Here is a 72,089-nt window from a genome sequence, read left to right as displayed (position 1 = left end):
GTATTAAATAAAATTATCTGTATAATAACGTCAATTGCACAGAGCCGGGAACATAAAAAGAACTAAATTAATATTAGCTATTATATTAGGTTTTTATTGCTATATAATAAATTACCACAAATTTAGTGGCTTGAAAAAATACAAATATATTATCTCCCAGGTTCCATGTGGAAGTAGCCTGGATACATGAGCTGGGTCCTTTGCTCAGGGTCTCCCCAGAGGAAGTCAAGGTATTAGTTGGGGCTGCAGGCTTATCTGGGGCTCAGGATCTCCTAAGTTCACCTCTTGTTGGCAGAATTCAATTCCTTATAGTTGGGAGACTGAGGCCCTCATTTCCTGCTAACCTGCCATTCCAAAACACAGTGATTGTTTCTTCAAAGCCAACAGGACCATATCTGCTGCAGCCACTCTTCCTTACTTCTTCTATTTCTGACTTCTTAATCCTTATAAAAGAGCTCATATCATTAGGTCAGTTCCTCCCAAGACAATTTCCTTTTGAATAACTTAAAGCCAGTGTGGGGAAGTTGGGGTTCCTATGGCCAGAATCCTCACTGAACTTAAACCACTTGATGATGTAACTGGCCTGTTGCTAGGCTACTGCTTCCACACACATAGACAATAAAATATTATTGCACTATATAGAGAGCTTGGCCCAGTGCTCTGGGCAGAGGCAAAGATGCTAGTGCTCAACTTACCACTATGAGAACAAGCTGGGTAATAATCCCTTTCACCCCAAGAATGTTCTACTCCCATTTCTTTGGTCACAATTAATCCATAGCAAACTTGCCTGGGGCTGAAAGCCATTGGCAAAACAATTGGCGAAGTTGACAGGGCTCATTGTTGACCAAGGAAAAAGACAGGCTGCCCTATATGGGAGGGGTGCTTAAGCGGGCTGCCCCTGTGAATGGGGAGACAGTGGACTGTCCCCCAATGGGTGTGTGGTCTGAGGTGGCTTGCTTCCTTGAGGGCTGGGCCCCACCCCAGGACTGGAGGCAAGTGGAGGTGACACCTGAGGCAGTAAGGGTAGCCTTTGGTATAGTAAGTAGGTCTTTTGAGACACAGAGTGCCTGTGAGGTAGTGGAGACTGTGGGTTGGCTGTTTCTCACAGTATTAAAAAAGTCAACAGAAGAGAAGGATACACTCCTGAAAAAGACACAAGAAATGGCGGCACGAGAACACAAACTGCAAATGGCTGTGGATTCCCTGAAGACAGAAATGGCATTGATGTGAGAGTAGACAGCATGAGAACGCCAGCAATGAGGTGTCATTGAAGAGGTAAAAGATTCCTTACAGAATGAGATGGCAGCACTGCCAGGTGCTCTGAAGGAGAAAAAGGCCATAAAGGAAAAAGAACTCCTGAGAGAAGCACAGGCGGAGGTGGCACTAGAACACCAGCTGTGAAGCATTGAGGTGAAGGTAAGAGAGCTGCTGAAGACTGAGCTGGCATTGCTGCGAGGCACTGAAGAAAAGGCAAAGGATGTAGCAGAGGAGGCACTCGGGGGAGGGGAGAGAGAAAGGTTCCATCCGTCCTGGAAATGGAGGAGCTGGGGAAGGATGAAGGGGTGGTGCTGGGGGTGCTGACCCCTCCTCTACTGAAAGCACACCCAATGGCTGTAAAGAAAATAAAGACACAGCAGCTGAAAGTTCCCCAAGGAGAGGAGCAGCCCCCTTCCCCAGGTCGTGGAACACTCTATGCTCTGCCCCTATACTCAGGCTGAGCAGTGGATTTGGGCTCCCAGTTTAGGCAGAAGCCCTAGGAGTCAATATCAGCTTGGCTCCTGTGTCTGTGGGACTTAGGAGTGGATTGAATTGTTCTGTCAGGATCATAGATGAGAAAGCTGGTTTCCCTGATGGTTCAGCCTGCCTTGTGGCAGCGATTACAAAATGCACATCAGAACTCAGGAAATCACTCCCTCCTCAATTGGCTTATGGCTGCACTCTGTGCTGTGTGGCCCAATCAGGGCCATCCTCTCCTGCCAGATAACAGATATATGCTGAGCTCCAACAGGTGTTAAGGGAGCTAGGCATAAGAAATGCCATCTATAGATCAGAGAATCATGGCCCAGATGAGGAATCTTTCACTACAGGGATGAGAAATATTGTGCTTCAAATGCCTCCCACATTGCTCTTTGGGTCTCTTGTGGCCATTCTTGCCCCTCACTTAGGGCATCCCATAAGCAAGGTTACACATACAGTAGCAGACTTAGGAGAGGCTGAAGCAATGAGAACATGGAAAGAAATAAGGTCTGCTACTTACAAGAAGAATTTAAAGGGCCCCATGAAGGTTACAAGTATCCAGATGTGGGTTGATTCGTAAGGACAGGACCAAACAGAAGAAAATTAAATGGGAAGTCAAATAGGATCGTACTGCAGCTATGGTAACAACTGAAACCAGAGCAGCAGTTCCAGCCATTAAGACCAAAGAGGCAGAGGTCTGAGACAGAGCCACAAGCCCACCTGTGTGTTTGCAAGACTTCCTGCTGGAGAGCAAGCCAACCTCACTCAAACCCACACAGGAAGATGATTGGGCAACATGGTTTGACTGTGGGGAGGGTCGAGGTACCTGCCCTGAGGGACCAGGGGGAGACTGGAGGCTGCAGGTTGAAATAGCTATCCATTGGTCCCCAGTGAACATACAACGTGTCCTGGCTCTGGTGGACACAGAGGCTGAATGTTCATGGTAACCTTGAGTGGTTCCCCAGGACCCCCACTATCATAGATGCATATGGGGGTAAGGCTATCAGAGTGAAACAGGCCCAAATCCCTTTGGGAATAGGGCATCTACCCCAAAAAGAGTATACTGTGTATATCTCTCCCATCCTTGAGTATATTTTGGGAATTGATATCCTGCAGGAACTATGGTTGCTGACCACCGCAGGTGAGTTCAGACTGAGAGTACATATGGTGAAGGCAGTTCTGAGGGGACATGCTAGGCACCTGCCCATAGCTTTGCCTGTGCCTCCATGGGTGACTAATACCAAAAAATACAAGATTCCTGGAGGGAATAAAGAAACTGGAGAAACCCTCCAGGAACTGGAAAAGGTGGGTAATATAAAGCCCACCCACGGTCCTTTCAATTCCCCAGCATGGCCAGTAAAAAAGCCAGATGGCTCCTGGTGTATGACTGTGGATTACAGAGAACTGAACAAAGTCATACCCCCTATGCATGCTGCTGTCCCCTCTATTGCAGACCTGATGGATGTCCTCAGCCATGAACTAGGAACATACCATTATGTGGTAGATCTTGCTAATGTCTTCTTTTCTATTGACATTGAACAGGAAAGTCAGGAACAGTTTGACTTCATGTGGGAAGGATGACAATGAACTTTCACCATCCTTCCACAGGGATACCTCCACAGCACCACCATCTGTCATGGACTTGTAGCCCAGGACTTGGCTACATGAGAGAAACCACCACTGGTGCAGCTGTACCATTATATTGATATCATGCTCACATCTGATTCTCTTTCAGATCTAGAAGGTGCAGCACCTAGACTGGTGCAATATCTACAGGAGAAAGGATGGGCTGTGAACAGTACCAAGGTTCAGGGACCTGATTTGTCAGTCAAATTCTTAGGGGTCATCTGGTCAGGTAAGACCAAAGTTACACCATAAGCAGTTGTAGATAAAGTCTAGGCCTTTCCTATCCCTAAAACTTTAGCATTGTTACAGGAGTTTTGGGGTCTTCAAGGCTACTGGAGAATGTCTATCATGCACTTGGCACAAATTCTGAAGCCCTTATACCAGTTGGTACAAAAGGGCATCAGGTGGGACTGGGATGAGACATATGCATCTGCCTTTACTACAGCAAAACAGGCAGTCAAGGCCATGAAGGCCTTGAGTGTGATAGACCCATCAAGGCCCTGTAAGCTGGATATTCATGTGACTGAAGATGGTTACGGATGGTGTCTCTTGCAGCTGCTTGAACAAACTCGCCAACATATTCAATTCTGGTCACAACTCTGGAAAGGGGCAGAGGTACGATACATTTTCATAGAAAAACAGCTGGCTGCCGTGTATCACACCTTGCTGGCTACAGAACCCAACACTGTAATTGCCCTGATAAAGGTAATAACCGCCTATCCCATCTTGGGGTGGGTATGAGACTGGACCCAAAAGCCAAGAAGTGGTGTGGCACAAACGCCCACACTGGCCAAGTGGGGTGCTTACCTACAGCAGCGTAGTGCCCTCTCTAGTAGCTCCTTGAGTGAAGAACTCCAACACTTATTGGGGCTGGTGACATATACTAGTGAAAAGCAGGAAGAACTTGCTTTTAAACCATTGGTAGCAGGGAGTCCCTATTAGGAAGGAAGAGCCCCTATATCCTAAGATGCATGGTACACAGATGGCTGCTGTCATGGGCAGCCCCCAAAATGAAGGGCTGTAACTTCCCATCCTAAGACTGAGACAATATGGATGGAAGATGGTGAGGGAAAGAGTAGCCAGTGGGCAGAGTTGCAGGCTGTGTGGCTTGTGATCAGCCAGGAGCCCTCCCCTATAGTTGTCTGCACTGATGGCTGGGCTGTCTATCGGGGTGTGATCCTGTGTATACCAACCTGGTACCATCACTGACCCCTTTGGGGGTAAGAATTGTGGCAAGACTTATGGGTCTGTGGTCAGATTAAAATAATTACAGTATACCATGTGACAGTTCATTTGCCACTGGCATCCCCAGGAAATGATGAAGCCGATTAATTGGCCCAGGTATGTTAGCTAGAAGGAAAGACTGCCTCTGATGTAGCCCAATGTTCACATCAGCGTTTGTGGCATGTGGGGCAAAAGAGAATCTGAGCTGCAGGTGGTCAGTGGGGCTTGCCTTTGACCTTTGAGGAAGTTAGTAGAGCCCGGCAGGAGTGTGTCGTACGCTCCAAAAGGGATTACACTGAGTTCAACAGCAACATGGGACAATAGCTAAGGGGCCTATGCCCCTTATCAGGTGGCAGATAGACTATATTGGGCCTCTACCTGTGTTAGAAGGATATCAGTATGCTACGACTTGTGTGGACACAGCTACTGGACTTCTGGTTGCTTTTCCTACTGATTGTGCAGATCAGCAGATGACCAAAAGAGGCCTGGAGTGCCTCCTTGCTGCCTATGGCCAACCAAAGGTAATTGAGAGTGATCAGGGCACTCATTTTACTGGACATACACTGCAAGAATGGGTGCATCAGCTGGGAATCAAATGGAAGTTTCATGTGCCATACAGTCCTACCACAGCAGGCATGATAGAGAGGCACAATGGCTTGTTAAAATTTGGACTAAGGTCAGATACCAATAGTCTGTGGGGATGATCAGTCCACTTATGGACCATGCTACAGCTTTTGAATGAGAGACCCTGAAAGGGAACCCTGAGCCCTGTAGACATGTTAACACATATGGCTGCCTCCCCTATACAACTGCAAGTACAAACCAAGGAAGAATCACTGAAGCCGAGGTTCAGCCACCAGAATAACATCTTGCTGTCAGCACCAACTGCACTGAACCTGGGAGACTCCATTGAGTGGCCATGGCCTTGGGCTTTTTGATGCATGGACCAATGATGGCTGGCTCTTCTGGCACCTTGGGAACAAGGCCTGGAAGCTGGCCTCCTGTGTATGCCAGGAAAAACAGCAGAGTGGCTGCCAGAGGTCACAGTAGTATATCCTGAATGGCCAGAGGGTAGGAGCATCTTACCAAGGAGTTTTGTTTTATCGTTATGGCCAGTGCATGCACCTCCAGTAGCACTATATATAGACCCTTCAGTAACCCATATGGGAAAAGGAGTAAAAGTATACTAGACCTGGAAGGTACCCCCCTTCCTGCTACAGCCCCATCACAGGACCACACTCTTGCATGCATCCTACCTGATGGACAAGATTTGCCTATGTTGGGGTCTTAAACCTTGTGTCTTATCACCCCTAAAGTCTTTGTGGATTGGGAACTTCCTCTGGCTTGAGGATTATTATAATATTTTGTTATTAGGAACCTTTGGCTTGAGGATTATTATAATTTTTGTTATCTGTATCAAAATCTTGCTGTACCTTAATGTTTATTATCTCTAAGTTGTTGTTATCCTCTGTTGCTATTGTGGAATCTGGTTACGGTGCTCCAGCTTTCTCGCACAGGGACCACTGTGGAAGATTGAGAGCATGTAGATTGTAAGGCGAAAATCCTAGTGGGGTGGAGTGTGGGGAAGTCGGGGTTCCTATGGCCAGGATCCTCACTGAACTTAAACCACCTGATGATGTATGTAACTGGCCTGCTGCTAGGCTAGTGCTTCCACACCATTAGGCAATAAGCTATTATTGCACTATATAGAGAGCTCTGCCCAGTGCTCTGGTCAGAGCCAGAGACTCTAGTGCTTGACCTACCCCTGGGAGAACAAGCCAGGTAATAAACCCTTTCACCCCAAAGAATGTTTTGCTGTCAATTTCTTTGGTCACATTGAACCCATTGCAAACTTGCCTGGGGCTGAAACCCATTGGTAAGACAGAGTTCCATTAAACTTATATACATGTGAGATTCCATTTACTGAATGTACTTAAAGTGGCCACCACTGATTTAGTCATGGTCGATACTATTGAATAAAATAGTCTAATCACACATTATTTTACTGGTTCTTCTCTTGGGCTTTGCTTTCTTAAGGGACTTTGTCCTGGGAAGGACTAGAGAACATTCCTCTGATTGTTACTTTAAACAAGCATGGGACTGTCATAATTGCTGTTCCCAATATTTGCTAGGGAGAGATAGGGGTAGAATAGAAAACACTAGGACAAAATTAGACAGGTAAAAAGATCCTTCTAAAAATTAGGTATCTTCATTGTTTTGAGAAATATATATATATATATATATATATATATATATATATATATAAATATATATAAATATAATATTTATATATAATATAAATATATATAAATATAATATTTATATATAAATATAAATATATATAAATATATAATATAAATATATATATATAGATGAAAATTATTAATGCACTTTTACTCCAATGCAGAAAAATGTCTTCCTCTCAAAAATATCCATATCCTAATCCTATGTTATCTTACATGGCAAATGGAACCTTACTAATGCAGTTAAAGTTAAGGACCTTTAGATGGGGAGATTATTCTGCATTATCTGGCTACTTATCAATCTAATCACATAAGTCTTTGAAAACAGGAGTATTTTTGGCTATGGAAAGATGTGAAGAAGAGTGAAAAGGATGGTATTGTTGGCTTTGGACCGGAAGGATGGGAGCTACCCGCCAAAGAAGGTATGTGGCCTATAGAAACTAAAAAAGACAGGGAAACCAATTCTCTCTTAAACCCTGCACAGAAAAAGCCAGCCCTTCTAATTTGATGTTAGCCTAGTGAAATCTTTGGATTTCTAACCTACAAAACTGTAGGATAACAAACTTGTGTTGTTTTAGGCACTATATATGTGGTAATTTATTATAAGAGCAATAAAAAAATTAGTATAAGTACTGCTGAAAATTCTGCAAACACTACTCAGCTAAAGAAAAAAAACAGTTCTTTAAGCAGGAAAGCAAAAGATAGTTTGGAAAATAAGGAATCATGAAAGCAAGCCAGTTATTGCTCCCATCTGTCCTCCTGTCCCAACCAGTGCTTATTACAACACCTCCATTATGTTAATTGCCCTTGGGATACTTAAAACATATAGAGAGGTAAGGTGTTATGGCAGAAAACACCTAGGCTGAGGAATCCAATAAATCTGGGTTTGAATTACTACCTTGCCACATAGAAGATTTGTGATACTGAGAAAATTATTTAAATCTGATCCTCAGTTTCTTTATCTCTGTGATGAAGATAAGTATGTCCAAATGGTTGTCAAAATATTTAAATGAGTGAATATTTATATAATGACCAATACTTGGTGTATCCCGAGTGAATTTTAGCTACTTATTATCATTATTTTTTCTGGTGAGTTACATAAACCATAGAGAAATTACATGCCTAGTCTAAAGTTCATATCAAGAATCCACAGGATGAAGACTTTCAAGACCTGCAATTGCTAATTAATTTTTTTTTCACTATTATCTGCAGCCTCCACTAATCAAAAGATGGTTTATTATGTCAGAGTCCCCAAAATTATCACTTTAAATGTACAGAAGCACATAACACTTAGGACACATGTTCATGCTTTCATCAAGGAAAGATATTGATAGCATTCATAGAATCTGGGTTCTCAGAAGACTATAGAAAATGATGTCTGAAATACTCTGTTCATTACTGCTGTCAAATACATAAATCACCATTATTTATGCTTCACCATCAAGTCCATCTGAATGACTAGCTCTTAAACTATATATCTTATTTGAAGTGCCCTAGGGCTCCTCAGAAGCACAGCAAAAAATGGGGATTCTTGTGAGAGTGATTGGTTGGAGGTGCGCTTTCAGGGGAAGGGTATGCAGGCAAGCAGAACACGGCAGGGGAAGAAAGCTAAGCATAGTTGCAGCCTATCCCACAAGGAGTTATAGAGCATGAATTGCACCAGAGTTGAACTCACCTTGACACTTGGGGGGCCAACTGTGTACCCCTGGGTCAGTCAAAAGGCGGCAAAGGTAAGCTATTAAAAGTCAATGGGTGCAGAGCTAGAAATGAGTGCACTGGGATAAGAAAATGTGGGCAATCACAATATCAGGCAGTTCAAAAAAAGATCCAAAAGGTCTGGATCAGAACTAGATCTTAAATTACAAGGTTGAATTACAAATCTGTAAAATAGAGCATTGGTTTTAAATCACACTTTTTCTAGAAGGATACAAAAACCTCAATTTTGCAAATGAGCAGGTTCAATGTCTAAGCTAGGGTGTGGGCAGACCTTTGAAGGACAACTTGAGAACAAACTAGCATACAATCTTGTAGAATATGCATCACTAATTATGCCAGAAACATATCACTAACTATAATGTTGGTTACATGTTCCTCTAGAATATACTGATACTTCACAGTAACTTATAAATCATTACACCCTGGCCAATGTGGGACTAATTTTAAAATTGCCTTTTAGCAAGTATGTATATAAAGAGATGTCTACATTATGCATTACTTTTCATTTCTGTCATGCTGGACGCATATATATGGAATATATATCTCCAGTAATGAGCCAGGTGTCTCACACAAAACCTGAGAGGTGGTTTAGCACCACATCTGATTATTCAGTGAAATGATTACAGTAATGATTGCCAGTATTAATCACATACTTCGTTCTTGAAAAGGAAGGTTAAAAGGCGAGACCCTAATACTGCAGTTATATTTACATCTTGCATTATAAAGGATGATGAACTTCTCATTTGATGTATATATTTCAAACTGCCCCCATTCACTGCTTTTGTTTTTGTCTTTTATTTCTCTACCTTGAGAGTCTTCTTACAGATGATCAACTTTTAGATTTACAGGAATAAAATTAAATTGCCTTTCTCACATGGACATAATTTAAAATGATCTTTCACTAAACATCTTTTTGTTTTTTATTTCCTCAGAGAGTGAGACTTTTATAAGGAAATTTTTGTGTTAACCTTATCTACAGAGAATTACAGAAATATAATTGACATGGTATATTCATTTTATTTTTAAATTCTATTTTTATTGGATAGTGTTGATAAATGTAAACTTATAAATGAGTCAATTATAAAATAAATTATAATTGACTTACCATTGCTTTCTGAAAATAACTGTATCCTTACTTACGAATTTATAAGCCACAAGTATTAATTTGCTGACATACACATTAATGCAAATCCCAGTGTGTTGCATAATTTGTTTCCAGATAGGAGCATGTGGCAAATAAGCATTATATTTTCTTTAACATGGCTAGATTTTAAAATCAACCTGCAAAGCTACAGAGGAAGTTGTTCTATAATCTAGAGTGCAAGACCTGTCCTGGGAGTCTCCCTAATGAATCATCTCACCCATATTCTTTGTCAAAACCTTAAATGAATTAAGCGTTTGGTTTGTTGATAAGTGGAATGTACCAAAAGTAATTGAATGTGGTAATCAAAAATTTGTTAAACCTGTCACTACACATCATTACCAGCTTCAAATCCAACACAGTACAATTAGCTTACAATACTTATAGTTGAATCAAGTTCATGTTAAGGTTGAGTGAGCAATGCACACTCTTCAGTAAATTAAATTAGACTCCAAGGAGATGAACAAAATAAAGGTTGTACGTGTGAATGGTGTAAATAAGGTAAAACATTGGATTTATGGAGTGCTAACCCTGTTTGCTAAAGTAATGTGGTCTAAATAGCCTTCATTACTGCCTTTTAACCAGCAGACATGTCATAGATCACACAAGGGTCTAAAAATAAAAATCTATTTAATTCTGGTCCCTGGCTTATGATTGATATGTTAGAGGTAAATAATCAGATGCATAATCATTAATAGTTAACAGACATCATGTTCTTCCCACTGCCACAGGAGAGTACTGAAAATTACTGGAGAGGAAGATAACAAACCCCACTATACCTTAAATTTTAGAGAAGAAGATTTTGGGAAAGAATCTTATCATGCTCTCTCAGCTGACTAGCATTTTTAATTTAAAATTATGGTTATACTCATGGCAAAAATTTTATGACAGGGTCTATATAATGGTGGAAAGTAACTTAAAATAATTTGAAATGATTCATTTAAGGAAATTAAATTGTATTGGTCTACATTGATGTACATACATACATACTCTGCAAAGGTTTTAGAATAAGATATGTATTAAAACATGATTAAATAAAACCTAACAAACAGGTACTTTTGTTACTAATGCATTGGGAAAGCTCAGAAATAAACACAAGACAATTGTGTAAATTCCAGCTGTAACCCAGTTACAGCACTCTACAAAGTCTGCAGACAATGTATTTTGATCCAGGGGTTATCTAAATTTCAGATTATAGACACGAAATGTACAAACTTAAAATGTTTGGGACTAGAAATTTGACTCATTTGAACTTAAGGATAAACTTTATAAGTGAACTTGAATGTTCATATTTCCTTCCAACAGATTTGTACTTTAGGTATGCTTGGGGGTCTTCAAGGTAGAATGGAGCTAACAAATCTGTGGTCTAACAACTTTTGAAGAAAAAGTTGGTGAGGGCTGTGGGGAGGTTATCATTCACGGGTCTCAGCTAAAACTTCAAGGTCCCTGGACCCAGGCACTTCTGTGGCTGTAGCAGAGCTCCACTGGGTGACTTCCCAGCCCCACAGCCCAGCCACCTTGCAGCACCCAGAAACCACAGGGGAGCCCTTTCTTCTGGGATGCTTCTCCAGTGCCCTCTACTGAGGAAGCATAACACTGCTCACTTTAAAGGAGAAAAGCTTTAGGACCTTATTACAGGGCATGTAATGAGGGGGAAATCTAGAGCTGAGTGGCAATAAATAGATAACTGGCACAATGACCAGTGACATTGTACACATGTTTTGTGTGATTTTGTATATAGTCCTTTGTGAAGTGTCTGTTCAAACATTATTTTTTTAAGAAACCCACTCTTAGCACCTTGATCTTGCTTCGGTTTTATCTGTATATATGAAAAGCTGTAACAGAGAAGCATGCTGCATGTTTTTCTTCTTCGTTCTGTTATATGGTTTTGATTTTTACAAAGGGTTGCTTCAAAAGACCCTGATATCTAGTCTCTATCAGAAAATACTATAAAAATACTGCTGGAGAAGTTTCTTAATATTACAGGTAAAGAAGAGTATGGATAAATGTTTAAAAAAAAACACCATAGTATGGGTAGGAGAACTGACTTCAAAGCCAGATCACATATGTTGAAATATAGTTTTTCCATTAGTTAATATTTACAATGTGCTTAGGATGGTTCCTGGCAAATAATAAGTCCCAACAGTGTTTAAATGTGTATTTTTGTGTGTGTCTGTATATATATATATATAATATATATAATATTTATATATGTATTTTTATTATTTTTAATAATATATTGCTATAATATTTTAGCATGTAAGATATATAATATACATACATTTCATACATTAGATTTATATATAAAATTTCAAATGTAGGTTAGCTAGTGTGATCACCGTCTATGTACCAGGCACCATGCTAAGAATTTTTCATGTATTTTCTCATTGAACTATCAGAAAATAAATCCTTTCTGGTCCAGATATGATGAAGAGACTGAGTCTTAGTTTAACTCAGTTTTCAGTCAAATAGTGGATTCAGATACAGTGTAAAGTCCATGCACACCCATCTCACCTCCATGTGACCAACTCCACCAAGCAAATGAAAATACTAGATAAAGTATAACTATAAAAGAAAGGAAAATCTCCCTAAGAAAGAAACAAAGTGATAGCTCCAAGTCACAGAGACGAATGGAACTGAAGCTGAAAGGACGTGGGGCTAATGAAGCTGAGACAGTCTTGTAGGACTGAATATTAATGCTTCCACCATGTCAGGAGATGAAACCACAGACCCGCACAGTGTGGAGAGTCGGTTATTAGCTCTCTGTGTAACTACAATGGGCCATCCATTCATGAAATAGGGATGAGATCCTCCTGCTTATTGGCTTTAGAAAATGGCAGAGAAGCTAAGCAATTCACCGGGAGCTATGGTTGGAAAAGAGAGTCTTGTACAAGAAATCAATTCTCATCCTATACCATCTATTGATATTGGGATCTGAAATTACTCAGATGGAAACCCCATGACACTAAATGGATAAGATGCATATTTCCCAGCAGAGAAAAAGAAAACTTAAAAACAGAAAAACTAGAAACTTCTCTATAACCCAGAGCAGGTTTGAATAACCATGAAAGTAGGCTTGCTAAACCTATATTCCCAAGAGAAGTCACAAATTACAAATGCAAACAAATCACTATGAGAGTTAACAGAGGCAACTACCTGGAGAACCCAGACATTAAGAAATGTAATAATGGAGTAAGGGACATTTAAGTAAGTATGTTAAAAAAACCAGAGACATAAAAAGAAACGATCAGTTTCACAATGCAAGAATGGGACATTATGGAGAACAAAACTAAGCTAAACTAAAAACAAAGAAAACAAGCAAAGGCAGAATGAAAAGTTGAGATGATTTACTCAAGGTTCTACAAGATGCAAAGGGCAGATTCAGCACTTGAACTCGGGCAGTCTAATCCCTAAGTACTATGCCATCCTCTCTAACAGTGTGGGAATTTTATAGTAATTGCATACCCAAAACATCAACAATATTTTTATCTCTATATTTTTCTTTCTTCTATAAGAAATTCAATTGTGGATTATTTTCATTTCATGTTTTTGTAATTTTCCAAATTTTAAAAATTAACATATTATCATTAAGTCAATTAAAACATTTTTTTATTTGTTATCACAAGATCAAAAGCACAGTTCTCTTAATCTTGACCAGTACATAAATTTCTGTCACAGAAATTTACCTCAAAATATAACTTTACTTCTTTTATATCCCAATTGTCATGGAAACTTCAACTTTTGTAAGCTGATATTTTTAATAATTTTTATTTCATTTATTTTTCTAGGTAGGCTACATTATAGATTGGACAAGACTTTCAGAGAACCAAGTGATAAATATCTATTGTCCCTTATGTGGTCACTTTTACAAAAATGAACTTTGGAATTTTTTCATCAACTTTGTATCAAGAGACATAAAATAATCTTCAAAACATATTTCTTCATTTAGTCCAGGGTTCAGTTAAGACTGCCTACCAGATTATACATCGTATAGTGTGTCTGTATGTATGTGTATTTAAATTTCTTCCAGATTTAAATATCCTATGTTTCTCCAAGGCAAAATGTATTATTTGCTTTTCTTTTTTCCAGATACTATACTGGAGATCTTTTAACTTATCATTTTTCCCTTTTGACTTAGTTACTTGAAAACTCAAGACCAAATTGGAATATACTTTTAGGGATATTGTAGGCTTTATGGGATGGTTTTCTTACACCAGTAGATTCATTATTTAATCATTGTTATTTTTCTTTCATTCCCAATTTCTTTTCTTATTTGTATTTGCCTATTGTACTATATCCCTATAACATGTAAAATCAAGGTGTGTGTGTGTGTGTGTGTGTGTGCGTATGTGCACTTGTGTGTATTAAACTTCACTTGATCACATTTCTCCATTAAAATATATATTACATATGTCTGAAATGGTGCTCTTTGCCCAGTGAACAAATATTTCTTTTCACCACTTTGGAGGTTAAATTTCAAATATCCAAAGATTTACTGACCTCAAAGATAATCTGAATCATCCTTTATTCCTAGAGAAGATTATATATATGTTATTACAGAACTACGGTCATTTATTTTATTGAAGTTTATGTTTTGATAGATGAAAAATACTGTATACTTAGTCTTACAAATGAACACTCACCTAAGGTCAGGAACATCAGAAAAAATTGTACCTGATGGACTTAAACAGGCAGGGGAGACCTTTTTCCAGACTAGTGAAATAGGGGTCAAGACTACTTCAATAAGGGAAAGATACTGAACTTAACTCCTCTGGAATGGAAAGGAGGGTCTTAAATACTGGATGAGACAGTGAAAAGTACTGGAGGACACTGGGAGGGGGTGCTGGTCAATAAAATCGGACCACCTATATTTGATTACTGAAGTTAGGTCCTGTCATCCCACAGAGACTAGGAGATGAGAGTGCTATCTTTCTCGGTGATGATATTCCAAAGCGATGGTGCCAGATCCCTAGGCTGTAAAACTGGCAAGAGACTTGGAGGGCACTTATATCTCAAAAGAACAAAGAAATACTTAATCATTACAAGTTTTCTAAAGTTTCTCTAAGAAAAGGGAGGTTAGAGCCTACAATTAGGAAGAAACCTAATAGTGTAGTCAACTTGAGGAAAACAGGCTGTCGCGGTCGGTAGCCAACCCATAAGTAGACAAAGCTATATAAATTCACTATATATTTAGTTCCATACAAGGAGGTAGATTGGTCTTTTTACAGATATAGTTTAATATATTTAAACATTTCACATATTTAAAGCATTTATTTTAATGATAATGCAGAATTTCACACATTTGTTATTACCCCACCTTTCCCTGCATCTATCCCATCCTTTTCCCTAGTGATTATCTCCTCCTCCTATCACTGCTGAGATTTCTTGGGACCATCCTCAATCATCACTGCTCATATTTAGTCTCAGATAACCAGTGAGTGTCTAAGCTTCAGTTGCTAAAGCTACATAAATTGACAATTTTATTACCAAGACACTCAGCATATACTTTGTGGGGTTATTGCGAGAAATGAATGAGATAACGTATGTGAAAGCACACTGCACAGCCCCTGGGAAAGAGCAAGCAGTTAGAAGATGCTTTTGCAGTGATTCAGTATTTCATGCATTTATTTCACCTGTTCTTACTAGCCCTTCCTGTCTGCTTTTTCTCCCTTGTTCCAGGTTTCAGCTTGCTTGTCTCCCCTCTTACTCGTGGGAGTGTATCTCACCTGCTAACAACAGCATGCCCATATCTGAGTCCATGGTCCAGCAGTACCATTGCCTCTGCTCTCTCCTGCTCCTTGTCCAGCCCCTCACACATGCACATGCCATCCTGGTTCTTTCCTACAACTCTATCTCCTACTTAGCATTGAGGGAGGTAAGGCAGAACAGCCTCACAGGTGACAATAGCAGAATCATCCGACATCCATAGATTGATAGAGGTGCAGCTGGGATCCCTGGGACATCTTACACCTGTGAAAACTCCCACCAAAATGAGAAACATTCTCTTCCTGCTTTATGTTCTGGATATTATGTTTCTGACAAAGTGAAGAAAAGTCTATGAAAGGTCAGGAAAAAATAAAAGATGACAGGGCCAGAGAAAAAGTACAAAGGAAAATGCATAGAGAAATAGAATGAAAATTATTTAAAAATTAAAAGTAGTAGACAGCTTTGTTTTTTGTTAAGTCTGTCTTGTTTTTAGGAACTTAAGTATGGGAAAGTTGCAGCCTAAAATAATAGAACAAAAGACAATACAGGGTGCCAGTTGCCTCAGGGAAGGATTGGAGAACGGACATTCTGGTGAAAGACAATGAAGCTCCTTACAATGAAAATCTAAATTCTTTTTCTTTTTCTTCAGGCCCCTGCTTCTACACATGTACTCTGGCCAAATAATTCAATGCTTGGTTTAGAAATTAAAGTAAAGCCATTGAGAATATCTTTACTTTGTCTAAATTATTTCTCACTGTCTTCAATTCTTCTACTCATTCTCCTTAACTCACCTCCCATTTCAGATGAATATCTGACCAATTGTTTTGGAGGCTATTCCTTCAAACCTTTTTCATCCTTCATCATTTTTCTTTGTCTTCCAATTTTCTGTCTCCATTGTATTAGTATCCTGTGTGTGACCAGTATGTGTTCAGCAGAGTAAAGAATGTTTGTAAGTCTAATACATATAGCAATTCTATTATAAATATTTGAGAAACTATTACTATTATCCTGCATAATATGTACAATGAAAAATTTAATATATGTAAAGAAATATGATGGAATAAAGGAATAAATGCTAAAGCACCAGGCAACATTGTCACGTATCTTTTGCTCACTCTGCCATGACAATAATTTCATGAACACTTTATAATAAAGGATGGACTGAATAATGACCCAAATAAAAATTTAATTTTCTTTCATTTTAAGTCTATTGAGTAGTTATTATGCCTGGTTCTAAAAAGAATAAAATAGTGTTTTCCATTATTCACAGAAAGAATTACATTTGTTTGGATATTGTGTTATTATTCCATAGATCTCTTCTGTGGCACTCAAAGAGTTTCAGATATAGTTAACATAAAATGGGGCTTTGAATGTTGATGAAGTCATAAAACAATAAGCAGAGATGGTTCAGGAAGAATATTCATTACCAAGAGACATTAGAAATGTGCTATGGAAGAATTGATCACAGAGTCAAAACTGGCATTTTTCAGTGCAATTGGTGCATTTCTCCCATTAAACTTGTAATGACTCGGATCCAAAGCATATTTAATTCATGGATCACTGCTGCAATACTGTGTCAACATGTACTTAGAGAGTCTTCAATGTATGGATCACTGCAGTGATAGACTGTAATGGTCCCTCGTCTATCAAGTTAATGTACATTATCATAGAATACTAATATAAGGGTTATTGATAAGACACTCCACAGCCCATATTTCATAAGAAATTGCCGACAAACCCTTAATATTATCAGTAGTGGAATTAATGGAAAACGGAACTACTTGTTAAGACGCTTAGGAAAAATATTTACAAAAACATAAGCTTTTTCCAATTTCACATTTTGCTTAGATGATCATTTTATTTTAACATGGAGTTTTTCCTAAACTCTACCTTGTTATAAGATATATCCAACTCTTCTGCTTTTTCTGTCCATTTATGTGGGTAATGTTTTTAGACTTTTTCAATACTGATTTGAGTCTGAATAACTAGGAAATAGGAGATCTGGTAAATTAAACAACTCCTAGATGACTGTCAGTTTGAATCCCACCTCCTTCCCCCAGGCAATGGCAAAATATCCTACTTTGCAATTAGTCAAGAGTTTCTGCTGGCATATAATTATTAACAGATATTACTGAGCTTCTTCCTATTTATTAGCAAATCAAAGCCTCTATTTGATAACTCATGTGGAGTATTTTAATTGCCCTCAATTGATAGTTACTCCAAGAAAAAATATTACATTATTAAAAATGCCAACCAAGAGCAACCATAAAGATATGTGCAAGACAATCTATAAAGATCACTCTTTGTTTTCACTTCCATCTCACCTACTCATATTTGTAAGACAAAAATCTAATGAATAAAAAAACTATGGTACATCCATACAGTGGAACACTACAACTGAAAAAAGAACTATCAACTGATTTGCACAATAGCATGGATGAAACTAAAATGCATTTTTTACATGGAAGAAGTCAGCACAAAAAGGCTACATATTGTATGACTCTCTTTATGTGACATTCTGGAAGGGGAAGACTAGAAGGATGGAAAAAGGTTGCTGAAGATTGGAGGTGGGAAGAGGGGACAAAAAAGCAGCATGAAAAAAACTTTTGAGTGATGGAACAATTCTGTACATTATTGTGGTAGTGGAAACATAGCTATGCATTTGCTAAAAAACATGGAATTGTTCCAAAAAGAGTGATAAATATGATTGGCAGACAGCCTTTAACCAAGTGATCAAGAGTAACATCACCAGTAATCAAGCATAACAATGTCATGTATCTTTGGTATTATTCACTGAGGAGTGGTATTCTTACAAAAAATTTTTAACATCAATCTAATCATGAGAAAACATCAGACAAATCCAAATCAAAGGACTTTCTAAAAAATACAGACCAGTACTCTTAAAAGTATCAGGGTAATGAAAGGCAAGGAAGATCAAAGGAATTGTCACAAATCAAAAAAGCTTAAAAAGGCATGACAACAAAATGCAATGTGGGATGCTGGATAGGAGTCTGCAACAAAATAAGGACATTAGTGGATTAATGGTGAAAGTTAAGTAAAGTTTATAGATTATTAGTTAGTATTGTACCAGTATTAATTGCCTAGTTTAGATCATTTTATCATGGTTACTAAGATGTTAACATTATGAAGAAAGGAAACTGTGATGGGTTTACAGAGACTCTGTGTACTATCTTTGCAACTCTTTTTTAAGTCTAAAATTATTCAAAGATAAATAGTTTAGAAACTTCACTATAGGGACTATATTCATGTGTTCATCAAGTTGTCATGAGTCTAGGAGAAAACTAATATCACAGAAACATGACAATGATTTCATTTTTTAAAAAATCTAATGTGATATGGAGTAAATGCTGTCTAATGCTATCTCTTCTTCTAACATTTTAGAATTAGAACCATTTTGTGCTTTATGTTCCTAAAAGCAACCAGATAAAAAAGATTGCTGAACAATCCTATTTGATTCCACACAAATGTGTGGAAATAACACATGGTTTTACAACCATGAAAATGACTAATTGCATTCACAATTGCATCAAAAAGAATAAAATACTTAGGAATAAACCAAGCCAAGAAAGTGAAAGACCTATACCCTGAAAACTATGGAACACTCTTAAGAGAAATTAAAGAGGACACTAATAAATGGAAATTCATCCCATGCTCTTGGCTAGGAAGAAGTTATATTGTCAAAATGGTCATCCTGCTTAAAGCTATCTACAGAGTCAATGCAATCCCTATCAAAACACCTACAGCATTCTTCAATGAACTAGAGCAAATAGTTCTAAAATTCATATGGAATGACAAAAGACCCTGAATGGCAAAAGTGATCATGAAAATGAAGAATAAAGCAGGCAGAATTATGCTCCCTGACTACAAGCTCTACTACAAAGCCACAGTAATCAAGACAATTTGGTACTGGCACAAGAACACATCCATAGACCAGTGGAACAGAATAGAGAGTCCAGATATAAACTCAAGCACATATGGTCAATTAATATACTATAAAGGAGTCAAGGATATAAAATGGGGAAATGACAGCCTCTTCAAAAGCTGGTGTTGGCAAAACTGGAGAGCTACATGTAAGAGAATGAAATTGGATTACTCTCTAACCCTGTACACAAAAGTAAACTCAAAATGGACCAAAGACCTGAATATAAGTCATGAAACCATAAAACTCTTAGAAAAAAACATAGGCAAAAATCTATTGGACATAAACATGAGCAACTTCTTCATAAACATATCTCCTCAGGCAAGGGAAACAAAAGCAAAAATGAACAAGTGGGACTATATCAAACTAAAAAGCTTCTGTACAGCAAAGGATACCATCAGCAGAACAAAAAGACATCCTACAGTATGGGAGAATATATTCATAAATGATATATCTGATAAGGGGTTGACATCCCAATTATATAAAGAGCTCACACACCTCAACAAACAAAAAGCAGATAAGCCAATTAAAAAATGGGCAGAGGAGCTGAACAGACACTTCTTCAAAGAAGAAATTCAGATGGCTAACGGACACATGAAAAGATGCTCCACATTGCTAATCATCAGAGAAATGAAAATTAAAACCACAATGCAATATCACCTCACACCAGTAAGGATCACCACCATCCAGAGACAAACAACAGAAATGTTGGCAAGGATGTGGAGATAGGGGAACCCTCCTACACTGCTGACGGGAATGTAAATTAGTTCAACCATTGTGGAAAGCAGCATGGAGGTTCCTCAAAAAACTAAAAATAGAAATACCATTTGACCCAGGAATTCCACTCCTAGGAATTTACCCTAAGAATGCAGCAGTCCAGTTTGAAAAAGACATATTCACCCCTATGTTTATCGCAGCACTATTTACAACAGTCAAGAAATGGAAGCAACCTAAGTGTTCATCAGTAGATGAATGGATAAAGAAGAGGTGGTACGTATACACAAGGGAATATTATCCAGCCATAAGAAGAAAACAAGTTGTACCATTTACAACAACATGGATGGAGCTAGAGGGTATTATGCTCAGTGAAATAAGCTGGGCAGAGAAAGACAAGTACCAAATGATTTCACTTATCTGTGGAGTATAACAACAAAGCAAAAACTGAAGGAACAAAACAGCAGCAGACTCGCAGAACCCAAGAATGGACTAATAGTTACCAAAGGGAGGGGGTCTCGGAGTGGGGGATGGGAAGGGAGAGATAAGGGGGAAATTGGGGCATTGTGATTAGCACACATAATGTGGGGGGGGGCATGGGAGGGGCAGTATATACGGAGAAGACCAGTAATGATTCTGTAGCATCTTACTACACTGATGGACAGTGACTGTAATGGGGTGTGTGGGGGGGACTTGATAATGGGGGAGTCTAGTAACCATAATGTTGTTCAAGTAATTGTACATTAATGATATCAAAAAAAAATGAACAAGCTTCTGCCTATAATGGCTTATATGAGTGAATGCTCCTTCTTTACCAAAGATAGCTTTAGCCTTGCTTCACTTTCCCTGTTTTCTACATAAGAATTGTTAAGAAACAAACATAGTTACTCTACTCTCTAATGGCATAAAATCCACAACAAAGCCCTGCTTCCTTGAATCCTTCCCAAAAGCCCCTAAAAGGAGATGAAATTCTACAAGGAGATCCCTTTAAACCCTTTTATTGAGATACTCCATGGTACCCAAAGGTACATATTCTCCTTCACTGCAACAGGTCAATAAACCCAACTTTGTTCAACTACCATGTGTTCCTGATGGTCTTTACCTGAAGGGAATTGACAAGAGTGTAAATAGAAGCAATTTTACAATACACTTGGGGGCCCATCTTGAGAGTCAGCCCTTCTTTTCCCAAGATTCTCCCTGTAACTCCAGGGGGGAAGATAAGTTCACTCAGGGAAAATTACCTTTGAGTCAAGATCAGTCAAAGGGATAAATAAAGTAAGAGAAATACATTTATTGCTTACAAGAAGTCATCCACATCTGCTTGCCTGTGTCTCTTGAGACCCGGCTGCAAAGAAGGACCCCCATCAAACCTCTCCAGTCCAGTTATACCTTCGCTCCCACCACCCCCGTTGTAATCACCGTTTGATATGGAGATGAACTACTTCTCTCCACCCTTGAAAATATGTATTGATATGGAGTTGCACTAAGGCTGAGTGAGGGATTCTGGAAATACTGCAATTTTATACACAGTCTACCCCTCCAGAAATCTTGCCTCACAATCTACTCACTCCCCATATTCTGCAATAGCCCCTGTGTGAGAAAACTGGAGCATTGACATAAGACTAATAACATAAAATAACAACAGAAATAGACTCATGATAATTCTCAAGCTAGGTTCAAAGTCCTATGCAGATTAAGTCCATAACTCACCCTTTCCACAGTAGCTGAATAGCACCTTAGGCAGTAGCTGAATAGCTAGGGAGTTCAGAGCAATCATCACGTGGCAGCTGCAGCAAGGGGGCAGGTCCAGGCTACAAGGACTGTAGAAGAAAATAACCTTAATGGTGACAAGATACATGTTTTAGTGACACAAGCATAGGCAAATCTTGTCCATCAGGTAGGACACATGCAAGAGAGTGTTCCTATGATAGGACAGTGGCAGGAATGGGATCTCATCCTGGTCTAGTATAACAGATTTTCACCCCTCCCTATGGGAGTTACAGCTGGTTCAACATATAGGGCTTTGGGATGTACATGTACGGGGCATAAAGATAAAACAAAACTTCCCTGTAAGATGCTCTTACTTCCCAGAAGTTTTGAGTACACTACCATGATCTTAGGGGGCCACTCTGCTGTTACTCCAGGAACATACAGGAGGCCAGCTTCCAGGCCTTATCTCCAAGATGCCAGAAGGGCCAGCCATCACTGGTCCATGTGTTGAAATGTCCAGGGGTACATCCACTCAATAGAATATCCAGGGTTTAATGCAGTAGGGGCTGGCAACAGGATGGTGCTCTGATGACCATATCCTAGCATCAGTAACTCTTCTTTGGTTTGCACATACAGCTGTACAGGAGAGGCAGCAATGTGTGTTATCATGTCCACAGGGCTCAAGGCTCTTTTTCAGAGCTTCTCATTTAAACACCATTGCACTGTCCATAAGCAAACTTATCAGCCCCATACATTATTAGTGTCTGACTTCAGTCTAGATTTCAACAAACCATTGTACCTCTCTATCATGCCTACCCCAGTAGGGTTATATGGGGCACTTTATCCCTAATTGCTGCACCTATTCTTATAATGAATGTCCAGTAAAGTGGGTGCCTAGATCACTCTCAATCACCTGTGGCTGGCTGTAGGCTGAAAAGAGACACTCTAGATCCCTTTTGGTCATTTGCTGATCTGCACAACATTCAGGAAAAGCAACCAACTGGCCAGTAGCTGTATCCACACAAGTCATGGCATGCTGATATCATGGCTTCTGGTATGGACAGAGGCCCGGTATAGTCTATCTGCCACATGATAAGGGGTATTGGCCCCTATACCCCTTTACTATTGTCCCATGTTGCAGTGTAAGTCCTTCTCAGAGCACACAAGGCACTCCTTTTGGGCTTTGCTGACTTCTTCAAATGTCAACAGCAAGCCCCACTGACGGGCTACAGCCCACATTGTGTTTTGCCTCATGTGCAACAAATGCTGATGTAACTATTGGGCTATATCAGAGGCAGACTTTCCTTCTAGCCAATGTACCTGGGCCAATGTGCCTGCTTCATCATTCCCTGAGGATACCAAAGGCAAATAGCCAGTCATATGATATACAATAACTGTCTAGTCTGGCCAGAGACCCATAGATCTTGACACAACTCTTACCCTCAAAGAGACCAGTGACCAACCATCCAGTTGGAATGGTACCATGTCAGTAGCCACAGGGTCAAGCCCTGATAGATGGCCGAGCTGTCAGTACAGGTAACTATAAGGGAGGGCTCCTGGGTGGTTACAAGCCATACTGCTTGCAACTCAGCCCACTGGCTGCTATTCCTCTCTCCATCCTCCATCCATATTGTCTCAGTCTTAGGATGGAAAGCCATAGCCCTCCACTTTGAGGGCTGCCTACGACTGGAGCCATCTGTATAGCAAGCATCTTCAGGTATAGGGGCTTTTCCCTCTTGATGAGGACTTTTGGTTACTAATAGACCAAAAGCAAGTTATTCCTACTTTCCACTAGCATAGGTCACAGGCCCCAGTAAGCATTGGAGTTCTCCTCTTAAGGGGCTAGTAGATAGGGAGCTACACTGCTCTAAATATGCACCCCATTTGGCCAATGTAGGTATCTGTGCCATGCCACTCTGTGGCTTTTGGGTCCAGTCTTGCATCTGCCCCGTAGTGGAATAGGTGGTTATTACCTTGGTTGAAGCTATTCCAGTGATGGGCTCTGTAGGCAGCAAGAAATGGTACACAGCAGCCAGTTGCTTCTCTATCAAGGTTTAATGGACCATCTTTGGTTACATGAACATCTAGCTCACAGGGCCTTGATGAGCCCATTACACTCAAGGCCTGTATGGCCTTGACTGCTTGCTTAGCAGCAGTAAAAGCAGCTGCACATGTTTCATCCCAGTCCCACCTAATGCCTTTTCATGCCAACTGGTATAAGGGCTTCAGAATGTGTGTGTGGGGGATAAACACTCTACAGTATCCCAAAAGACCCAAAAACTCTCGTAATACTGCCATAGTTGTATGGGTAAGGAAAGCCTGGACCTTATCTATGACTGCTTCTGGAATAACTTCAGTTTTACCCAATCAGACAACCACCAAGAATTTCACAGAGAAACCAGGTCCTTGAACCTTGGTGCTATGCACAGCCCATCCTTTCTCCTGTAAATATTGTAGCTGTCTAGAAACTTTCCATTCTAAATCTGCAAGAGAATCAGACATAAGCATGATATCATCAATGTGATACAGCCACACTGTTTGCAGTTTCTTCCATGTGGTCAAGTCCTGGGCTGCAAGTCCATGACAAATGGTGGGACTGTGGAGTATTCCTGTGGAAAGACAGTGAATGTCCCCCACCAGCCTTCCCACATGAAGACAAACTGTTCCTGACATTCCTGTGCTGTGTCAACAGAAAAGAAAGCATTGGCAAGGTCCACAACATAATGATATGTCCCTAGTTTATGACAGAGGGTGTCCATAAGGGCTGCTATAGTGGCGACAGCAGCATGCAAAGGGGGGTGGGTGTGAATTTATTCAATTAGCACACAGTCATATGCCAGGAGCCATCTGGCTTTTTTATTGGTCACACTGGGTAATTAAAAGGACTATGAGTGGGCTTCATGAAGCCTATCTTCTCCAACTCTTGTAGAGTTTCTCCAATTTCCTTGTGCCTCTCAGGCAATTTATACTGCTTAGCATTTGTCACTTGCCAAGGTACAGGCAGAGATACAGATGGGTGCTTAGCATGTCCCCTCAGAACTGCCTTTAGTACAAAGCAAACTGCCTCAGTCTGACTCACCTGCAATGGTCTATAACCACAGGTCTTGCAGGATATTTACCCTCAAAATATATTTAGGGATGGGAGAAATGTATACAGTATACTACTTTGGGAGTAAATAACCTATCCCCAGTGGGATTTGGGCTTTCTTCACTCTGCCTTACTTCCATAGCCATCTATGACAGCAGGGGTTCCAGGAAAATCCTCAGTTGCCATAAATCAGAGAATATTCAGCTCTTGTGTCCACCAGTGCCAGGACATGTATATTCATGGGGGAATGAATTGCCAGTTCTACATGTGGCCTCTGGTGCCCATCATTTCCCCCAAGTGGGGGCCTTGACCTTCATCTCAGTCAAACTGCGATGCCCAGTCATCATCCTGTGGGGCTGACAGTGAAGACAGAATCTGAGTACTGTCCCCCAGGAAGTCTTACAGGGACACTGTTAAACATGGGGTTTTGCCTCTGGCTTTTGTGTCCTGGACCTCAAGGGCTGAAACTGCTGCTCTGCCTTTAATTGGTACCACAGTTCTAACGGGATCCTATTGGGCTGCCCATCAAGTTTTTCTTTCACTATCAGACCTTTATTAAATCAACCCACATCTGGGTCTTTGAGACCTTCGCGGGGCCCTTTGCACCTCTCTTTTCAGTTGTAGCCCGTACTTCCTTCCATGATCGTATTGTTTCAACCACCCCAGATCTGCTCAAGAATGAGTAGCCTTACTTAGGGGTTGCCCTTTGTGGGGGGCAAGAATAGTCACTAGGGACTCAAAGAGAGATGGGGGAGCTGTATGGAGCATCAGAGTTCTCATTCCTATGGGGAACAACTCACAGAGCCATGGGGGGTCCATATTATAGATGATATTTTTCATGCCCACTTCCCATTAACACCTGCTGGAGCTCTGCATATGTTTTCCAGCTAGTAGATAAGTATGGTAAATCACCCTGATTAGGCCAAACTGCCCTGATGGCTGCTGTCAGCCAATCTGGAAGTACCCTATTCCCTGTAGTGTGATGGCCAGTGGGAAGGGTGAGTCATCAGGAAAGCCAGTCTACCATTTCAGAACCTGACATAATGTTTTCTACCCTCATATCCCAGAGATGCAAAAGTTGTACAGGCAAAGTTTCCAACAGCTTCTGCCAAAATTGATGTTCATGTCCACCAGGTCCTCCCGGGTATAGGCGCAGAGCATGGAACACTCCACAGTCTGGGGAGGGGTGTTCCTCCCCCTTAGCAGCCCACTGTTGTTGCATTTTTACTTTCTTAATTGCAACCAGACGGGCCTTTGATATGGGAGGAGCTGGTGCTTCCGGCAGTGGCCTCGGCCACAGATCAGCCCTCAGCCCCACTCCCTCATTCTCTCCCAATATCTCCTCTGCCATCTCTGCGGCTGAGGACACTGCTCCTTCCCTTCCCTCCCCACAGCCTCATACAGTGCAGAGTCTCCTGCTGCCTCCTACCTACCTCACTGCTGATGTATCTTCCAGGAGCACGATCCGTCTTCTCAACAACTGTCTATTTTTCTTAAGGGCATCCCATAGGTCATCACCCAGCTCTTCCAGGTGAAGCCAAAGTATGTCTCTCTCCTGCTGAAGTGTATTTTTCTCATGCCAAAGTGTGTCTCTCTCCTCGATAACCCTTTCTACTATCTTGACAAACATCCCACAACCCCAGCTACTATATGGCCACTAAGGGCCTCTAAGTAGTCTTCTATCTCATGGAGGACTAATTCCATAGCATCTGGCATCTCCACCCTTCCCCAATACTGGGGAAGACCTCACCCATCTAGGAGCTGCTTTACCCTAGACCAACTCCCCACTAGGGGTTCCCCAAGTGGAAGACCAGCAAATAGGGGCCTCCCAGGTGAAGCCACACCACCAACCACTGTAGCCACCAGGCCTTCCTCACCATCCCTAGGGGCAGCCGGCCCAAGCATCACACTTATGAAAACAAATTTCTGATTTTGAGGTCCTGCTGTCTACCACCAGCATAACTCTGGTGGGGAAATAAGTTCCCAGCCCCGGGCAAATAACCTTTGAGCCAAAATCAGTCAAAAGGAGAAATAAAGTGGGAGAAATCCCTTTATTGCTTGCAGGCAGTCTTCCACTTCTGCTTGCCCCTGTCTTTCATGACCCAGCTGCAAAAAGGGGCCCCACCCAACCTCTCTGGTCCAGTTATACCCTTGCTCCTCTCACCCTTGTAATCACCTACTGATTTGGAGATGGATTACTTCTCTCCACTCCTTGGAAACACCTATTGATATGGAGATGCACTAAGGCTGAGTGAGAGATTCTGGAAATAGTGCAATTTTACCCACAGTCACCTCAAGCACGCACCTTTGTTCTCCCTTTCTTGATCAGCAGCTGGATGCTGTGGTCCCACAGTGACTGTGCAAGACCATGTTGACAGCGATTAAGATATTTGACAGAGCTGCTATTTAACAGCTATTTTGTGCTCAAATGTATAGTAGGACTGCTTTATCAAGGTACATTCTGGGAAAAAAATTCACAGTTTAAACATGAGATATTTACTTAGTTATTTTTGCTTTTGGCAAACTTACAGTCAATATAGATGGATTGTAGCAGAGAAAATAGATAAAAAAAAAACCCAAGTGTGATTTCATGTCCTCACACCTGGCTAAGAACTAAAACAGCAAATCCTTCTGTTGGGATAAGAACAGCTCTATGGAAAAATGACTCAAAACAGCAAACAAACTATTGTATTGTAATAAGTAGTCTTTAGGAATATTTTTAGGAAAAAGCACTTATGAGAAAACTCATAAAATTAGGCTATTCATTTGACATGAATAGACTACAGTTGACTCTTGAACAACATGGAGTATAGGCACCAAGCCCATGCCTTTGAAAAATCCACATGTTTTTTTACCCCCACCCCTCAAACTTAACTAGTAATAGCCTACTATTTCTTTTATGGTAGTAAATGATAAAATAGATTAGTATTTATATATATCTATGAATTCATGACATACCTATATTTTCTCAACTTTTTTTTTGCTATTTCTAGGCTATGTGGTTCATCTGCAACATTTTCAAAGCGTCACAAATCTCCAAAAAAATTTCAATACATTTATTTAAAAAATCTGCACAGAGGACCTGCACAGTTCAATCCTGTGTTATTCAAGGATCAGTTGTACTGGATTGTGCAATCACACAAACTTAAAATCCTACTGTAGTTACAGGCTATTATTGCTTCTTGTGATCTTGAGAAATTTCCTTAATCTATCTAAATTCAGGTTTTTCATCCCTAAAATATAAGTTCCATTAGGGCAGAGATTTTGCTTTTTTTGTTCACTATTTTCCTGGTGCCTGGAGCAGTTCCTGGCTCATAGCAGACACTCAGATACACAGGAGACAGAATTTATAAAATGGTAACATAGTATCTGGTAAACAGTGGATGTTTAATACCTGTTTGTTGTTAATTTTGGTGATAGAGTTGTGGTAGTGTTATAATTTGGGACATAATTTTAAAACAAAACATTAGAACACTCCTGTAAGTTACATTGATACAGAAAGTTGCTCAAAAGAGAGCTTGAATAAATCTGTTAGTTGCTGCTAGGTAAAGTATAGTGCCTTTTAATTGATATATAGGCAAATATGGCATCTCGGTCTGGATGTAGGAGTCTACATGAAAGGGATTGCAAATTTTTTATTCCTGTTTACAAACTTCATGCTCATTACCAAAATATTTTTTTTGCCATCCTAAAATTTGTATGAACTAAGAGGTGAATAGGGATGATTTAGAGAAATGTAACTAGATATGCATGAATTTAAAATCTTCTACTAAATTAAAATATTACTTTATTGATCACTGTCTAGATTTTCTTTCCAAGACTCAGGAAAATAGCTAATGTTCTCCAAGTTATTTACTAGCCATTTGATTTTGGGTGGCTTTCTATATCTGCCTGCTCAAGTTTTATTTGAAGCATTTCGTAGTTTTCCAGTTTTAGAGACAGGAGTGAGAAGTCAACTGTGTAGGGGAGCAGAATATACCACCCCAAAATATGCCACTTTGGCATAAGGATTTTTTGAGCTGAAGGCAACTGAGAAACACAAAGAAGAAAAGTTTTCTGCCTTCTGTCAATTTGCCTAAAGGCAGGACATAAATTTGCAAAGGTGTCCCCTCTCTGCTTTCTAACAGAAAAGACAAAAGTTAATCACCAGAGAGAACCTTCAATCATCAGCCTAGAGCTGGCACCAGAGGAATCTATATAATCAACTAACTAGCCCTCATCTTCCTCCCATTTCCCCATATATGTATTCCTACAATTTGTCTCAACCCGAAACTCAAAGTCCTTTTCCTTTGTCTTGTCACTGCTCTAAAAATTTACTGTTCCTTCACTAAAATGCTATATAACCCGTTATATCATCTCTGCATACTATCTCATCTCTGAATACTACCATGTGTTAGCATGATGCACATGCTAATAAACTTCAGCTTGTTCTCTTATTGTGCCTTTCATCAGTTTGATTTACAGGGCCCCCTCCAAACTGCCTGTGTATCTTCCCCAGCCTGGGAGGTGTCTGTTTGCCTGGCCCTTGTCCTAGTCTCCTGTGTATATACTACAGGGAAGAATTTTTCTCTGGTACGCTGTCCTTGTACGTCCTTGAAAATCCCCAGATAATCTATTCAGACCTAGGTTTCTTCTTCCTATAACTGGGAAATAGTGACCCACTGTTGTACCTTGCATTTTTCAAATCAAAGAAGGGACTGCAAACAACAGAGGGTGAGGCCTCAAAGTAAACTGCTGGCTAAATAAATATCTAAACTTGCCTGGTGTTATCACTACTTCAATGACAGACTGATGCTTGGTCTCCCAAAATAGACTAAATTGTCCTCTGTTTTGATAACTTAGCCTTTTCTAACTATCTCTATTTACAGCTGGTAACATTTATTCACTTACTGGCAGCCTTTACAGAGGAACATGGGCAAATTCAATCTGTTAAGAAAGCTGTGCTATGCCACTGCTCCCTCCCTATAATTTATTCCAGAATTTTATTTCCCATCCTTTCTACTGAATACTCTGAAGTATATAGTGCTCGATAAAGTAGAGGCAACCTTTTTTGCTCGATCTCTGATTCAGGAAAGTGATTTATTATTATATATTAGGCATTAAGGAGATTATAAAAAGATATGTCACCATCAAAACATTTTGTTTTGATATGTATATTTTCATTTACTAGACTGAGACATTCCTTTTTCCACCTGTCTTTAACTATTTGTTCACTTGCTTTGGTCCCCAGTTTTAAGAGAAATAATATAAGAGAAAGATTTCAGCACAAGTGGACGTAAGTTTGGCAAAGGTAGCAGTAAGTTGTTTAGAAATTCATTAATTTACTCTGAATGCTTAGATTAATTGTGTCAAAATTAGTGTTTGCCTCTGGAGTAACTAGGTGGTGATAAATTTATTAAATGTCTTTTATCCTGACAATCAAAATTGCCAAATGTTGCTTTGTTTATATGTGTAAATATATGCAAAGTAATTCAAACTTCACTTTGAAAGTTTTCAACTTTATTTATCACTAAAATTGCCTGCCAGCCCCAGAAGAGACAAAGTAATTTGTTAATAGAAGTAGAGCTTAGGGAGATGTGATTAAATGTGGCTAAAGGCAGTGGGGGTTTCCTACATGTAGATCCACAAGTTAATGTTCATCTTTCATGATCCTCTAAATTCTATCTTGCTTCCTAATTGAAGAGGTTTAAAATACTCTTGTCTCTTAATACCGACAAAGGCCAATTTATTAATTTCCCCATCTTAAATTTGTAAGACCAAACTATACCTTAGTAGTGGAGAATATATGCTATTAAATCAATTATGTTACTTAGCAGAATCTCAACAACTGCTGTCCTTGGATAACTTGGAGAGACTGTCCAATGACTAGCTTTGCAGGCTCACATTTAATAATAATATCTAACATTCATTGAATGCTTACTCTCTTCTAAGCACTTTAAATGTATTAATTCATTTAATGCTTACAGCAGCATTTATTATGCTAATTCTTCAGATAAGGAAACTGAGGTGGGGAAATCTTTGGCAGCTTGCCCAGGGTCACACAACTAATAGGTGGCAGAGCCATAGCCAACTTTAAATTTAGGCAGAACAATTCCACAACTTTCATTTTCAATATTAGAGTGCCTCTCTTATAACAAGTATTTTAGTATAATTAATAAAGTGCAGATTCTAGAAAAGCAGATACTGATTCTTAGAAGCCAAGAGATATCAGTAGTATGACTACATTTTAAAGTTGCAGTTTCTTGAAATTAGTCTTTAAAAGGAGGTTTTCATTCTCAAAAGTTGGAAAACGTGAGCCTAGCACAATTTATCATGCTCAGCGAGCCTCTTTTTTCTGTTTATTCAGAATAACTGGAGACTGAATTCTCCAGGAAGAGCCATGGGCTCTGGTTATCGCTGGACCACGAGAGAAGATCACCTGTGCTGGAAGCAGGGAGGAGAATATAAGAATGAACTCCCAGAAGAGGGTTACCTGGCAGGAGCATAAGGAGAGAAGCAGAGGCAGGGTAGATTCACCACCAGGGCAGGGATCCACTCGGCAGCTGATCCAGTGTCACAAACCATGGGTCACCACTGAGGTGATAATTGGTGCCACTGGTTTGAAGGCATCTATCCCCCAAATGTGGAGTTAAGGCCTGTTGTCCACAGCTGCTTGCAAAAGCTTTGGATCACTCAACAGAGAGATACCCCACTTGAACTGTTAAAATTACTGTATACTTACAGGGGGATAGGGCAATGATGAAACCCACTCTCTATAATAATTACAGAACTACAATGCATTACCCTCACTTTCAATATGCCTGACAATGATTGGAAGACAAACCTTTTCTAGGGCAAATATTACCTGGGATGATTTTCTTAGTTCTTTGAGGTTTTTATTTCTACTTGGTACATTTCCTTCCGATTTCTCAGAAATGTGATAAAGGTTATTTGTTATAACTAATGGAAAAGCAATTGTGTATGTGAAAAAAGGCAAAGATTCTTATACAATAAATGAAAGAATACAGGGGTTTTGAGCGTACTCATGACAGGATTCTATCAGAACGACAGACAAATAATATTGCCATAATGTATGTTCAACACTGTAAGAAGTTGTTTGCTACCAAGTCAGCAACAAGAGTTTCCTAAACAAGTAATAGCCACCAGGACTATCACTGTTCACATTCCATTATAACTTTATAATATGGGCCAGGGGAATAGAATTGATGGATATGTTCTTTCTACCAGCATCATTTATTTCACTGATCCAAATACTAAAATATTATTAAGTTCTCATCACTGAGTTCAATCTTTACCCAGTAACTAGTCTATGAGCTGAAAATTTATGTATCACTAATCAGCCTAAAATGATCTAAGTAAACCAATTTGTTCCATTCCTATTTGGTTTTCTTGCTGGCTGAGCTTTTGTAACCTTGTGAAAAATGGCTCTTTGTTTTCAAAATGTGTTTTATTCCTAGGTAATGGACTATGTCAACTTCTATTTCTTATGGAATTCACAGAGGATAGTCCAACTTAGCAAGACATTTCTTACATTCTTATTTGCTTGTTCTTTTCCATCACACACTCTAACACAACTGATGTCCTAATCTTTACTTATATCTCTTGACTTTAGCAATTGGGTTTTCGATTTCTATGAGCTTCCATTTATGGAACACAGACATTTGCTGTAGAAGAGTACATTTAGTTTTCCACTCATGTAGCTGTAAAGGAAGAAAATGCACCTATTTCTTGAGGTGTTCTCAGAAAGTGAGTTTGGCTTGATCTTCCCCAGCTTTTAGTTCTTCCATTAGTATTAGAGGATGCTTCAGTTGAAATTTACTTGTATTCCACATAATAGAGACATTCTTACTCTCACTTTGATACTGAGAGTATAAAAACTGGGTTTCCAAGATTATAATTATACATTTTCCCAGGAAAGTAAGATTCAAACTTATATCATTGTTGTTATATTGATTTAGCAGTATATAACTTTAAAAGAATTATGTACATTATTACTAACTAATCTGGCAAAGACTATGACATTTTTAGGTCTGATAGAATTGATTAGAAGTAACCTGGCTGAAGTGCCCTCAACAAAGATATCTGATGTGCCAAAATTTTTAGTTTAAAATGGAAGTTAGACTCAAAGAAGCTTTCTTTTTAAAATGACAAAAAAAAAGTATGTTTTCTGGAAGCCAAAAGGCTACAACAGCATAGATACATGGATCTAGCTCACTAGGAGATAAAGTCTTATCTCATTTTTACTCTCACTCATTTTGAAAAAATAACTGAATTTAAAATTTAAAATTTATCAGTCTTTCTATGTCAGAAATGTTGTATCCATTAGATATTCCCCATACTATATATTTTTAAAAGGGTTGGTATTTACTCAGCCACATAATATTTAAATAAAAATGAAATGGTTGAAAGGTTTGTTTCCTGTGTACACTCTGGTCCTGAAATGCCCAAGATGAACTAATAAGATAAATCTTGCATTTATAAGAGTTACCCAGAGAAACAGAACCTGTCTCTCAAAACAAAGATTTAATATGAGGAATTGGCTCACATGATTATGGAGGCTGAGTGATCTCACAATCTGCCATCTGCAACCCGGAAACCCAGCTGCGCTTGTGGTGCTACTCAGTCTGAGTCCAAAGGCCTGAGAAACAGGGGAACCAATGGTAGGAATCCCAGTCCGAGTGAGGGCAAGAGAAGCTGAAATGAGACGTCTCAGATCAACAGAGGCAGGAAAAAAGGAACGAATACTTCCTTCTCTACTTTGCGTTCTATTTAGGCCATCAGTGGATTGGTTGATGCCCACCCGTACTAGGGAAGGCAATCAACTTTACTGAGTCCACCATTTAAATGCTACTATCAGTTGCAAACATCCTCAAAGACATACCCAGAAACAATGTTTCACTGAAGTATCCTGTGGTCAGTCAAGCTGACACATAAAATTAGTCATCACACATCTTTTGTATATTTATACAAATGAGGAAACAGAGTCCAAGTAATGAGTCCTAACCTCTGAGCACGTTAGTGACAGCATAAGACTGACTACTGATTCCTGATCCAGGGCTCTTTAATGTGTCACTTTGCTTCTGAAATCTTCTATGGAGTAGATGCTTGTCAACTCAGATATTTATTTCAAATGAGAATTTAAGTTTTTAAAATATGCACATTTCATCAGGGAGCAAATTGCACTCAACTTTCAAGTCCAAACTTGTCATAGCATTGTAACAGAAAAAATACTGTTTGTAGACATGGGAAGATAAGGCATAAATAAAATAAACTATTTTCCCCAAACCCATATATTAGCAAATAAGTGATCCAAAAATATATGCTTATGTTCATTACAATGAATATTCACAACATATTGGGACACCAAGTTCTTCCTTAGTACATGACTTGCTTCACATGCTACAATACCCCCCATTAGCTGTTTTCTCATTTTCCTTACCATATGCATCCACTTACCTGTGGTATGGCATCTGTGACCTAAGGATTTATTTCAAAAGGTAAGGGGAACTAACAATTTCTTTTAGTCAAAGATGTTTCGGGGTAGTATGCTGAACATTTCCTTTCCTATAGAATATATTTCATTTCCTCCTCACCACATCTATGAAATAGGTATCATTCCCTTTGAAGATAAGAAAAATGAACCCAAGTTTATGTAGATGATGTAATATATAATAGCAAAAATCTGGAACATGTTTTCATGTTTAATAAAACTAGTCAACTACAGTAAGCCCACCTATAGTGAAGCTATTAAAGTGATGACTATGAAAAAGTGGAGCAATAAGAAAAAATGTTTGGGCATACCACATTAAAAAAGAATATATGAAAGTGTATGCAAACTCTTTTTAAATCTTTAGAAATGCACATAGAAAAAGGGAAAGGAATTCAATTAAATATAATAAATAAACCAACAGAATTATTACAAGTGAATCCAATGGGAGACGTATTAGAGGGGCCAAATAGGGCATTTTCTTCTTCTTTTTTATATTTTCTGATTGATTTTTGTAACATAGGTATGTCACTTTTACACAGTAACTCTGTTCTATAAAGAAAAATGCACTAAAATTTAGGTAATACTAAAGGGAAACCTATCTGAAAGTAAATAATATTGATTTTAGGTATTTTTTAATTCTGAAATTTAATGTGTTATTTTTATTCATAATAATACTGTTCATAAATATTCTATTTAAAATGACCTCAAATTATATCCCATATCTCTTTAATTTTTTTCCAGGTAATATTTCATGATAGGATAGCATGATTTTTCATATGGAGAATATCACCCTATAACCAAGGTCAGACTTGCCACCTGAAAGTTTTTTAGATGCTTGCATTAGCTCTCACTTTGCGTTGTGATTGGGTGAAAACATCCTATTTTGGAAGCTGCACCTCCCCCCATCCTTCATTTTTACATGCAGTTGCATTTTAAATGAGTTTTAAAAACAATTCCAAAGAAAAGCAGCCTTCTCTGTAATGACTAGGAATGAAAAACAGGAATATTGAAAGATTTTGTCTGGCTGCTTTTTCTTCCTATTAAGCAGAAATAATTTGTCCATAAACCATCTCTTCTTCATAGCATGCATAAATGTTTTGTCCACGACTCTTCAATTGAAAAAATAATTTTTACAGATAGAAGCAAAAAGGTGGCTTTTGTTTTTAAATGGAGAGTCTCCTTTGTGACACTTGGGCTTAAAATCACTGCTGTAAGAAAAACAGTTCAGTATTATCACGGGTTTAGGAAAGAGAAAGAGAAAAGGAAGGGGAACCTCAGAGATGTGCAAGGCCAGAATCATGCATGATTGCCCAGTATTTTCTCTGGTCCTTTATGTTGTGATGAGTAAGACCTGGAAAGCAGTGATATAAGAGGTGAAGTCATTTACCATATGGTCATGCATCTAAGATAGGGTTCCTCAGCAGAACAGTATACCTGAGGATTTAGGGTAAGTTTTAGGGTAAGTGATCAGAGAAATTAAAAGCAAAACAAACAATAAAAACAATAAAAATGCAAAGTGATGGCATAGTAGCATAGACCACTGAATATTACAAATCTTCAGGCACTTAGTGTAAATGGATTAATGTGGCTTTCTGTTGACTGACTAGCCTTCTGCAGATAACTATTATCATATCTGAACAAAATATAAAAACAAAATGTATTAACACACTGGGGAGTGATCAAACGAGGCAAAAACTACAAGGATATTGAGCCTTGAAGAAAAGGAAGAAACCAGGGTTTGGGGGTGGAACTCATATTTATGTGGTTTTTTCCCCTGAGGACATTCTCATGTCTATACAGGGCTGGCAAATGGAACTCAAACAAAAAGTTACAGTTTTTATTTTATTTTACTTTGTATTGTTTTGTTTTATTGTTTGAGATGTCAAATGATGTAGTTGGGGGCTACCAAAATAGGTGAAAATCAAAGGAGGAAATTTCATAAAGAAGGAATCCACAATGGAGGAAAACCCAAATTACCTTAAAATCTTCCCATAAAGTCCTGGCTGAATAGCAAATGTGTATGGGAGACTTGAAGAACTCTAAAGAAAACAACAGTTGGAAGGCTAACAGAACTAAGATTTCAAGAATGTCTCACTCCATTGAAGTTCGGAGTTTCAATCCTTCCATGTTAGAGAGACATGATTAAAACCTCAGATATGACACTGACCCACCCTAATAAAACAAAAACAAGCTTCCAAAACTTCAAAGTGATCAGTCAATAATTTAATTGACTGGTAGTACAAAAAGCAATACTCTTCAGAGGAAGATAACAGAATCAAAAGTATCTATAATAAATCAGAATTTCTAGGAAAAAATATGAGCAGATAATTAAAAAAGCAGAAAAGTGAGACCAATTATCACGCTCATAAGCACACACAGACACACACCCAAAAGCAATAATAGAAATAGGCATGATATACCAAAGATGTTGGAATTAACAGACAAAGAATTTAAAGTAGCTATTACAACTAGGCTTAATGTAAACACAAAATATGTTCATAATAAATAAAAAATAGGAACTCAGCATAGAAATGGAACCCATTAAAAATAAATGGAAATTTTAGTACATAGAATTATAACATATGAAATGAAAATTTCATATGCATGTATGATATGCAAAAAAAGAAGATTGGAGAGGAAAGGGAACTGATAAGTAAAACTAAAAGATTAATAATCTGAAGATCTGAACTAAGAGGTTGAATAATAAAAATCAGGTTCTCAGTGATGCAGGGCAATATGCTGTGGTGTAACATATATGAAGTTGAATCCTTGAAGGAAAAAAAGGAGAAAAGGGGATTAAAAATACATGTTCAAAGACACAATAAAAAATTTCCCAAGTTTTGTGAAAATAGCAACTTGCAAATTCATAAGCCAAAGTTAACTACAAACTGGATTACTACAAAGAAAACAACACCTAGGTATATTACTGTCACATTGCTTAAAATTAAACATAAAGATAAAACCTTGGAGGTGGGACCAAGATGGTAGAATAGGAAGGTCCTGAGTTCCCCTTCTCCCTTGGACTCACCAAAACCTACAACTAATATACAGAATAACTCTCTCTGAAAATGAACTGAACTGAAGACTAGCAAAACAGATCATATACAACTAAGGATATAAGGAAAAAGTCACATTGAAACAGGTAGGAGTGGAAGAGATATGGAGTGCTCAGGACCCACACCTCTGGCATGGTGACTCATAAGCAGGATGTATTTCACAACTGCAGAGGCTCTCTCTGAAGGACTAGGGGTCCAAGTGCCATGACAAGCCCCACAGCCAAGGGGCCCTGCAGCAGGAAGACAAGCCCTCATAGGATCTGGCTTTGAAAACTGATGGGCTTATGTCCAGGAGGGCTGAAGGGAAGTCAAAAACTGAGACTCCCCTCTTAAGGGGCACATACACAGTCTCACTGTCTCTGAGTTCCAATACAGAAACAGCTGTTTGAAAAGCACCTGGGTTAATGTGATCTACTGACTAAATTAGGGCAGATGCTAGAGGGATAGAGACCTGTTGAAACATTGGCTGGAGACAGAAGCACTGGTAGGCACCATTTTTTTTTTGGCACTCTCTACCTATTTGGTCTGCACTGGCAGGAACCATTTCTAACATTTACCATCTACTGTGCTAGCAGCACTTGCCTGCCCTGGTGAACCTCTGCAGATTTGCCCTACAAAATCTGCTTTTCTGGCCCAAAGTCCCTCCCTAGCAGCTCTTAACTTCCTTGCCACTCCTGGAAAGCAGGCTCAGCTGGTACTATAGCCCCTCCCCAAGCACCCCTGCCCCAGGTGCACAGCAACACTCACTAGAACACCTACAACATTTGAAGCCGTATCTCATAGCAAGCCACGCCAGGCCTTGCAGCCAGCTGCTCTGGAGGCCAACTCCACATACCAGTGTGCCCACAACAATCACGGCCATGTCTCTCAGCCAGACAGGGAAGGGCAAGACCAGCTCACCAGTTTGTTTGTAGCAGTCATGGCTGGAGCTCACAAATGGCCATACAAAGGAGAGCTCCACATACCAGCAAGAAAGCATCAGTTGTGATCCTGCCACAATAGTAGGGTAAATGACACAGAGGTGTCATTCCTGGGGTACCTGGGTCAGGTGATCAGGGGGGTTTTGCTACTGGACCCCACAGGACACCTTCTGCATAAATCACTCCTTCAAATCCAGGAGATGTAAATAATCTACCTAATAGATAGAAACAAACAGAAAGTTAGGCAAAATGAGAAGAAAGAGGAATATGTGCCGAACAAGACAAAACCTTAGAAAAAGAACTAAACAAAACAGAGATATGCAATCTACCAGATTAAAAAGTTAAAAAAAACTCAGTTAAATATTCCTGATAAATATCAATTCAAAAATACTTAACAAAACATTAGCAAACTAAATTCACCAACACATGAAAAGGATTGTTCACCAAGATCAAGTGGATTTATTCCAGGGATACAAGGATGGTTCAATATCCACAAATCAAGCAAAGTGATACCTCATGTTAATAAAAAGGACAAAAGACATATGTTCATCTACTGAGATGAAAGGCATTTGAGGAAATTCAGGATCCATTTATGATAAACACCTCAACAGAGTGGGTATAAAGGGAATATATGACAAGATGATGAGGACCACATTTTGCCAAACTCACAGCTAACAACATACTCAATTGTGAAAAGCTGAAAGGTTTTCCTCTAAGATAAGAAATTAGACAAGGATGCCACCTTTCATCACTTTTATTCAACATAGAACTAGAAGTCCTAGCCACAGCAATCAGAAAACAAAAAGAAATAAATGCCATCAAAATTGAAAAAGAAGTAAAGCTGTTGCTATTGTAGACATGATACCATATACAGGGAACCCTAAAGACCTTAGGCACTAATAAATGAATTCAGTAAATGTGAAGAACACAAAATTAATGTACATAAATCAGTTGCATTTCCATACATTAATAATGAACTATCAGAAGGAAAAGTTAAGAAAATAATCTCATTTACAATTATACTCCAAAATAATAAAATACCTAGGAATTAATTTAATCAAGAAGGTGAAAGACCTGTACTCTGAAAAGCATAAGACATTGATGAAAGAAATTAAAGATAACACAAATAAATGGATATACTGTGCTTATGGTTAGAAGAATTAATAATGTTAAAATGTCCATACTACCCAATATAATCTACAGATTCAAGGCAATCTGTATCAAAAAACAAATGGCATTTTTCACAGAACTAGAACAAATCATCTTATAATTTATGTGGAACCATAAAAAACAGAATTCAGTATCAAAAAGAAACCAAACAGCCCAATTAAAAATGGGCAGAGGTCCTGAATAGACATTTCTTCATTGAAGACATACAAATGGCCAACAGACACATGAAACATCACTAAGTGTTATGGAAGTGCAAATCAGAACCACAGGGAAATATCTCCTTATTCCCATTTCAATGGCTATTATCAAAAATACAGGAAATAAAAAGTGTTGGCAAGGATGTGGAGGAAAGGCAAACTCTCATACACTGTTGTTTGAAATGCAAAATAGTGTAGCCACTATGAAAAACAGTATGATGGTTCCTCAAAAAATTAAAAATAGAATTACTATGTGGTCCAGCAATTCTACTTCTGGATATTATCCAGAGAAAACAAAAACACTAATTTGAAAAGATAAGTACATGCATATGTTTACTGCATCATTATTACAGCAAAGATACGGAAGTAACCTAGGTGTTCATCAATAGATGAATGGGTAAAGATGTGGTGTGTGTGTGTGTGATGGAACATTATCCAGCCATAAAAAACAATGAAATCTTGCCATTTGCAGCAACGTAGATAGCCCAGAGGGTATTATGTTGAGTAATAATTCAGATAGGAAGACAAGTATCACATAATTTCACTTATAAATGGAATCTAAAAATAAAATAAATGAACAAAACAATAACAAAAACCAAAAACACACTCATAGATACAGAGAACAATCTGGTGGTTGCCAAAGTAGAGGTGGGAGGGATGGGCAAAATAGGGGAAGGAGAATTAAAAGGTACAAACTTTCATTTATAAAGTAAACAAGACACTAGAATACAATGTACAGGATAAGGAATATAGTTAATATATAATATGTTGAGGACGTTGTATGGTGACAGATGGTATCTAGATTTATCATGGTGATTACATTGTAATATTTATAAATGTTAAATCACTATATTGCATACCTTAAGCTAATGTAATATTATATGTCAACTATATTTTAATAATAAAAAAAGATAAAATCTTGAGAACAGCCAGACATAAGTCAAATTATACACAGGGGGAATAAATATATGAATGAGAGCTGGCTTTCACAAGGAACAATGAAGGCCAGAAGACAAAGGAACAATATCTTTAAAGTCCTGTAAGATATGTTAACTCAAGAATTCTTTTTCCATAAAAATATGCTTAAAAAATTAAGAGAAATAGAGTTACTTTCAGATAAGTGAATGTTGAGAGAATACATCACTATCAGACATCAGAGCTACATTAAAAAATGGGAAAAGGAGTGTATAAGATAAAGATAAATACACAAGATGAAATATAAATCTCAAGGAAGAAACAGCATTGGAAATGAAAAATATGTGTAAATATAAAAGCAAAACTCTCTTGTAATTTTTTAGAAAACCTGTACCTGTTTGAAGCAAAAATTTTAGCACTAAATTGTTGTATTTATGATGTAAATATAAAATATATTAAAACAATAGCACAAAAGACAGGAGGATGAAATGGGACAATATTAACTTTAAGTAGCTTGTGATAAATTAAGGAAACATATACAACCCATAAAACAAATAGTAAAACAAATACAAAGTTACATAATCAAAAAAATCAATGGAGGAGTTAAACTAGAATATTAAAATGGAAAATTAAAGTCATTTTTTAAAAGGGCAGGAAAGGAGAAACAGAGGAACAAATGCAAGAGATGGGACAAATAGATATAAAAAGGCATAATGATAGATTAATTCAAACTGAATCAATAATTAAGCTAAATGTAAATTACTAAATGCTCCAATTAGAATGAAGAGACTGCTAGATTTGATAAGGAAAGCAAAACCCAACCATATGCTGCCCATAAGAAAGGCATTTTAAATATGAAGAAATAGTTTAAATGAAAAATATATGTTATTCAAATACTAATCACAAGAAAATTGAAGTGTTTATATTAATACAACACAAACTGTGAGTTCAAGACAGGGGTATTGCCAGAAATTTAGAGGAACATTTAAAAATGATAAAAGTAAATTCATCAAGAAGACATAAGTTTTAAATGTGTATATACATAATAACAAAGCTTCAAATTCCAAGAACAAAAAGTAACATAAACCAAGAGACAAACAGATAAGTCCACAGTCATAGCTGTAAGTTTTAACATTTCTCTTTCAGTAAATGATAGAAAAGCTAGACAAAAACTAGGAAATTTATAGATTTCAACAACAATATCAAACTGCTTGTCCTAATAGACATTCATAGAATACTTCAACCAACAAAGGCAGAAAAATCATCTTTAAAAATGCAAATGAGTAGTGAAACTAGAAAAGAAAGAACAAATGAGGTCCAAAGTCAGTAGAAGGAGGCACATAATAAAGATTAAAGTAGAAACAAATAAAGTTGAGAAGAATAAAACAATAGAATCAATGAAAGCAGAAGCTGTTTCTTTGAGAAAATAAACAAAATAGATAAACCCCTAGCCAGACTTATCAAGGAAAAAAGAATCTACACACATAAACAGAATCAGAATGAGAAAGGAAAAATCACTACAGACACCACAGAAATACAAACAATTATGAGAAAATACTATGAAAAACTATATGACAACGAACTGGATAACCTGGAAGAAATGGACAACTTTCTAGAAAAACATAACCTTCCAAGGCTGACCCAGAAAGAAACAGAAAATCTGAATAGACCAATTACCAGCCAAGAACTTGAATTGGTAATCAAAAAGCTACCTAAGAACAAAACTCCTGAATCAGATGGTTTCACTGTTGAATTTTATCAAATATTTAGTGAAGACCTAATACCCATTCTCCTTAAAGTTTTCCAACAAGTAGAAGAGGAGGGAATACTTCCAAACTCATTCTACGAGATCAACATCACTCTAATACCAAAACCAGGCAAAGACACCACAAAAAAAGAAAATTACAGACCAATATCCCTGATGAATATAGATGCAAAAATACTCAACAAAATATTAGCAAACCAAATTCAAAAATACATCAAAAAGATCATCTATCATAAGCAAGTGGGATTCATTCCAGGGATGCAAGGATGGTACAACATTCGAAACTCCATCAACATCATCCACTTTATCAACAAAAAGAAGGACAAAAAACACATGATTATCTTCATAGATGCTGAAAAAGCATTTGACAAAATTCAACATTCATTCATAATAAAAACTCTCAACAAAATGGGTATAGAGAGCAAGTACCTTAATATAATAAAGGCCATCTATGACAAACAAACAGCCACCATTATACTTAACAGTGAGAATCTGAAAGCTATTCCTTTAAGATGGGGAACAAGAAAAGGATGCCCACTCTCCTCACTTTTAGTCAACATAATACTGGAGGTCCGAGCCACGGCAATCAGACAACACAAAGAAATAAAAGGTATCCAGATAGACAAGGAAGAAGTCAAACTGTCCCTGTTTGCAGATGATATGATATTGTACATAGAAACCCTAAAGAATCCACTCCAAAACTACTAGATCTAATATCTGAATTCATCAAAGTTATGGGATACAAAATTAATACACAGAAATTTGTTGCATTCCTATACACTAATGATGAACTAGCAGAAAGAGAAATCAGGAAAACAATTCCATTCACAATTGCATCAAGAAGTATAAAATACCTAGGAATAAACCTAACCAAGGAAGTGAAAGACCTATACCCTGAAAACTACTGGGCACTCTTAAGAGAAATTAAAGAGGACACTAATAAATGGAAATTCACTCCATGCTCTTGGCTAGGAAGAACTAATATTGTCAAAATGTCCATCCTGCCTAAAGCAATCTACAGATTCAATGCAATCCCTATCAAAATACCAACAGTGTTCTTCAATGAACTATAGTTCTAAAATTCATATGGAATGACAAAAGACCCCAAATAGCCAAAGCAATCATGAAAAGGAAGAATAAAGCAGGCAGAATTATGCTCCCTGACTACAAGTTCTACGACAAAGCCACAGTAATCAATACAATTTGGTACTGGCACAAGAACAGACCCATAGACCAGTGGAACTGAATAGAGAGTCCAGATATAAACTCAAACATATATGGTCAATTAATATAAGATAAAGGAACCATGGATATACAATGGGGAAATGACAGCCTCTTCAACAGCTGGTGTTGGCAAAGCTGGACAGCTACATGTAATAGAATGAAACTGGATTATTGTCTAACCCCCTACACAAAAGTAAACACAAAATGGATCAAAGACCTAAATGTATGTCATGAAACCATAAAACTCTTAGAAAAAGATATAGGCAAAAATCTCTTGGACATCAACATGAGCAACATCTTCATGAACATATCTCCTCAGGCAAGGGAAACAAAAGCAAAAATGAACAAGTGGGACTATATCAAACTAAAAAGCTTCTGTACAGCAAAGGATACCATCAGTAGAACAAAAAGACATCCTACAGTATGGGAGAATATATTCATAAATGACATATCTGATAAGGGATTGACATCCAAATTATATAAAGAGCTCATGCACCTCAACAAACAAAAAGCAAATAAGTCAATTAATGATTGTGCATTGAGCACTGACTCCTCTATACAGAATTTTATTGTTCTTAACAATCATTTGATCAATAAACATGAGAGATGCCCTCTCAAAAAAAAAATGGGCAGAGGAGCTGAACAGACACTTCTCCAAAGAAGAAATTCACATGACTAACAGGCACATGAAAAGATGCTCCACATCACTAATCATTAGAGAAATGCAAATTGAAACCACAATAAGATATCACCTCACACTAGTTAGGATGGCCAACATCCAAAAGACAAACAACAACAAATGTTGGCAAGGATGTGGAGAAAGGCAAACCCTCCTACACTGCTGGTGAGAATGTAAACTAGTTCAACCATTGTGGAAAACAGTATGGAGGTTCCTCAAAACACTAAAAATAGAAATATCATTTGACCCAGGAATTCCACTCCTAGGAATATACCCTAAGAATGCAGCAGCCCAGTTTGAAAAGGACATATGCACCCCTATGTTTATCACAGCACTATTTACAATAGCCAAGAAATGGAAGCAACCTAAGTGTCCATCAGTAGATGAATGGATAAAGAAGATGTGGTAAATATACACAATGGAATATTATTGAGCCATAAGAAGAAAGCAAATCCTACCATTTGCAACAACATGGATGGAGCTAGAGGGTATTATGCTCAGTGAAATAAGCCAGGCAGAAAAAGACAAGTATCAAATGATTTCACTTATCTGTGGAGTATAACAACAAAGCAAAAACTGAAGGAACATGGCAGCAGCAGACTCACAGAACCCAAGAATGGACTAACAGTTATGAAAGGGAAAGGGACTGGGGAGGACGGATGGGAATGGAAGGATAAGGGGGAAAATGGGGCATTACAATTAGCACACATAATGTAGGGGGTCAACATGGGAAAGGCAGTATATACAGAGAAGACAAGTAATGATTCTGTAGCATCTTACTACACTGATGGACAGTGACTGTAATGGGGTATGTGGGGGGTACTTGATAATGGGGAGAGACTAGTAACCATAATATTGTTCAAGTAATTGTACATTAATGATAACAAAATAAAAAATAATTTTAAAAAATGCAAATGAGGTATTCACCAAATTAGGACATATCTTTGCAGTAAAATATATTTCAAAATGTAAAATGTTCAAAATTAATTCACACCAATTTCAGTAAGAAATAATAAAAGAGTTTAAAAATTAAAAACTGAGATATTTAAAAAGTTGCAAATATGCAGAAATTGAATTATCCACATTGCATTCTAAATTACATGGATCTAACAAAATACAAGGGTGTTCAAATATTTCTCTGATTTTCATAATAAAGATATGGTGTATCAAAATATAACAAAGTGTTTAGAAGGAAATTTATACCTTTAAAAACTTATACTGGAAACGAGAGTTCAATATCAATGATTTAGATGATCACTTTAGGAAATTAAAAAAGAACAAATTATACATAAAGTAAATAGGTAAAAGGAAATAATAAAAATAGTGACAGAAATTGAAGAAATAGAAAACAAAAATAGCTAGGCTAGTCCAGAAATTAGGAGAGAACACACAAATTAGTAAGTGAGAATTAAAAGGGGCTACCACCACAGATACTAAAGACATTAAAGGACAATAAGGAAATATACTGAATAATTGTATGACAATAAATTCAGTAATTCAATGTCATGAATTAAATGGAAAAAAATGAAAGAAAAGCACAACTTACCAAAAGTGAACATGGAAATTGAAAATGTGAATAGTCCTACATATACTAAAGAAAATGAGTTGGAGGCAGAGCCAACATGGCGGCATGAGTAGGACAGTGGGAATCTCCTCCCAAAAACATATACATTTTTGAAAATACAACAAATACAACTAATCCTAAAAGAGAGACCAGAAGACACAGGACAACAGCCAGACTACATCCACACATGCGAGAGCCCAGTGCCTGGTGAAAGGGGTAAGATACAACCTCTGGCCTGGCGGGACCCGGGCACACCTGCCCCCAGCTCCTGGCGGGAGGGAGAGGGAGCCCAGGACTGCTAAACACCCAGAACCAGCCACCCGCACCAGAGCGCAGACACAGTGCATGCGTGGAGGGCTGGAAACTAGGGAAACAGGACAGCAAGACCTCAGAGCGGGTTCTGAAGCTGATGCCCCTGTGACAAAGAAAAGTGAGTGCTTTTTGAAAGTCTTAAAGGGACAGGGACATAACAGCTGGATGGAAACAACACAGGTCACAGCCCAGTGGCTGGAAATTACAGGGAAAACCGGGCTCACTAACCCCCAGGGCAACAGCTCTGACACCCCTAACAGAGGTAAACAGCCAAACAGCACCCCTGTCCATTACCCCTCCAGGCACTGCAAAAGCAGAGAAGCAGCCTAAGGCAGACCACACCCTAAGAAAAGGAGATTCCTCCATACCAGCTGGGCAAGACACAAAGACACAGTCTACACGCAATTGCCCAACACAAGACACTAGTGGTCATAGTTGTCCCAGTAAAGAAAGGCCAGTAGCAAGTGAAAAGTTTGGCTCTCCCAGCTGACAGTCAATCGCACCTGTCAACATGAAAAGGCAAAAAAAGAGATCCAGACAAGACTAACCCAGACAGCTTTGGCATCTGCTACATCTTCCCCTGAGAAGGAACCTGGGGAGATAGATTTAACCAGTCTTCCTGAAAAGAATTCAAAACAAAAGTCATAACCGTGCTGATGGACTTGCAGAGAAATATGCAAGAACTAAGGAAGGAGAATACAGAAATAAAACAAGCTCTGGAAGGACTTCAAAACAGAATGGACGAGATGCAAGAGACCATTAATGGACTAGCAAACAGAGAACAGGAACGCAGAGAAGCTGATGCAGAGAGAGATAAAAGGATCTCCAGGAATGAAAGAATTCTAAGAGCGCTGAGTGACCAATCGAAACAGAACAATATCTGCATTATAGGGGTACCAGAAGAAGAAGAGTGAGAAAAAGGGATAGAAAGTGTCTTTGAAGAAATAATTGCCAAAAACTTCCCCAAACTAGGGGAAGAAATGGCCTCTCAGACCACAGAGGTACACAGAACTCCCATGACAAGGGATACAAGGAGGGCAATACCAAGACACATAATCATTAAAATGGCAAAGATCAAAGACAAGGACAAAGTATTAAAGGCAGCCAGAGAGAAAAAAAGGTCACCTACAAAGGAAAACCCATCAGGCTATCATCAGACTTCTCAACAGAGACCCTACAGGCCAGAAGAGAATGGCATGATATACTTAATGCAATGAAACAGAAGGGCCTCGAACCAAGACTACTGTATCCAGCACGAATATCATTGAAATATGAAGGAGGGATTAAACAATTCCCAGACAAGCAAAAGCTGAGGGAATTTGCTTCCCACAAACCACCTCTACAGGGCATCCTACAGAGACTGCTCTAGGTGGGAGCACTCCTAAAAAGAGCACAGAACAAAACACCCAACATATGAAGAAGGAAGGAGGAGGAATAAGAAGGGAGAGAAATAAAGAATGATCAGACCGTGTTTATAATAGCTCAACAAGTGAGGTAAGTCAGACAGTAAGATAGTAAAGAAGATAACCCTGAACCTTTGGTAACCACAAACTTAACGCCTGCAACGGCAATAAGTACATACCTTTCAATAATCACCCTAAATGTAAATGGACTGAATGCACCAATCAAAAGACACAGAGTAATAGAATGGATAAAAAGCAAGATCCATCCATATGCTGCTTAAAAGAGACTCACCTCAAACCCAAAGACATGCACAGACTTAAAGTCAAGGGATGGAAAAAGATATTTCATGCAAACAACAGAGAGAAGAAAGCAGGTGTTGCAATTCTGGTATCAGACAAAACAGACTTCAAAATAAAGAAAGTAACAAAAGATAAAGAAGGACATTACATAATGATAAAGGGCTCGGTCCAACAAGAGGATATAACAATTATGAATATATATGCACCCAATACAGGAGCACCAACATATCTGAAACAAATACTAACAGAACTAAAGGAGGAAATAGAATGCAATGCATTCATTCTGGGAGACTTCAACACACCACTCACTCCAAAGGACAGATCCACCAGACAGAAAATAAGTAAGGACACAGAGGCACTGAACAACACACTAGAACAGATGGACCTAATAGACATCTACAGAACTCTACATCCAAAAGCAACAGGATACATATTCTTCTCAAGTGCACATGGAACATCCTCCAGAATAGACCACATACTACGCCACAAAAAGAGCCTCAGTAAATTCCAAAAGATTGAAATCCTACCGACCAACTTTTCAGACCACAAAGGCATAAAACTAGAAATAAACTGTACAAAGAAAGCAAAAAGGCTCACAAACACATGGAGGCAACACGCTCCTAAATAATCAATGGATCAATGACCAAATTAAAATGGAGATCCAGCAATATATGGAAACAAACAACAACAACACAAAGTCCCAACTACTGTGGAACAAAGCAAAAGCAGTCTTAAGAGGAAAGTATATAGCAATCCAGGCATATTTAAAAAAAGAACAACAATCCCAAATGAATGGTCTAATGTGACAATTATCGAAATTGGAAAAAGAAGAACAAATGAGGCCTAAGGTCAGCAGAAGGAGGGACATAATAAAGATCAGACAAGAAATAAATAAAATTGAGAAGAATAAAACAATAGCAAAAATCAATGAAACCAAGAGGTGGTTCTTCGAGAAAATAAACAAAATAGATAAGTCTCAGGCCAGCCTTATTAAGAGGAAAAGAGAGTCAACACAAATCAACAGTATCAGAAACGAGAAAGGAAAAATCACGATGGACCCCACAGAAATACAAAGAATTATTAGAGAGTACTATGAAAACCTATATGCTAACAAGATGGGAAACCTAGGAGAAATGGACAACTTCCTAGAAAAATACAAACTTCCAAGACTGACCCAGAAAGAAACAGAATATCTAAACAGACCAATTACCAGCAACAAAATTGAAGTGGTAATCAAAACACTACCAAAGAACAAAACCCCTGGCCAGATGGATTCACCTTGGAATTTTATGAGACATACAGGGAAGACATAATACCTATTCTCCTTAATGTTTTCCAAAAAATAGAAGAGGAGGGGATACTCCCAAACTCATTCTATGAAGCTAACATCACCCTAATACCAAAACTAGGCAAAGACCCCACCAAAAAAGAAAATTACAGACCAACATCCCTGATGAACGTAGATGCAAAAATACTCAAAAAAATATTAGCAAACCGAATTCAAAAATACATCAAAAGGATCATACACCATGACCAAGTGGGATTCATCCCAGGGATGCAAGGATGGTACAACATTCGAAAACCATCAACATCATCCACCACATCAACAAAAAGAAAGACAAAAACCACATGATCATCTCCATAGATGCTGAAAAAGCATTTGACAAAGTTCAACATCCATTCATGATAAAAACTCTCAGCAAAATGGGAATAGAGGGCAAGTACCTCAACATAATAAAGGCTATTTATGATAAATGCACAGCCAACATTATATTGAACAGCAAGAAACTGAAAGCTTTTCCTCTGAGATTGGGAACTAGACAGGGATGCCCACTCTCCCCACTGTTATTTAACATAGTACTGGAGGTCCTATACATGGCAATCAGACAAAGCAAAAAAATACAAGGAATCCAGATTGGTAAAGAAGAAGTTAAACTGTCACTATTTGCAGATGACATATTGTATATAAAAAACCCTAAAGACTCCACCCCAAAACTACTAGAACTGATATTAGAATATAGCAAAGTTGCAGGATACAAAATTAACACACAGAAATCTGTGCCTTTCCTATACACTAACAATGAACCAACAGAAAGAAAAATCAGGAAAACAACTCCATTCACAATTGCATCAAAAAATAAATAAAATACCTAGGAATAAACCTAACCAAAGAAGTGAAAGAATTATACTCTGAAAACTACAAGTCACTCTTAAGAGAAATTAAAGGGGACACTAACACAGGAAACTCATCCCATGCTCATGGCTAGGAAGAATTAATATTGTCAAAATGGCCATCCTGCCCAAAGCAATATACAGATTTGATGCAAATCCCTACAGCAACATTCTTCAATGAACTGGAACAAATAATTCAAAAATTCATATGGAAACACCAAAGATCCCAAATAGCCAAAGCAATCCTGAGAAAGAAGAATAAAGTAGGGGGGATCTCACTCCCCAACTTCAAGCTCTACTATAAAGCCATAGTAATCAAGACAATTTGGTTCTGGCACAAGAACAGAGCCACAGACCAGTGGAACAGACTACAGACTCCAGACATTAACCCAAACATATATGTTCAATTAATATTTGATAAAGGAGCCATGGACATACAATGGCAAAATGACAGTCTCTTCAACAGATGGTGCTGGCAAAACTGGACAGCTACATGTAGGAGAATGAAACTGGACCATTGTCTAAACCCATATTCAAAAGTTAATTCAAAATGGATTAAAGACCTGAATGTAAGTCATGAGACCATTAAACTTGTGGAAAAAGCATAGGCAAAAACCTCTTAGACATAAACATGAGTGACCTCTTCTTGAACATATCTCCCCAGGCAAGGAAAACAACAGCAAAAATGAACAAGTGGGACTATATTAAGCTGAAAAGCTTCTGTACAGCAAAAGACACCATCAATAGAATAAAAAGGAACCCTACAGTATGGGAGAATATATTTGTAAATGACAGATCCGATAAAGGTTTGATGTCCAAAATATATAAAGAGCTCACATGCCTCAACAAACAAAAATCAAATAATCCAATTAAAAATGGGCAGAGGAACTGAACAGACAGTTCTCCAAAAAAGAAATATAGATGGCCAACAGACACATGAAAAGGTGCTCCACATCACTAATTATCAGAGAAATGCAAGTTAAAACTGCAATGAGGTATCACCTCACACCAGTAAGTATGGCTGCCATCCAAAAGACAAACAACAACAAATGTTGCAAGGCTGTGGAGAAAGGGGAACCCTCCTGCACTGCTGGTGGGAATGTAAATTAGTTCAACCATCGTGGAAAGCAGTATGGAGGTTCATCAAAATGCTCAAAACAGACTTACCACTTTACCCAGGAGTTCCATTCCTAGGAATTTACCCTAAGAATGCAGCAATCAAGTTTGAGAAAGACAGGTGCACCCCTGTTTATCACAGGACTATTTACAATAGCCAAGAATTGGAAGCAACCTAAATGTCCATCGGTAGATGAATCGATAAAGAAGATGTGGTACATATACACAATGGAATACTAATCAGCCATAAGAAGAGGGCAAATCCTACCATTTGCAGCAACATGGATGGACCTGGAGGGTATTATGCTCAGTGAAATAAGCCAAGCGGAGAAAGAGAAATACCAAATGATTTCACTCATCTGTGGAGTATAAGAACAAAGAAAAAACTGAAAGAACAAAACAGCAGCAGAATCACAGAACCCAGGAATGGACTAACAGGTACCAAAGGGAAAGGGACTGGGGAGGATGGGTGGGTAGGGAGGGATAAGGGGAGGGGGGAGAAGAAGCGGGGTATTAAGATTTGCATGCATGGGTGTGTGGGAGAAAGGGGAGGGCTGTGTAAGACAGAGAAGACAAGTAGTGATTCTACAACATTTTGCTATGCTGATGGACAGTGACTGTAAAGGGGTTTATAGGGGAGACCTGGTGTAGGGGAGAGCCTAATGAACATAATATTCTTTATGTAAATGTAGATTAAAGATAACAAAAAAAAAGAAAAGAAAGCAAGAGAAGGTGGATTACTCCCTGATAGGATAAAACTAAGTGTAAATCAATGATTAATGCATGCTTGAAATATCCTTAATTTTGATCACTTAAAGGGTATCAGATGATCAGCTATGGATGTACACTTTTCTGATAATATTCCTTTCTCTACACAATGGTATAAAGGGCATATCAAAGTGTTGGCAAAGGGTCTGTTTGTGTTTATACAGTGGATCAAAGCCTAATTTGGCTACCCAGATAATGAACTAAGATCCGATATGAAGAAGAACTTCCAACATCAGCACTCTCTGGAAAAGACATACCAGAAGATGATCATCAAAAAACCTCAACAAAGATCCAGGCGATGCTGCAGTTGTAGCTGCATTCATCCCACCGGTTACTGGACTTGCCATTGGAATGAAGAAGGAGATATCTAAGCTGGCCTGTGCATACAGTAAAACAACAAGTTTGACTGGATCTATACAGTTGGAACTCAACCAAGAATTAGGAGAAGTGCAAGTTGTAGTGCTCCAAAGTCTTACAACTACAGACTATCTACTGTTAAAAGAACATATGGGATGTGAACAGTCCCCAGGAAAGGGTTGTTTTAATTTGTCTGATTTCTCTCAGACTGTTCAAGTTCAGTTGGACAGTATCCATCATATCATAGACAAATTTTCACAAATGCCTAGGGTGCCTAATTGGTTTTCTTGGCTTCACTGGAGATAGCTGATAATTATAGATCTGCTTTGGTTATGTAACTGTATTCCTATTATGTTAATGTGTGTGCATAATTTAATTAGGAGTTTAAAACCTATACTTGCTTAAGTTACTCTACAAGAAGATATGTCAAAGAAATAATCAATCTTCCATTGTTTTCTTCCATCTACTACCTCTATAGCTTTTCTTCTTCCTTCCTAATTACAACCCTTAAACAGAATTCGTGCCTCATATTGAATTCACCGAGTATCATAACTCCTCTAAGTGGTAAAGATACCTGAAGACAAATGCTGGGCATAGAAGCCACAGGGCATAAATATGCAAAGTAGAAAGCTAAGCTTTTCAAACAATATGGCTTCTCTCTCACTTACCAACTTTACATTTCCCTGTATGGCCCCGAAAGATGACTGGTTAGCCAGAGACGGGTAAGATTCCTCAAGGGAGGAACAACCTAAGACAGGCACAGTCGCAGGGGGGCCATCAGGTGAGAAATTGGGGGTCAACAGAGGTTAGGCTTAGAACCTCACACCCCCTGTTTTGAGAGAAATCTTCTGCATCTGTGCATGTATTATTGCCCTTGTCTAGCTTGGATTAACACATAATCTACAGGCACACACCTGATCATCTACATTTGCTCTCTTACAACACTAAACTATGTTTTCTACCTTTATCTTAAATCTACCTACCACCTCAGCATTTTATTAAAAATATAATAATAATAATAATAATAATAATAATAAAGGGAGAAATGTGGGATTCACATATAAATCAAGTATAAAAATCAAATGAATATTCATATTTGACCTGATTGTTTATAGTTCATAATGAGTGATCAAAACGAAAATTTTTGTGATGACTGCCCTTGTACTGTTCACCATGTAAGAATTTATTCACTATATAAGAATTTGTTCATCATGTAAGAACTTGTTCGTTATGCTTCAGCAGATTGGAGACTGAAGAGAATTAGGCTGGGGGTGGATTAATGATTGTGCATTGAGCATTGACTCCCCTATACAGAATTTTATTGTTGTTAACAACCATTTGATCAATAAATATGAGAGATGCCCTCTCAAAAAAAAATTAATAATAATAGAGAAATGTATCCACATATAAATCAAGTATAAAAATCAAACGAATATTCATATTTGAACTGATTGTTTATAGTTCATAATGCAGGAGCAAAACCGAAAGTTTCTGTGATGACTGCTCTTGTACTGTTCACCATGTAACTTATTCACTATGTATAGAATTTTTTCTCCATGTAAGAACTTGTTCATTATGCTTCAGAAGATTGGAGACTGATGAAAATTAGGCTTGGGGTGGATTAATGATTGTGCATTGAGCATTGACTCCCCTATACAGAATTTTATTGTTGTTAACAACCATTTGATCAATAAATCTGAGAGATGCCCTCTCAAAAAAAAAAAAAAAGAAAATGAATTTTTTTTATATAAAGCATTAACCCAGATGACTTCAATGACTAAATCTATCAAATATTTCAGGAAGAAAATATATCAATCTTACAGAAAATCCTTCGGAAAGCAGAAAAACACTCCCAAACTTATTTTCTGAGACCAGTATAAATTTGATGCCAAAAGATGGCAAAAATATAGTCATGAAAGAAAATAAGAAACCAAAATCCCTCATGAATATGGAAACAAAAATCTGGATTTAACTTGACTTATGAAAATAATGTGACATTTCAGAGCTCAAATATAGTATAATAAGTCCATTTCCACTTTACTGTTAAACATTTTGTTAGTGCCATTATAAGAAAGAATTATTTGTTGTGCATAATAAAATATTAACAAATAGAATTTAGCAATACATCAAAAATAATACATCAAGGCTTATTCCATGAATATAAGATTGGTGAATATTTGAGAATTAATATAATTTACCAAAATATGGAGAAAAAATGTCTTATAATCATTTTGATTTCAAATAAAGTACTTGACAAAATCCAACACCCACCTTTTGTTTAAAAACTAAAATAAACAGAAATCTAGGGATAGAAGGAAGCATCCATTACTGAGAAATGGCATCCATGAAAATCTATAGCTATCATCATACACAATTTTAATGTGAAATATTGAGCACTTTCTCCCTAAGATGGAAAACAAGGAATGTATGTTTTTTTATATTTCTTTTCATCATTTCTACACTACATCTAGCTAATACAAATGCAGTAAAAGAAGACATGATGATGACTGCAAATGAAGAACTTAAAGTTTCTATATATGCTGAGGACATACGTATTTATAAACAAAGTTCTAAGAAATCTACCAAAAAAGTACAAGAACTGTGTTAGGTTTCTAGGGCTTCCCCAACAATTTACACAGACTGACTAGCTCACACAGCAGAAATTTACTTTCTCACAGTTCTAGAGGCTGGAAGTTCAAGATCAAGATACCAGCAAGCTTGGTTTCCCATCAGGCCTTTCCCCTGGGTTTGTAGAAGGCCACCTTCTCACTATGACCTCACAGGGTCCTTTCTCTGTGTGTGTATCCCTGCAGCCTCTTTGTGTCTCCAAATTTTCTCTTCATATAAATCAAGTATAAAAATCAAACGAATATTCATATTTGAACTGACTGTTTATAGTTCATAATGCATGAGCAAAACCGAAAGTTTCTCTGATGACTGCCCTTGTACTGTTCACCATGTAACTTATTCACTATGTATAGAATTTTTTCTAAATGTAAGAACTTGATCGTTATGCAGATTGGATTAGGGCGTACTCTGAGTACCTCATTTTCACATAATCATCACTTTAAAGACCATATCTCCAAATACAGTCACATTCTGAGGTAACTGGTACAGGATTTCTATTGTACCTCAGGACTCAGGACTTGGAGCTGGATTTAACTTGACTTATGAAAGTAATGTGACAGTTTAGAGCTCAAATATAGTATAACAAATCCATTCCCACTTTACTGTTAAACATTTTGTTAGTGCCATTATAAGAAAGAATTATTCGTTGTGCATTTACTTTTATTTTCAAGGCTGATTTAGCACAGATTTCTTACTTTGGAAAAAAAAGTATAGGGAATATAATGGTAAAACAAAACATAATTATATTGCTGAGTACATGTGATGAACTGTTCCCTAAAAACCTTGCAATTTTAGAATTTTTTCTAAATTTTTCAAGATCAGAGATTAGTAATCTCTTAAGGAAAATCAATGATGCATATGAATGAATGAGCTTTTCCTACTAATCTATGAAGTTTTCATTTCCTACCAACCTATGAAATTTTCATTAGTCATAGCTTTAGTGAAAGAGATTTTACTCCTAGAAGAGCCACAATATCCCTTTTATAGATATTTCAAAAAACAATGAGTTATCAGATAATATTATTACCCTTAAATATATCATAATATCATTTGTATCTATCCAATAACTTAATAGTTGATTCATACATTCATTCAATAGGTGCTTATCTGGTGATTTCTAAGTGCCAATGTGTCTGGAACACAGCAGTGAACTAATCAGGCAAAGCCCAGCTCTCATACAGATAGTAGCTGGGTGAGGAGCAAAAAAAAGGAAATAGATTATGTGGAGAAAAATTAAGCATGCAAAAGGGATGTGAGTACCCAATGGAGAATGAAATTTATTGAAGAGGACAGGGAAAGGTTTAATGAAAAGTTAACCATTGAGCAAAATTCTAAGATGGGGAACATAAATATCTTATGTAGATGGTGAGGCAGTGATTTGCAGAAGAGGGATAAAAACAAAAACTAACAGCAACAAAGCTCCACATACCCTGAGGAAGGAGCATGGAGCATGACTGGAATACCTGGGAACAGCAAAGGATGGCTAGAGCCCACCATGAGAAGAGAGAAGTAGAGAATCTTACACAGCTAACACCAAGAGATCACACAGTGTAAGTTATTACAAGGATTCTGCATGTAATATGGTGATGGCAGCAGTTCGATTCCAAGACTTCTAGACATTTTTACACAAGCATAAATGTCCATATATGGTGTTTAAATTTGGTGGTTATAAAATATTAACTTGTGGTATTAAATTAGCAAATTATTCAATTGTGCTATATGTTTAGTTGCTGTAACTGAGGTCTAAACATGAGTGATTAAAGCAAGGTAAATGTTTTTCTCTTTCTTGCACAAAAGTCTAGGCACAAGCAAACTAGGGCATAGACAGTTCCATAGTTTTGTTAGGCAGGAAGGAACTCGGCTCAGCGTCGCAGGGAAGTCAGACATAGAGAGACAACAAACCAGTCAAGAAAGCAAAGTCAGTTTCACTGCACTCTGCAGAGAGTAACAGTGCGGGCCTGCCTAAGGTGAGAAAGGTCTAGCTGCTCATTTTGAGGCTTCTTTTATGTGGTTTTGACAGGGCAGGGAGGTCCCTGAGTGACAGCTGTCAGCTCTGTAGGCTTGTTCTGAATGGTGAAATGGGGACAGGGGCTGTGTTGTGCCTGTGCTTCCAATGTTTCTTATCTGGGGGACCCTGGACATTTCCTGAGTCACTCTTGGACCCTGTGGCTTCATCTGATTAATTCTCTGAGTCACTTCTGGCTCTCTGGCTCTATCTGATCAACTCCCTGAGTCATTTTTGGGGGGCCCTCTCTCCTTTTCATCCCACTCATTTCTTTCTTTCTGTCTAACAGTATCAGCGGCCCAAGTTCCTATTAATTTCTCTATCTTTAGGATTTTCCCACTCTGGTGAGTGGGAAAGAGAAAAGGGAAATGCAATATTATACCTTTCCTGTGAGGTAGTGGCCAGTTAGGTATATACATCATTTCTTCCCCGAACCCCACTGGAGATTGTTTAGTCACAGAGCTGCCTACAACTGAAAGGGAGGCTGGGACAGGCAGGCTTTATTCTGGGGGGCCACGTGCCAAATTAAAATTAGGGGTTCTAGTATTAGGTAAGAAGACAATGATGGACTTTAGAGAACAATTAGTTGTCTCTGATTTAAGCAGATTTAAATAACAATCTAATTTTAAAATACATTAAACATCCTTTAAAAATGTGATTATAAAGGAGTACCTGAAAAAGACCAAAGATTGTTAGTTCTATTTCAAATCTACCAAAAATTATCTTGCCACCTTGAATCAAACATGGACCTTCTCTTTTATTCAGTATTTCATCTGTAGTATTGGATTGGAAATACTCTGCTACACTTAAACAAAAGATTCTCCCCCAAACTTTAGAAAAGTCTCTTTTATTGAAAGCACTGTAATTCTACACTGAGACTTGTACAATGATAATAAAAATTCAAGAGAAGAAATATCTGGCCTCCTGGCCAAGACACACCAGATGTGTCTCTTAAAAGCCAGTACAATGTGTCTTTATTCTTGAAAACATTTCAGAAATCCAGAAGTCAAGGTGAAAATAATTCTACTTCTGTCCATATAAGACTCCATGATTAGTCTCCCTGGAAGGACACAATGGCCATGCAGAATGCCCCACGGGGTCATCCCTGAGGTCACAGCTGATGCACAAGCCAGACAACCTTCCAGCATTAGAGATAAGATGTGAGCAATCTGTCTTTGTAGGCCAATAATCCATTGCCTCTATTCATTCAAGAAAAGCCATGGGTTGTAAATAAGCCAGAAAATGCTAAGAAGTGCCTTATTTGGGATTGTAAATCACACTAGACGCTAAGATTATCTGTCGTGTATTGGGTCTTTCCAGAGATTTTGTTTTCTTCGTCGAACACATGTCCTCCTAGCCCATGTGTACGTAGTATCTTGCTACCAGCTTTCCAAAGCTAAGGAAACATTCATTCAAGGGCCAAGGCCAGTGTTGCCAAAAGTCATGTCAGGCCGTTTGCTCCTCCTTCCATGAGTGCGCTCGTGTCCTCTGGAAACAGGGAGTGGGAGTTGTTAGTGTTCATGTTGTGGCCAGAGTCAAAGTTCCCAGGAGAGTCAGTTGTCTGGGAAAACAGTGTCCAGACATAACACAGAAAAGAAATGTTCAAGTATTAACTGATGTTGTGATCTAACACGTATTTACTATAAAAATCTTTTATAAAAGGAACCTCAAAAAAACAAACAGAAAAATAAAAATATACAGAAACATCTCTTCTTTTGGGTACTAATGACTGTGATCTATCTGAAACAATTGTAGTGATTTGATGTTACACTTTTTGATTTTACAAACTTTCATTTTAACCTGTTGGATGAGAAACATGATCAAAATAAGTGATTAAAATGCATATTACTTTACAGAATTCAAATGTTCTGTAAGAATAAGGGATGTCACTTTAATGTGTTAATTCGATGGTCTGTTTAAAAGGCAAAAAATAGTTATGATGACAGAGCACAAATGGATAACTATTCATACCTGTAATACTAACAACAACCCCCACAATAAATCTGATAGAGCAGGTTTCTGTGGATATGTTTAATAATTGAGGTGCTGTATATACAAAGTTCAACTTACCCATCCTGGTCTACTTCACACCATAGGGAGTGAGACACTGGGATAAAAATTCTGATGCTTTCACTCAGTCACTCAGTCAGCCTTTTTTTTTTTCTTCTCCAAGTCAGGCCATTTGTGACTATGACCTGAAAAAAAGACAAAATGTCAGAGCATAGGAAAACCTTTCAGGGTCTAAAATAATTTGTCCTTTCTATGGTGGCCTTTGTTACGGCACTTACGCAAAGTGGGAAATAGTTGCCATTCCTTAAAAAAGAAATCTTCAGAAACTACTTTTGGCATCCAAACTATAAAACAGTTGTATGAAGTGAAAAGATCACTTACTTTAGAGTAATAAAACCAGAATTTGAATCATAATTCTATCACCCTCTCACATTTGGTGGGAGGACTCAATGATTCATAGAATATGTAAATTTCATATCTTTCATAGATATATATAAATTAACTGTGATTCTGTAGGCAATAAATATTAATTTATCTCCCAACTTAAAATGCAGTTTCATACACTCTGTCGAACCTCGTTCAGAGTGTGGACTCTGGCGCCAGGATGCTTGGGTTTGGATCCTGCCTCTTCTGACTTTGTGCAACACTTTACTCTTCCATAAAATTGGGGAAATAGCGCAAGTTAGTTAGTAGTTTAAAACCTATACATGCTTAAGGTACTCTACAAGAAGATATGTCAAAGAAATAATCAATCCTCCCATGTTTCCTTCATATGCTACCTCTATAGCTTTTCTTCTTCCTTCCTAATTACAACCCTTAAATAGAATTCGTGCCTCATATCGAATTTACCGAGCATCATAATTCCTCCAGGTGGTAAAGATACCTCGAGACAAGTGCTGGGCATAGAAGCCACAGGGCATAAATATGCAAAGAAGTAAAAAGCTAACCTTTTCAAACAATATGGCTTCTCTCTCACTTACCAACTTTACATTTCCCTGTATGGCCCCAGAAGATGACTGGTTAGCCAGAGACGGGTAAGATTCCTCAAGGGAGGAACAACCTAAGACAGGCACAGTCGCAGGGCGGCCATCAGGTGAGAAATTGGGGATCAACAGAGGTGAGGCTTAGAACCTCACCCCCGCTGTTTTGAGAGAAATCTTCTGCATCTGTGGATGTTTTAATGCCCTTGTCTAGCTTGGATTAACACATAGTCTACAGGCACACACCTGATCATCTACAACTGCTCTCTTACAACACTAAACTATGTTTTCTACCTTTATCTTGCATCTACCTACCACTTCAGCATTTTATTAAAAATAAAAATAATACTAATAGTAAAGGGAGAAATGTGGGATCCACATATAAATCAAGTATAAAAATCAAACAAATATTCATATTTGACCTGATTGTTCATAATTCATAATGCGTGATCAAAACTGAAAGTTTCTATGATGAATGACCTTGTAGTGTTCAACATGTAAGAACTTATTCACTATGCAAGAATTTGTTCACCATGTAAGAACTTGTTCGTTATGCTTCAGAAGATTGGAGACTGATGAGAATTAGGCTTGAGATGGATTAATGATTGTGCATTGAGCATTGACCCCCCTATACAGAATTTTATTGTTGTTAACAACCATTTGATCAATAAATATGAGAGATGCCCTCTCAAAAAAAAATTGGGGAAATAATAATATATACTGCATAAGGTTGTTATGAGGGTAAACCAAAATTATTTATTTGTATTGACAAGAAAGAGCCTGAGAGATGAACGAAAGGCAGCCAGGAAGTTGCATGGAGGACCAGCTCTTCAGAGCAAAGGGGCTGGTGTCTTCAGTCCACACAATTAGTCACCAAGGAAAGATGAGGCTCCAGGCAAGTCACAGACCAACTAATGCAGGGAGAGCTCAGCCCCAGAGAAAAAGAGCTTGAGAATGACACCACTGGTAAGGGTCATCCAGAGACGAGGCAGTATCTCTCACCAACCACCAATACCTGAGGGAGCTTACTTAGGTCTGCATGCCCCAGCAGTGAGAACCATTGAGGCAACAATTAAGATCTGCTGTGATGATGAAAAGACTGCAAGCAATGTCTTTGCAGGCAAAAAGATAAACATCTGTTCCCCTCTTCCTCTTTCTACTTCTGTACAATGTTTTGTGAAGGAACTTGATGAAATAAGAACTATCTCCAGCCTTAAAGACCTCACAACTAGTTGGCTAGACAAATATGCAAACAAAGAAATATTGTGCAATTAACTTGATGACTTCATAATAACATATTGTTTGCTTTGGGTCCTGAAGGTTAGGCATGGATTCTGTAAGCAGACAAGGGAGACAAAGGAATCTAGAGGTAATATCTGATGTAAATGTCATGAGAAAATTCTCAAGAGGCATGGAAGTGCATGATATATTCCAAAAAGAACATATAATTAGAAGTACAGGTGCCAGGAGAGGAATGGATGAAGAAACAGCAAGGAGGAAGCAAGAAAGGGGAACTGCAGAGTAGAAGGCTGGGAAAAGCTTCACTTTAGGTATTGAAGGGCTTTCCTTTTATGATAAGAGGAAGAATAGATTTATTCTGTAGGAAATTAGGAACCAGCAAGAGTTTGAAGGCAGGGCAGTGTGACATGGTTCCATCTACATTGGCAATGGCAATAGGGAACGTGCACTGGAAGAGAGAGCCTAGCATAAAAAGCAGGTTCAATAACACAGACCACTAGAACTATGTCCACAGCAGTTACAGTTACCAAAACACGAACGGCAGTAAAGAAGAGTGGGGACTTTTGAGTCCCAAGCATTGTAAATTCTCTCCCTTTTTGTTTTTAGTAAAACATACAGATCAACTTGTGGGGAATAACTTTAACAGATAAGACAAATTTTAGGAAAAGGAATAGACACCATCACAAGATTGTGAGGGATCATGTTTTACTGTACCAGGAATCTCCCCAGGCGTTAGTAAACCATCACAAAACATTAATTTCATAGTTGTCTGCTCTGTTAAAAACTATGACTGATCTGCTACATAAGTGCACACACACACACACACACATAAATGGAACTGGCCACACGAATACCCCCAAAACATCTGATGCAGATAAGTAAATAGTGGCGTTTGTTAGAGGTTCAACTCCATAATGACCCCACTTCAGCTCTATATTTGATCCTTTCTTCTTTACCAATTGAGAGAAGGGTAAATACAGTAAATGAGCCATACTTTTTGGCAATGCATATTTAAAATAAGGTCTGCCAAGTTCAAAAAACTGAAAATGCAGCAGCTGTTTGCCCATAACATATGCCAAGAAATTCCTGCATGACTGACAATATGCTTTTTGCTTTTGGCCACTCAATCTCTGACTGGGGTATTCATTTCAGCAGCTGTCAGCTAAACCTTGAGAGAATGAGGGTTTTTCTACTATAGCGGAGACGATCCCTAAAAGGAAAGGTTTAAGGGGAACTCTACATGGGAATGGAAAAGTAACCATTCTTGCAGTGCAGGTAGATTAGGTGCAGAATATATCCTGAATATTTGGAGAAGTGTCTTAACTTCTTTTGCAGAAGAGAGCTCCTGGGAGCTATTTATGGTATTCGAGACTGGAGGAAGCTGTTTCTTAGGCAGCATGGCATGTGCCTTCTTAATACTGGTCACCCCTTGCACCCATAACTTGTGATGACCATAGTGGAAGGGGTAGGAGCAAACACTGAGACAATGTCTGAGGCAGTACCATCTCCCGCATCAGCCTGCTGCTGTGATGGGACCAGAGCAAAAGCCTTTGAGGAAGCATTCTGAAGGGGCAACGACTATCCCTGGCAGGGGGCAGCCAGCAGATGGAGAAATCGTGCCTAAGGTTCAAAATGTAAGATATTCCACAGGGGTCATCAGGCAGTGAACAGCAAAAATTTGGAAAACAAAAACTTGAAGGAGTTAGAGGGCTAATCAATAACTCTTAACACTTCACACGTTCAACTTCAAAACAAACATAAAGTTAGATAGATGGAGATAAAATTATCACACTACCAATAAAGCTGACTGCAGAATGTGGCGAAAGGTCTGAAGAGTTTGTTTAGACTTCATCCTAATTTAGACACTGGCATAACTGGACAACAGCAATCAAGAAACAGGCTTAGTGGAGAGTATACTAGAATTTTATGCCCCATGGGCAAACTGGCTCTGTAAAGTAAGAAGGAGCTGGGCTGGACACTTTAGGAATTGAACGTTTCTAATATAAAATTACCTAGTCTTCCATCCACGTGTAGAAGTAACCAGAGAGAGGATAGAGGCTCTCTCCGCTAACCCATTGTAAGTTTTACTGTAGAAAAATGAAGTGTTAATTCTCTTGCCTTTATAGAAATATAAGGAGGGGGTAAATATTATTACATTAGCCATAACAATAATATCAACTATTACTTATTAAATATTTGTTGTCTGCCAGCATCATGCTTTGTGTATATTACCTAATTTAACCCTCTCTAAAACCTTATAGGAAGGTATTGTTTTTAAACCTCACTTTCAAGAATGAATACATAGAATCTGAGGATTAGTTATCTTGCCCAAGGTTACACAGTTCTTAAAGCCAAAGTCCAGAGTTGTGCTTCAAAACCATAAACTCTTTAGCTTCTTATCGGTGAGAACTGTGAGATCCTAAATACTCCACCAGGAAAGCAAACAGTCTGGATAAGGAATGAAGTGAGCTTGAACCCCACACATTAGGAGCAAGGGGACTGAAAAAAAGGTCCTGAGCTTAATTGTAACCTACATCTTCCTGACGGTTCATTCCACAGTTCCAGTGTTAGATTTACTCTTTTTTTCAAACATCTACTTTTTCTTTTAAGTTTTATAGAAGTATAATTGATATATCAAAAAACTATATACATAAAACATACTATCTGATGACTTTGGACACAGTCAAAACCCTGTGCCAGCATCACCACGATTAATGTAATAACCATATCCATCATCTCCAGAAGTTTCCTTGTGGCCTTCTGTGTGCTTGTGTGTGCGTGTGTAGTAAGAACACTTAATGCGAGATCTACTCTGTTAAGGAAACTGTAAGCGTCACATTTTCTTTATCCATTTGGATCTTAGGGTTGTTTCCATATCTTGGTTATTGCAATAATGCTACAATGAATATGGGAGCACAGACACCTCTTCAAAATTCTGATTTCAATTCTTTTACTATATACCCAGAAAGGGGATTGCTAGATCATATAGTAGCTCTGGTTTTTTTTGTTTTGAGGATCTTTCATACTATTTTCCATAATGGCTGCATCATTTTACATTCATACCAATAGTAAACAAGTGTTTCAATTTTCTGCACAACTTAACATTTACCTTTCTGTTTTTTTTTAAATAATAGCTATCCTAACAGGTGTGAGGTGACATCTTATTATGCAGACAAACTCTTCAATGAAAAAATAAAGATATTTTTTCACAGAAGCTAAGGATTATTTAATTACATCATGCACATGGAACACATGGTCCTATATTGCAAGCACATGTAGAGAAGAAGCTTATAGTTATTAATTTTAGTTGTGGCTAAGTTCAGCCAAACATCACCATCCTTTTACCTGTATCTGTAGCCTCTAAATACTGCTGATGTGAGACATAGCAGTCTGTTTATAGAAACATACTGTTTCCCAAGAGTAGAGAAAGAGCAAGTATCATGCCAAATGGAAATACTCATGGTCCAGAAACACTTAAACTGCCATCAACCTATGAAAAGCAAACCAAAAAATATCTATCATTATATCATTAAATCTATTATAATTCTTACCATCTGCTGGTAATAAGAGCAAAAATAGAATAAAATGTCTACAGGCATATGTGATTTGAATAGTTAAGTCATAACCAGAATATATTACATCTCTCTGTAAATTTGTTCTCATACTAAATGGCCTTCATATGTTTTTCAAAACCTGAACTTTTTCAACATCTGAACTGTAAAATAATATTCCACTAAATAAACACTTCGGATGTTTAGGGCACTACCTGCATTTTCTTTTTAATTTTGGAAGATTGGGAAAATGTAATATAAAGATAGCACCTCAAGGGAAAATTAAATTTTTGATAAAGCTGTCAAAAAATTATCATTGGTCTTTGGTTTCCCTGTTTATCAACCTTTTTATCCCTGTTTATCTCTGATCTGCCCTTTTTGCTATTCATACTTCTCTTCAGGCATGCATAATCTCACCTGACCTTATATCTTCTATCATGAAAAGAAATTAATATGTTTTATATATCCCTACATAGAAGTATTTTTGTTTTCTAAGATTAGTCGACAGCATGACTGTAGAGCTTAAAACAAAGGAACAGATCACTATATGTCGAATTTTGAACACAGAGAAGAGTTACAGAGAGGAAAATCTTATAGATTTTCTTTAAAGTACATCTAGATGACACCCTGAACTCACCTCCCTAAAACTCAAGGCTGATTGCAAGGGTATTAGTTATGAAAAATGATATAAAGTGTGTAAGTTCAGGAATAAACAATAATAGAGTCTAGTGGCACTGAGAAAGCCTCCTTTTCTCCCAAATAGCTATACACAGCTGACTGCTAACCCAAATTCAAAAATTAGTTTCATTTTGCTATTGTCTTCTTAAAATGTACACCCTGCTAAGATAGGTAATATTTTAAGGTTAATAAGACATCCAACTAACACTTTCTAAGATACTTTCACGTGTCTGACCATGTGCTTGATACCAGCAAATAAAGATAATTATGAAAGGAGCTCAGTAATCAGGTAGGAACCCAGACACGTAAGCAGCTAACTCAAAGAAAGTGTGATATTACCAAATTTACATTTCCCTGTATGGCCCCGGCAGATGGCTTGTTAGCCAGAGACGGGTAAGATTCCTCAAGGGAGGAACAAACTAAGACAGACACAGTCGCAGGGGGGCCATCAGGTGAGAAATTGGGGGTCAACAGAGGTGAGGCTTAGAACCTCACCCCCCCTGTTTTGAGAGAAATCTTCTGCATCCGTGGATGTTTTGTTGCCCTTGTCTAGCTTGGATTAATACTTAGGCTATAGGCACACACCTGATCATCTACACTTGCCTTCTTACAGCACTAAATTATGCTTTCTATATTTATCTTGTATCTACCTACCACTTCAGCATTTTATTTAAAAAAAAATTAGGGAGAAATGTGGGATTCACATATAAATCAAGTATAAAAATCAAATGAATAATCATATCTGACTTGATTGTTTATAGTTCATGATGTGTGATCAAAACCAAAAGTTTCTGTGATATGACTGCCCTTGCACTGTTCACCATGTAAGAACTTACAATAGGTAACTTTTTAACTGGATACAAAGTGAGTGCAGTTTTTGATCAAACGCATAATGCAGTTGGCATGAAGCTGCAGAGCTGAAAGGACTCTATAAGGAGGGGAAGAAGCAGCATGTGTGTATAAAATAATCTCTCTTTATTTACACATTCTTTCAGGTGGTAGAGAAACAAAAATTAACTATTTCCAAACTCATAGAACATTTATGTTTCTCCTTTTAATTAGAGCTAATATCAGAGCATTAATAAACCCATGTGCTAAAAACATGAACTATTTTTATTGAGAAAATATATACCAACAGACAGAGAGAGAGAGAGTAGAAACTACTAGATGTAAGCCAGTAGGCATCCAGATAGATGTTTTTCAAATTGCGATTTTATTATTTTTCACCTAAATGAATCCAGCTATCTATTTATTTAATATTATTGAATGCCTACCACTTGCGATGTGCTTTTTAAGGACTGGGGATTCATTGGAGAATAAGCCAAAGTAACTTGATTTCACAGAGCTTATATTCTTAAGGAAGATGGAAAATAAACAAGAAACTAATATGTGTTATAAATCCAGGTGTGGCTAAATTGAAGAATCATGCAAGCAGCTACAGTAGAATTACTTGAAGAAACCAATACTCCTCTAGAAAAAGTAGAGAAGCTGGATTAAAGGAAAATAAAGAATCTTTTGATTTAAGACATTAGAGACTGGCTGCAGCTATTAGAATTTAAGGGGCCAAGATCACAGAGGTGCTGGAACCACAGAAATGTGAAAAGATATTCTGCTGGCCATTTTTTCTCTATAGGTCTGTGATGACATACCCTCTTTCATTCTACTATTTAAAATTTGAGTCTTCTCTCTTTTTACTTAATTAGCTTGAGTAAAGGTTCAGAAATTTTACCATCATTTTTAAACAGTGACTTTCACTTACACTGATTTTATCTCATATGTTTCTGGTTTTAATTTCATAGATTTCTGCTATGCTATTATTTCATGTATTACACATGTTTTGGGTTTAATTGTCTCTTTTTTTCTAGTCTCTGAAGGGTGGAATCTTAAATTGTTGATTTAAAATTTGCTTCTTTTCAAATAAAAGGATTAAAGACTACAAATTTACCTCTAAACAGTGTCTTAGCTGCATCCCACAGATTTTGATATGTTAAATTTTTAGTTTTGTTCAATTCAAAATATGTTTGAATTTCCCTTGCAACATTTTCTTTGAACCATAAGGTGTTTAGAAGTATTTATTTCCAAGTATTTGAATATCTTACTGTTATTAGTTTCGGGTTTAAATCACATTTGATATGAGAGTGTATCTTCAATGATTTCTATTCTCTTATATTGGTCTATCTAGAACAGGCTCTATCTTGGTGAAGGTTTCATATGCCCTTGAGTAAATGTGTATTCTGTTGCTATGGAGTGGAATGTTCTTTATGTATCTAATAGGTCCATTTGGTTGATAGAGCTGTTAAGATCTACTTTACTGACTTTCTATTTGTCCAATCTATTACTGAAAGTTGAGTCTCTAAATCTACTTATGGATTTATATCTCTTATCAGTTTCTACCAGTTTTATTTTACATATTTTAAACTCTGTGGTTAGGTGCATGCCTACTTTAAATCACTTGTCATCATATTGAGTTGTCCCCTTTATCTTTATGAGCATTATTCCAGGTAATATTCCTTCTTCTGAAATCTACTTTGATATTAATATAACCACTTTACCTTTCTTTGATTAGTGTTTTTATGTCATATATTTTTCATATTTTTACTGAAGCTTATCTCTCTCTTTAATTCCATGAGTATTACTGACAGGATATAGTGGATGTTACATTTTTATTCAACCTGAAAATCTCTAATTTTTACATGGTATGTTTTCACCATTTAATATAATTCTTTAAATGGTTGGTTTGAAATATATTTTCTTATCTCTAATTTGGGGTTATTATTTATACATTTTAAATGTCCTATGATTGCTCTAGAGTCTGCTATATGAGCCTTTAATTATTCATGTATGTAAGGAACTTACAACAGTGTAATTTCTATTCTTTCTCTATCCTTTATGCTATTACTGTCATTAATCTTACTTTACATAAAGCATAAACAGACAATTCCTTGATACGATCTTTGCTTTTGAGAGTTATCTCTTAGAGAAATTAAAAATAAGAAAATTAAACTTCATATCTTCATGAATGCTGTTTTTAGAAATCCTTCTTTGTGTAGATCCTAGTTATTGTCTGGTATCTTAGTCCAGACAATATTTCTGAAAAACTTCCTCTAATAGGTCTGCTAGAAATGAATTCTTTCAGTTCTTGACCTTTTGCAAAAGTCCTTATTTCTCCTTGAATTTTGTGAAATATTTTCTTTGAGTACAGAATCTGGATTCACATTCTTTTCCAGTCTTTTAAGATGTAACTCCCTTGTCTCTAGATTTCATAGTTCATAATGAGAAGTCTATTCCAAACCTTATTTTTGTTTCCTTGAATGTAATGTGTGCCTCATATCCAAAAGCCTTCAAGATTTTTCTCTTTGCCTTTGGGCAACAGTAGTTTGAATACAGGCATTGCTATTATGAAAGACCTACATTAGTTTGTGTTTCTGTTAACCAAAAGAAATCCAAAGATGATTTTCCAGCTGATGAAGAAATGCAAAATAACATTCAGCATTTGTTTTGCAATGAGTCATTACAGAGGCAGTGCAAACCCTGAGCAGTGAATGACAAGACCAAGCTCCTTCCTTAGGAAGTACAATTCACATCTCAGCATCAAGCCACCATAGCATTGAACTGTGTCAATGAGCATCTGTGCTTTTATATAAATTTATTTGTGCATCAGTTAACTACGTGTGTCCTAAGGTATCAGAAGAGCCCAAGTGAAGATATTTTGGGGGTTTGGGAACACTAAAAAAAAATTTCCATAAAAATTAATTTAATTACATCTTTGCTTTATGCCATTTCAGTTTACAAAAGGTTTCACAGTAACACTCTACTTTTGGTTAGTGGGGAAACCTGTAATTGCCATGAAAAACACAATCTTATATAGTTTAATTTTAAAGCCTTTATCATATGGTGGTACAATTAATATCACAAAAAAAGACATGTGTTTCATTAACTTGCCTGTCACTCCATGAGTTCATGATAAGAGAACTGACACTTCTGTGCCATCTGTTTGCATATGACATAATAGAATCCATACATGCCAATGGCTGAAGTGTTTTGACAGAGTAAATATGTGCTTGACATTGTGATACATATTAGGTTATTTCCCACAAATAATTTTATCATTATGACATTAATTCTTATAGTAATGTATAACTTTCAAGAAAAGTTGTGCTATAAAAGCATAGGAATGAGTAACTATTTCTTTTCCCAATATACTAAGAAACTATGTGCTCTAATGGTTAAAAAAAAAAGAGAAAGTGATCTTCTGGCTTCTATTTATGATGCAGAAAGCTAGGAAGAACATCATCTCTACATTTACAATAAAAAAAGAGAGATAATCTGCAAATACACAATTGTCCTTTGATTCAGCAGTGAGCTGAGGTTGTAGGACAACTGACTAATTCAAAATCTTAAAAAAGACATTCTCCTGAAAGGAGAAACCAAATGTGACCATTTGTTTTCCTGGGATATATGTTGAACTCCATAGAAGCTGTTCAGAAGAATTCAACTAAAAACTCTGATAAATTACAAAAAGCTGACTTTGACTTAGCATGAATGCATAGAATCTGTAGAAGCTGCAATCACAAGGAGAAATTGCGCATATGTGCATGATCATCTCTATGTAACATACTTCACTATGTACTTACAAGAGAGATTAAAGGCAAGGTGGGAGACCTGGAAAAGCCTCCATCTTAGTGTAGTTATGGGAGAAAGGAATAATGCTGTTGTAGAAAAGGACTAAAGCCTTACCTAGAACCTTCTTCCCTATCTTCTCTGCAGAGCAAAAGCTTCAACTGCTGTGGAAAGTGCAACAAACACTGTCGTTATCAGGATAGAGGTGAGCATCCATTGCAACCAGTTGAAGAAAACAATAAAACAACTTCCCAGCTCTTGGGAGAGGGACAGGAAGCCACCCTGAGCCCAGATCACTTAGAGATCTCTTACCTCCAGAAGGGAGTTAAGACCAGAAAAAAGCCCATTCTCAAGATCTGGATGCACAAAGTCTGTCTCAGACTGAGGCTGAAAGCGAACAACAGAGAATGACTTCCCTGTTCCTCCTCTCCCACTTTTCTCCTGCCAGCAAGTAAGCTATAACAATTACCAATTGTACAGTGCTGGGAGAAGGGTAAAGTGGAGATAGATGTTTTCTCAGGCACAAAGGAAAGACTTGAAACTGAGAAGTGAGGAAAATATTCCTCATTTTAAGTACAAGACAAGAGGAATTTGAAGCTTGTGGTGCTCTGATGATAACCATAGAAACCAAAATAACAAAAATAAACTCAGCTCACTTCCCAGCTAGATGGATATGAACTCTTACAATAGGAAGAGGAAAACCATGCTGGTTTCCAGGCATAAATACTTTTACACTTGTCTCTACTGTTCTACACAAGGTATCCAGCTTTCAACTGAAACACAGGATATACGAAGATGAAAATGACCACCACCAACAACAAATACAAAAAAAAAACACAAGCAGCAATACACTGTCAAGAGATAAACCAGATTCAAATCAAATCCACCCATTGGAAGTATCAGAAAGGGAATTTAAAATAACTTTGAACAATGTAACAAAGATTCTGGAGGAAAAGGTGGACAACATGCATGAATGGATAGGGAATTTCAGCTGAGATACGGAAACTATGAGAAAGAATCAAGTGGAAATGGAAGACATAAAAAGCATGATTATAGAAGAGAAGAAAGCCCTTGATAAACTCATCAGGAAAATCAATAGAACAACAAAAAGATACTTTAAATTTCGAGATAGGTCAAGAGAAATTCTCCAAACTGACAAGCATGAAACAAAAAAATATAACAGTTCATCCAAGAGCTAAGGGAGAATGAAATGGTCTTATGTCAATGCAATTGGAATCAGAAAGATAAGAGAGACTGAGCAGAAGAAATATTTGACCAGCTAATGGCCAAGAATTTTTCAAAATCAATATATCATAAAAAACTATAGATCTAAGGTCAGAGAACACCAAATGATACATACTCCCAAATATACCTAGAAACGTAATACAGGCTTCCTTCGTTATCCTGAAGGAGAACATTCACATAAAATTTTTCCTAAGCTAAAATGGCATAAAGTAAAGAAGCAATTACCGTTACAGCAGAGTTCATTTTCATTGCACTTTGCTTTATTGCACTTAGCAGATACTGTGCTTTTTACAAACTGAAGGTCTGTGGCAACCCTACATTGAGCAAATCTGTGGACACCATTTTTTGAAGAACATTTGCTCATTTTGTGTTTCTGTATCACATTTTAGTAATTCATGCAATATTTCAAGTTTTTCATTATTATTATATTTGTTATGATGATCTGTGATCAGTGATTATGGCTTCCTTAAGGCTTAAATGATAAGGAGCATTTATAGCCAATAAAATATTCCCTAGTCAAGGTATGCACATTCTCTTTTTAGACAGAACACTATGGTGCACACTTAATAGACTACAGAGTAGTATAAGCATAACTTTTATATGCACTGGGAAACCAAAACATTCATTTGACTCACTTCATTGCAATATTCACTTTATTCCAATGGTCTGAAAATGAAACAGCAATATCTCCAAGATATGTCTGTTATTGATATGGAAAAATATTTGAGGATTCCCAGATGCCCAAAATATCCTCATAAGCTTTTCAAATACCTTAGGACACATTTTGTTAATGGATGCACAAAATAAATTGAGATAAAGCCCAGATGCTCACTGACACAGTTCAAACTATGGTGGCTTGATGCTGAGATGCTGAGCATAT

General features: G+C 37.7%; 1 long non-coding RNA gene across 1 annotated transcript; it reads right to left on the bottom strand.

The window, feature by feature from the left end:
- Positions 1-21,785: 21,785 nt before the first annotated feature.
- Positions 21,786-59,077, bottom strand: LOC140848164 (uncharacterized). The gene is made up of 3 exons (XR_012128717.1): positions 58,957-59,077; positions 33,391-33,539; positions 21,786-21,867 (listed from the first exon to the last, which is right to left on the bottom strand). It is a non-coding gene; the product is annotated as an uncharacterized lncRNA (long non-coding RNA).
- Between the last annotated feature and the right edge of the window lie 13,012 nt (positions 59,078-72,089).

This window comes from Manis javanica, chromosome 3 (genome assembly GCF_040802235.1).
Source record: "Manis javanica isolate MJ-LG chromosome 3, MJ_LKY, whole genome shotgun sequence".
Taxonomy (NCBI): Eukaryota; Metazoa; Chordata; class Mammalia; order Pholidota; family Manidae; genus Manis; species Manis javanica.
This window is presented reverse-complemented; position numbering and strand designations above follow the sequence as displayed.